Source organism: Panthera onca, chromosome B2 (genome assembly GCF_046562875.1).
Source record: "Panthera onca isolate mPanOnc1 chromosome B2, mPanOnc1 haplotype 2, whole genome shotgun sequence".
Taxonomy (NCBI): Eukaryota; Metazoa; Chordata; class Mammalia; order Carnivora; family Felidae; genus Panthera; species Panthera onca.
The window spans coordinates 31,332,042-31,403,592 of NC_138343.1; the positions used below are offsets into that span (position 1 = coordinate 31,332,042).

Consider the following 71,551-nt stretch of genomic DNA (forward strand, 5'->3'; position numbering starts at 1 on the left):
GGAGGGGAAGGAAAAAAAGAGTTAGGGAGAGAGCCAAACCATAAGAGACTCTCAAATATGGGTGTTTCTATCTGTTATTTTTGCTTATCTTGAATTTTCAAATTTCTCTCACATAAAAAAGTGAAGAATAATATGCATATAAAGATTTTTAAAAATACAAATGTGAAGTACAATAGGAAGGATTCATCTGTAGGAAACGCAGGACTGAAGAAACAGTCAACATTCCTGGGAGTGAAAAACTGGCTTAAAGTAGAAACCAAGTGAAAGGCTCAGATATGGGAGTAGACACTGCTGAAGGTCAAAATATTGGGCGAGAGCACTTGGTGTAACATGGAATGTTGCATCACTAAACGGTACACCTGAAACTTACACTGTATGTTAACTAACTGTAATTTAAATTAAAACTTAAAAAAAATGTATTGGGCTAGAAAAACGGTTACTGGATTCTTCCAGAATCTGATATTTTAAATCAAAGAGATAAAATCTAAGAAACATAAGTTAAATTAAGTGCATTAGATCCAGAACTTCAACATTCATCTAATAGGTTTTCCAAACTGGGAAGCAGATTAGGGCCCAGAATCAGAAGAAAGAGTACTTCGTAAAGAGTTAGATTATTGGAGGGAAAAAAGATGTCACTTATGCATGAATTTTTAAAAAGTTTTAGAATCCCAAACAAATAAAAAAGAATCTCAAAGCTTCCAAAGTCCAAAAAAATCCCTCATGTACAAGAGAAGAATCAGATTCCATCATACATCTGCCATGTTGAATGTTAAATTATTTGCTAGAAAACAATTCAAAGTAGTCTTTACATCCCTGAGTAGAAACTAGAATTATCTAAGTGACAAAATGAACATCTAAATGTAAGGGCAAAAGACATTTCTGGACAAATAAGGAATCAGAACTTTCCCCCTCACAAAGCTTCTCTTATGTAAAGAGTGAAGAGTTGGAGGTTTTGACCACAGGGGCTTGAAGCAGGGAGGTTTGGAGATACATCTCATGCTCTGTTTACTCCACTTGGGTTGGAGTAAGGTGGAAAGATAGGAGATTTGGTAGATGTTGTCTACTGAAGTTAGCTACCTAGGAATGGAGGAGCCACATGCTGACTTTGTGTTTTTGTTTTTCTGGTAGCCTCTCCCAAAAGAGCAGTTGCCTCCAAGAGAAACTGTGTGGCTTTTCTGTGGTAGTGACTTATTTCATAAACTTAAATTCAAGTATCATTCACATTCATGTCGAATCCCTGACTGTTTAGAAAATGTAAATCCAAATCCCTATTGAGATTACATACTTAAGAAAGTTTCAAAAAGAATGCTTGAAATAAGCAGATATTTTGGTATTTGTTTATATAAGAACAGCTGGAAAAGATCTGGAACTCCCAGCACAGTGGAGGAAGGAGTTAGATAAGTGTCACACTGGGTCATTTCTACTAATCCATGTTAATTGTCTGCAGTGGATTTATATTAATCAAAAATTAAGAGAAATTGTTGGATCTCACAAAGTCATAAAGGTTTGATATAGCATAGTTTATATAACATAACTTCTATAACTTCATTTATATGTTTCTATAATAGTTCTGTTAATTTCTGACTAAATTATAACTAAAATTCCTTTTTGAGTTCCCAACTGATTTTGCGTTTTTTAATTTTTTTAATGTTTATTTATTTTTGAGAGAGAGAGAGAGAGACAGAGCATGAGTGGGGGAGCGGCAGAGAGAGAGAGGGAGACACAGAATCTGAAGCAGGCTCTAGGCTCCAAGCTGTCAGCACAGAGCCTGATGTGGGCTCGAAATCACAAGCTGTGGGATCATGACCTGAGCCAAAGTCGGATGCTTAACCAACTGAGCCACCCAGGAGCTTCTGATTTTGCATTTTTTAATTCAACTGTATGCTATTAGCACCATTCAAAAGTCTGTGTTGTTACTAAATGTATCTATTTGAAAGGACAATTTTGTTTCTTTGAATTTCTCTGAATGTTATTTTTTAAAAAATTACTAGTGCCATATCTACAACTGTATTAGAATGTGTCTGGTTTGTATTTATTTCTTGTTCTCTATGTCTCTTATAAACCATTTATAGATATTTAATCTTAGACACAGAGTTTCAAAAGTCTAAATTAGAGTTTTAAAAAAAAATTTTAGTCTCTAACTCAGAATTTCTGTCATTCTAAGCAAGAAACAATTATTCTAGAATTCATAGACCTTAAAGGATCTTCAAAACAAAAATGATTTATGTAGACAGGGGACGGTAATCTCATCCTTACCTCTCCCATTATTTATAGCATTGAATGAAGATGAAAATCTAGGAGGATCATTTGGGAAATTTTAATACTGTTTTTCTTTTATCCTTGTTGAGATGGATAAAATCTGGATGTTAGTGGAGAAAATTTCTGTCTGGGAGATGAGTTAGAGAGTATGAATGTGCCCATGTCTTCTCAGTTCCCTGCCTAATGAAATGAGGGAGTCCAAAATTCTCATCAGAATGGCAGACATATTGTGGTGAATGAGCAAGACATTAAAATAAAAATTGCTAACAACTTACACATAATCTATAAGTTATTGACACTCTTCTAAGTGCTTTACATACACTTGTGTACTCCTCACCCAAAATAGGGTACATACTATTATCCAACCCATTGTCACATGAGGAAACTGAGGCACAGATAGGTTGTATAACTTGCTTAAAATCATAAATTGTAAATAGCCTCACCAGGATCTTAACTCAGGTAGTCAAGTTCTAATATCTATGCTATTAACCTAGACAATATACTTCTCAGAAAGAAAGAAATGACTTGCTTTTGATCCTGTCTATATTTTATAAGCAAGTAATCATTAGATAGATTTACTATACATGACAGGTCAAAGTTTTCTTTCCTTATCTTATTTTACTTTCGGTTTTGAGTGTGTCAGTATCGTCAAAGAGAAGTATACTGCTGAGAGATTCCTATGTAGGGGCCGTCTTTCTTCCAGTTGTCTCAACCCCCTTAAAAAACCACCCCAGGCTTCCTCCTAGACCCCATGTTTTGCAAAGTCTGATATCCTCTTGGCATCTTGGAGATACCTGTTGGCAGCCAAGAGCAGGTAACTGGAAGGAATGGATGAGAGTATTTATCCATGGTGCCTGTGGCCTGAGTCTGAGAAGTTTCAGAATGTCTTCACTTCTGTAAGAAGAATGTAAAAGATGTGAGTGTTGCATTTTTGTGGGTGATGGGCAAGAGAGAGGGAAGTGAGAGCATTTGGGCAAGGATCCTAAGGGCTGACAGAGGACAAACCAAGTTATATGTGCTCCTCCATCAGATAGGAATGTGGTGGGGGGTGGGCGGTGAGGGGAAGTAGAATTTGTTGAAGCCAAATTAATGTTTGTACTAAAGCCATCTCTTTCTGTGGTTGCTCATTGCCTCCCTTCTGTCTCTTTGTCCATTGGAAAAAATATTGAGTTAGAGAAGAATTTAGAGAGATTGTGGACAGATTTGTCATTGCAGAACTTGGCTGTTGAGATGAAGACTGTTCACTTGGAGGGACTGTTCACTGGGTGGCTCAGTTGGTTAAGCATCCAACTCTTGATTTCGGCTCAGGTCATGGTCTCATCGTTTGTGGGATCAACCCCATGTCGGGGCTCAGCATGGAGCCTGCTTGGGATTTTCTCTCTCTGCTCCTCCCCCTGCTCTCTCTCTCAAAATAAATAAATAAACTTTAAAACAGACTGTTTCCTTGAAAAGGGAAACAAAAGTTCTTTTTTTGGGAGTGTTAAAGGCTTCTCTGATGTTCTCTGAGAGACACACTACAGTTGTTTGAGAGCTTCTGGAGGCCATTTCTTAGAATCACTGCAAATTGTCTTAACTACGACTTTTTTTTTTTTTTTTTACCTTATCGATCCCATTTTTGTCTTTACCCTAGCTACTTTCAGGACCTTACTCTGTGTCATAGTGTTGTCTGCTCTGGGAAAGATGGTGGGTTTCTTGGACTTGTCTCTGCTAAGAGACTTCTTCTCTCTCCTACTTCTCCAGGTGTCCATGTGGGGCTCAGGTAAGAATATTTTATATTTTATTCTTTATATTCTTGGATTCTTTTATTCTCTGAACAGAAGGAGTAAATTACCCTATCACTATATGCCTGGGTTAATTACAAATCCTTCATTTTGATATAATGATTTATCTGCCCATACATGAGGGCAAATAAGCCATTATATGATTAGTTTAGAGAGAAAGACCAGTTGGAATTATTTCACTAATGCCTTCTAATTCATTCAGGTCTCTGCTTCATGAAGAACACATTTTTCTGAGCCCAAGACCTAATTAAAAACCCTGGTTTCATGATTTCCCAACACTCTTCCCTACTTCTTCATAGAATTTCTCACCATTGCAATTAAAAAATTATTTGTTCAATAAGAGATTACCCTATTGATTGGGTAGAGATACTCTTTGTCTTGTGCACCACCATCTTCAGTCTGAATGTTTGCTACAGAAACTAGTGTATGAATGACAATGTCTACGGGCTTCTACTGGGCCAATAATGATGCTGTATTCCAAAATGTCCAGACAGGTCATTGATATTCTTTTCACTATGGCTCTATTCCACAGATTCATTCTTGGTTATCAGCCCCTCAGAGCCAATTGTAGCCATGCTGGGCATGGACACAGTGCTGCCCTGTCACGTGTCCCCGGCCATGAGTGCAGAGAATATGGAGCTGCGGTGGTTCCGTTCTGAATTCTCAGAGGCTGTGTATGTATATCAGGATGGAATGGAGCAGGTGGGAGAACAGCTGGTAGATTTCAAAGGGAGAGCGGAGTTGGTGAAAGATTACATCACTGAGGGAAGAGTATCTGTGAGAATCTACAGTCTCCGGATCTCAGACAGTGGAATATACAAGTGTTTTTTTAAAAAAGGCAGTGAATTTCAAGAAGCCACTTTGGAGCTGAAGGTGATCGGTGAGTAATTATCTGAGAACACAGATCGTTCTAAGGGAATGTAAGTGCTCTGCATTTGATTTCTGGGGAGGATGGTGAACAGAACAGAGACAAAAAGGTACATATTCTCGGAGCTGGTCAACGTCCTTCACACTGGGTTTAATCCGAAATTCTCTTAATCTATTTATACATTTATTGTGCTGTACTTTAATATTCAATGACTTCCATAAGTATCTGCCATAAAAAATAGATCATTTATTTCTCTGATATGTCTCTCCTCACACATTTTGAAGGAAGACACCATGATTCCCTAAAATTACCATCAGAGACCAGAGTCCTAGTTGGCTGCTGTGTTGGGTAGAGGCTCAGCTGGGAATGTCAGTGGTTGAGTCTTGAATGCACTGTTTGGAGGAAGTGACTATGGGGGTTGGGCAGGGTGGACAGGTATCGCAGAGAACAAAAGTTGTCACCAGAGGATTGAGGCCAGAAAATAACTGACGCTCAGTGACTAAGTGAAGCAGAAGTAGAGAAAACCATCAACTGCGTAGCTTTTGGGAAATAAGGCCCTGAAGAGAGAGACCAGTGTGAAAAGCTGGAATGACTGAGCCTTGGTCCATAGGACGTTGAATTGGCCACTGTCAATTTTGGCACCATTGGTGCTGTTTTATTTTTAATTACAATAAAATTATAACTCATTGTATCAAACTCCAACAATTCAAAAAATACAGAAAATATAAGTTGATAATCCTTCTGTCCTTTCAATATTCCTTTTTCTCCTCCAAAGTAACTATCAATACCAGATTGTTATCAATACCAATATATATACTATATATAATATATAATATATATTATATATTACTATATATAGTAATATATAATTATATATAATAAAATAATAGTACAATAATATAGTATATATTATATATAATATAACAATATATGATATTATTTTATTATATATTATATATTATAATATATGTTATATATTATATAATTATTATAATATATTTATGTAGCAGACCTTAATCTCTGTTCATAAACTAACCTTTAAAATGTTTATTGTAACTTGTTTAAATACAAAATTGAATCTTTGAGCCCCCAGCCAATCGGGCTAGTGTGAAGCTTTGTCTTAATTCTTACTGGGGCTTCCTGCCCCTCTTTCTCTTGAGTAATCATTGTGCAAAGGTCCTATGCAGCTCAAAGCATTCAGGATTCAGCTCCAGTCTTGGGTCCTCACTGGTTAGTGCTAGGATGATCATCATCCCAGACTTTGTTAACCTCTTCCATTAACTGCAAAGATTAAGTTACGGATATTATTAAAAACTTTTGATGCTACCCTTCTAGAAGCCCTGAAGATCTCTGTCTCTTTGTTAGGTTTTGAGAAACCTCCCATTCAATCTACCAAAGCTTCCTTCTGTTCCCCGTATGGACACTAGCTCATCAACATTCTTCTTTCCACCCATACTGCACAATTACTTTCACTAATTTGTACACTCAGCAATACAGCAAGAGAGTCGTCTTCTCCATTCAGTTATGCTTTAAGCCAAAAAAAATATTCCTGAAGCTGAAATATTACAGTTGGAATCAGGAGAGGGGAAAGTTTAGAGGAAAATTTAAGTAAGTTAATTTAGCACAGTTAACACATTAAAGTGTCAAGTAATTTTCTGCTCCATATACACACAGTAATATTATTTACAATATTTCATGATATATTTTTTCTATAACTTGCCTTTTTCTCCTTTACAATATATGAGACAGATTATAAAAAATTATGCTTTTTAATGTCTAAACGTATTTTCATTATATAGAAATTCCATAATTTATGTTAATATTTACTTTTTAATGAACATTGACAATTTTCAATTTTATATTATTGCAAAAATCACAAAATACATATATTTGCATGAAAATATGCGGCAATATAAATTGATATAATATAAACTTCTCAAACAATTAACTTTATAACATAATTTTTTTAATGTTTATTTATTTTTGAGAGACAGCATGAGTGGGGGAGGGGCAGAGAGAGAAGGAGACACAGAATCCAAAGCAGGCTCCAGGCTCAGCTGTCAGCACGGAGCCCGACGCGGGGCTTGAATTCACAAACCATGAGATCATGACACAACCTGAAGTCAGACGCTTAGCCGACTGAGCCACCCAGGCGCCCCTATAACTTATAACTTTTTTATCCTATACTTTAATAATTCCAGTTTCAGGATAACCACAATGTCACCCTGACAGTCTAATAATTGTTCCAGTTTTTATTCTTAACAGTATTTATCTATACTTTTGATGACATTGAATATTATTTTTCTTTTTTTCTTTTTTTCATTCACATAAACTTGCTTAATTTATTTTTTTAAAGTTTTTATTTAAATTCCAGGTAGTTAACATACAATGTAATATTAGTTTCAGGTGTACAATATAGTGATTCAACAACTCTATACATTACTCAGTGCTCATCATGATAAGTATACTCTTTAATCTCCTTCATCTTTTTCACCCATCCACCCCACTTCCTCTCTCATAACCATCAGTTTATTCTCTATAGTTAAGAATCTGTTGTGCTCATGAACCGTTTTACTCACTTCTATTCATTTCCTTTGTTCAAGAGAGTTGGCACCTCCCTCAAGTAATTCTGAAGATTTTCTTTCAGGTTGCTTTCTTTTTTTACAAGTGTGTCTTCCCAGGCAAGTCAGTATCTGACAGTAAAAATTAATAGTTTCATTATAATTTTTAGCCAAAAAAGACAATGTCTCTGAGGTTTATAATATATTTCCTACATCTGAGGAATTGGAGTAGGACTGAGCCAGAACTAAGAAGAACCATGTCAGGAGATAAGTTTAAAAAGTACAAAATAATATATAGCCTTAGAAGCCAGGATAGCCATTATTCTCAGAGACAGTGGATTCTTCTAGCATTCTAGTAGTGTAATGTTTTAATATGGGTGCTGGATTCATTAGTAGACCCAACCTGTGAAAAGTTAAAAAGGAGAGGTTGTGGAGGGAAAATAAATAAATGAGAGTGTAAAAGTGAAAAACATATTGACTCCTTCATGGAATCATTTCACCTGGCTATCTTCATCTTTTTGTTATTCTGTACTCAGAGGAAGAAAGAAAATTTGGAAAACATTACAAAATGAGATTGTTTAAGGAAGTGACTACAAGACTCAGTTTAATCACAGAAAGGTAGTGGTTCTAGAGACTTCAGTAAGTGGAATGGATAGATATAGATATATTGGTGTGTTCCTGAAAGAAATTAACATTGGTAAAATTTGCTCTGCTTTTTTCCTTCTATGGCCAATTGCAGATATGCCTGGGTAGAGAAAATGTGATAGGCATCAGTATGAAGACCTAGTGTCAGCTTCAAATCTCTTGAGATTTTACTACAATTACCCGTTTATTTAATAAGAGAAGAAAACAAACCCTCTCCTCCCCCCAAGAATGATGGTGCTTTGTCCATATCCCCACACTGGTGTTACTGTATAAATTAGGGACTTCTGGGCCAAAAGTGTCCATGTCTCAAATGAATGACTTTCTCCTCTCCAGGTCTGGGTTCTGGTCCTCATGTTTTCATGGTAGGTCCAGAAGGTACAGGAATAAGACTGACATGCACAGGCAAGAGGTGGTTTCCCCAGCCTGAGGTGCAATGGAAAGATGCAATGGGAGAGAAGATACCATCTCTTTCTGAGGTTGAGACCCAGGATGACGATGGGTTATTTCAAATAGAGGCATCCCTCATTGTAAGAGACAGTTCAAAGAGAGAAGTGTCCTGCTCCATGAAGAACCCCTTCTTTGGACAAGAGCAGGTGGAAACCATTTCTATCCCAGGTCAGTGTTGCTCATTTGGGGGACAGGATAAGGGTAAGGAGGGGACATTTAAGAACTAGGATGGAGTAGGATTGCTTGGTGTATGTTTTTAATCAAGTCTTTGGGACCTCTGTATCAGAATCCTTCTTCCCTAGGACCTCTCCTTGGATGACGGCATTTGCTGTGACTTTTATCATACTTGGGATATTCCTGGGTGCTGTTGTGTTTTTGGCCTGGAAAGAACGACAGGAGAAGAAGAGAACACAGGAAGCCCAGGCAGAAAAAGAGAAAGAAAGTAAAGACAAAGGTAAAACTGTGAATCAGACTTGGTGGGATCTGTGAATTTATGGATTTGTTGGCTGTATATATAAAAGTATGCATGGTATGATCTCAATTCTTGTATGCTTATGAAGGGCTGTTTTGTGACCCAGTATGTGATCTATCTTGGAGAATGTTCCATGTGCACTCGAGAAGAAAGTCTATTCTGTTGCTTTGGGATGCAGAGTTCTAAATATATCTGTCAAGTCCATCTGATCCCATGTATCATTCAGGGCCCTTGTTTCTTTATTGACCGTGTGTCTAGATGATCTATCCATTTCTGTAAGTGGATGGTAAAGTCCCCTGCAATTACCACATTCTTATCAATAAGGTTGCTTGTGTTTGTGAGTAATTGTTTTATATATTTGGGGGCTCCAGTATTCGGTGCATAGACATGTATAATTGTTAGCTCTTCCTGATGGATAGACCCTGTGATTATTATATAATGCCCTTCTTCATCTCTTGTTACAGCCTTTAATTTAAAGTCTAGTTTGTCTGATAGAAGTATGGCTACTCCAGCTTTCTTTTGACTTCCAGTGGCATGATAAATAGTTCTCCATCCCCTCACTTTCAATCTGAGGGTGTCCTCAGGTCTAAAATGAGTCTCTTGTAGACAGCAAATAGATGGGTCTTGTTTTTTAATCCATTCTGATACCCTATGTCTTTTGGTTGGTGCATTTAGTCCATTTACATTCAGTGTTATTATAGAAAGATATGGGTTTAGAGTCATTTTGATGTCTGTAGGTTTCATGCTTGTAGCGATGTCTCTGGTACTTTGTCTCACAGGATCCCCCTTGGGATCTCTTGTAGGGCTGGTTTAGTGGTGAGGAATTCCTTCAGTTTTTGTTTGTTTGGGAAGACCTTTATCTCTCCTTCTATTCTAAATGACAGACTTGCTGGATAAAGGATTCTCGGCTGCATATTTTTTCTGTTCATCACATTGAAGATCTCCTGCCATTCCTTTCTGGCCTGCCAAGTTTCAGTAGAGAGATTGGTCACGAGTCTTATAGGTCTCCTTTTATATGTTAGAGCGTGTTTATCCCTAGCTGCTTTCAGAATTTTCTCTTTATCCTTGTATTTTGCCAGTTTCACTATGATATGGTGTGCAGATCGATTCAAGTTACGTCTGAAGGGAGTTCTCTGTGCCTCTTGGATTTCAAAGCCTTTTTCCTTCCCAGATCAGGGAAGTTCTCAGCTATGATTTCTTCAAGTACACCTTCAGCACCTTTCCCTCTCTCTTCCTCCTCTGGAATACCAATTATGTGTAGATTATTTCTCTTTAGTGCATCACTTAGTTCTCTAATTTTGCCCTCATACTCCTGGATTTTTTTATCTCTCTGTTTCTCAGCTTCTTCTGTTTCCATAATTTTATCTTCTAGTTCACCTATTCTCTCCTCTGCCTCTTCAATCCGAGCCGTGGTCGTTTCCATTTTATTTTGCAGCTCGTTTATAGCATTTTTTAGCTCCTCCTGACTGTTCCTTAGTCCCTTGATCTCTATAGCAATAGATTCTCTGCTGTCCTTTATACTGTTTTCAAGCCCAGCGATTAATTTTATGACTATTATTCTAAATTCACTTTCTGTTATATTGTTTAAATTGTTTTTGATTAGTTCGTTAGCTGTTGTTATTTCCTGGACGTTTTTTTGAGGGGAATTCTTCCGTTTCGTCATTTTGGATAGTCCCTGGAGTGGTGCGGAACTGCGGGGCACTTCCCCTGTGCTGTCTTGAATACCTTGCGTTGGTGGGCAGGGCTGCAGTCAGACCTCATGTCTGCCCCCAGCCCACTGCTGGGGCCACAGTCAGACTGGTGTGTACCTTCTCTTCCCCTCTCCTAGGGGCGGGATTCACTGTGGGGTGGCATGGCCCATCTGGGCTACTTGGACACCGCCAGGCTTGTGGTGCTGGGGATCTGGCATATTAGCTGGGGTGGATTGGCAAGGTGCACAGGGGTGGGAGGGGCAGGCTCAGCTCTCTTTTCCTTCTGAGATCCACTTCAGGAGGGGCCCTGTGGCACCGGGAGGGAGTCAGACCCACTGCTGGAGGGATGGATCTGCAGAAGCACAGCGTTGGGTGGTGCAAGCAAGTTCCCTGGCAGGAACTGGTTCCCTTTGGGATTTTGGCTGGGAGATGGGTGAGGGAGATGGTGCTGGTGAGCGCCGTTGTTCCCCGCCAAGCTGAGCTCTGTTGTCCGGAGCTCAACAACTCTCCCTCCTGTTGTCTTCCAGACCTCCCGTTCTCCAAGCAGAGCTGTTAGCTTATAACCTTCCAGATGTTAAGTCCTGCTTGCTGTCAGAACATACTCCGTCCGGCCCCTCCGCTTTTGCAAGCCAGACTCTGCTTGGCTGGCGGGCCGCCCCTCTGCCCCGGCTCCCTCCCGCCAGTCCGTGGAGCACGCACCGCCTCGCTGCCCTTCCTACCTTCTTCCGTGGGCCTCTCGCCTGTGCTTGGCTCCAGAGACTCTGTTCTGCTAGTCTTCTGGTGGTTTTCTGGGTGATTTAGGCAGGTGTAGGTGGAATCTAAGTGATCAGCGGGACGCGGTGAGCCCAGCGTCCTCCTACACCGCCATCTTCCCCTGTTGGCTGTATATATAAATGGCATCTATAGGAACATAGAGATAAGAGTGTACTTAGTTAGAGTCCCAAGACCTCCAGTAAGACATGGAGCCTAGGATCTTCTCTCCAATGGAGACAGAAAACTCACTGCTATAAACATGGAGTTAGAAAAAAAAATGGTCACAGTAATTCTCAATTAAGGTGAATTTCTTGATCTAGGTATATGGAAGTAGTGTTCAGGACCTGAGCTTAGGAAATGTAGTCTGGACTTTTTTTCCATAAAATGTTTTGTTATTTTCTTTCCTTTTTAGAATCACTTGAGAAAGAGCTTGGTAAGTTTTCCATTTTTCTTTGCTCTAGTACAAGAAATAGAGTCCTTACTCCATGCTGGTACTTTGCACCTCACAGGTTGTTATTCCTTTTCAGGGAGAAGAAAGCAATTATATCAACAAGGTAAGTTATATCAGTGTTGTGGTTGGACCAGTCATCTCATCTGTCCCTCTGTTCTTATCATACCCTATTCACCTTGCTAGTGAGGAAGGGATCCCCCGCCCTAATTAGGATAAGATGGTTAGACACATGACATCCAACACTGGACATATGAGCTTGACAGCAGTTTATTAATCACCTATACTCCTATCCTGGGGGAGGAGGACACCACAAGTCATGCAGACCACATGGGTTTTCACTTGGGAACAGAGTGAACCAGCAAGGGCTGAGGGAAGCAGGCTTTTTAGTAATAATAAGATGAAATTCTACTAGTCTCCTTGGAAGTATATGATTGGCTTGTCTGAGTAACTTTTCAGGTTGATAGGAAGGTGAAAGGCATTAGGTTGAGGACCAGGTGGGGTTCAGCTGGCTTGACTGGTAGGGAAATTAGTTGAATGTGGAGATTTTCCTGCTGATTGGAGGCATATCTGGTGAGAGAAGGGGAGCTTATGGCGTTTAGAGCCCTGTGAGGTCCAAAGATGTCAAGGCAGCACATGAAGTTTTAGGCTTTACAATACACTCTCACGATTCAAGTTTATCTTATCCTTCTCCCAAAAGAATCAGAACCTCCTATTCTATCACAGATATGTTGGTGGAATGTGGAAAATGTGAGAAATAGAACAGGAAACTGAAGGAGACAAATACCCCAGAGCTGTCATTGAGGTGATTAATACAGAAATATAGCACTATTATAAATCTTCATATCTCATGTGGTTGTAACTATTTAATAGTCTGGAGTGAAGGTCCTAAGGATGAGAGAATCTAATTCCTTTGTTTTATTTCAGACTGGAGAAAAGCAAAGTTATATGCTGGTGAGTAACAGATGTCTTGGGACTTCAGGCACCCCGGGATTTCATGAGGCAATTCTAGGGCATTTTTCAAAGACATGCTATATTCTGGAAAATTGACTTTGAATGTGGGACTTCAAAAAAATACAGGGGATTCTCTCTCCTAGTTGAGAAGACATGTTCTTTTTTTTTTCAAAAAATTTTTAATGTTTTATTTGTTCTTGAGAGAGAGAAAGAGAGAGAGAGAGCATAAGCGGGGGAGAGGCAGAGCAAGAGAGAAACACAGAATTGGAAGCAGGCTCCAGGCTCTGAGCTGTCAGCACGGAGCCTGACGCGGGGCTCGAACTCACGAGCTGTGAGATCATGAACTGAGCCAAAGTCCCACGCTTTGCCAACTGAGTCACCCAGGTGAGAAGACATGTTCTTGATGTATTTTCTTATATGAGTTTTTTTTTTTTTCATTTTAGACTGGAGAAAAGAACAGTTTGAAGCAGGTGAGTGACCTTATTATTTTGACCCGCACAATCTCTTCTATCACAAATTAGAAACTCTTACATTTATATAAACTCTCAATAAAACCTGGTTGTTTTTTCATTTCATGGCTTTCAGTTCAGTCTCAATCTCATGCTGAAATGTGAACAGATTTCTTACTTTTCTGATATCATTCATTCATTTACAATTAATTTATAGAACTGTTTATTCAGGGTCAAATAAATAAAGGACATCTGATCTCTGATTTCATGGAAAAGTACATGTACAAGTTGTAATGAAGGTTATGAAAGAACAAGATTTCCATGAGAAAAATATGGTGGATTAAAGGAATTTCCCTGAGGAATTGACTTCTCAATCTGGGACTTAGTGATACGGTGGATTTATTTGTGTGAATAACACTGCAAGAGCAGTTCAGTAAGAAGGAAGTCTATTACATCAGCCTGAGACAGGGACTAGCTCATTGTATCTCAGTGTAAGTGGAAAACTATCTTAGAGTCTTTCCAGAATTATGAGTTGATTATCAGTTTCTAGTACATGTTGCTTTACTCTGAATATCCCTGCATCCACAAATGTTTCCTATTTAATTCAATCTTCCCCAAATTAAAGCACATTCTAGTATTCCCACATACAAATTCTTATGAGAAAAATTCTGACTATTGACGATGTTTGATTTCAGAAGAACAGATTAATTATTGCTGGTATCAGTACTGGAGTCTGCTATTACTACTGGTATTAGTGTTACTATAAATATTGGAAGCTAAAAAATTTACCAAGTGTTTATCATGGGCAAGACCTAGTTCTGAGTTCTCTACACATTATCTTGTTTATTTCTCACAACAGTCCTATGCTGAGGTATCATAATTGTGTCCATGATTATGAGGGTAAAGTGAAGCTGAGAGAAACAAAGTAATTTCAAGATCACACTTACTAAAGAGAGTGATTATCAAAATTCAGATCTTTCTGACTACAGAGCCTAAGATTTCAGCCATTAGAAATCTAATAAGAGTGCATGAGAAGTGGGTGACTTAATTATTACATAATAAATGATTCCAAATGAAAATGATACCAAAGAAGCTTAAATGAAAGTAGATACACTGTGACTGGAATATGACAGGGCCTAATTACTCAGAGCAAGCATAAAGTGACAGCATCTTTCCTAAGGACAACCACTTTCCACTGTGGAATGACCTATTCCCCCCCCCCCACCCCCCACATTTGCAGTTGCTGTTACTCTGGATCCAGACACAGCTCATCACAACCTCATCCTATCTGAGAATAGAAAACAAGTTTCTTTAATGGGAAATGCTCCTCAGAATTGTGATGCTTCAGTACGCCAAGGACAAGGGGAATCTGAAACCATCTTCAGTGTTCTGGGCCAGAATTGCTTTACCACAGGGAGACATTACTGGGAGATAGAAGTCAATATAGGCACAGAAGTTGGACTTGAACCTAGATGGGCTGTGGGTGTTTGCTCAGATACAGCGGAGAGAAATGGGTGGTTTGTAGAAAGTCCAGAGAAGAATTTCTGGGTGATAGCATATAACAAAGGAGTTCTCATCTCCCGCCCAGAGTCTCTGTCACTGAGACAGCATCCTCAAAGGATAGGAGTTTTCCTGGACTTGGAGGATAAGGATGTGTCCTTTTACAACATGGTTGATGGATCCCACATCTATTCCTTTACTGGAATCACCTTCTATGGGACCCTCCATCCTTATTTAAGCCTTCAGGGTGCTGGCACATATGTGACCATCTGCTCAGCTTCAGATGACACTGAAAATTACCCTGAGTCTTCTCCAAAGACTCATTTAAAGAGTCGTGATATGGGTGTTGCCCAAGAGGCTAATCCTCTATTACCTCCATAAGAGGTGCAATGTCAGCACTTCTGCTGTCTCTGCTCAGGCTTCTTATAAGTATATTCTCAAAGAAAGCTGCCCTGGGCGCCTGGGTGGCTCAGCCAGTTAAGTGTCTGACTTCGGCTCAGGTCATGATCTCACAGTTCTTGAGTTCAAGCCCCACGCTGGGCTCTATGCAGACAGCTCAGAGCCTGGAGCCTGTTTCAGATTCTGTGTCTCCCTCTCTCTGCCCTTCCCCCACTTACACACTGTTCTCTCTCTCAAAAATAAATAAACATTAAAAGAAAAAACAAGAAAGCTGTCCCTGTGTGGAGAGTAGGTCAGCTTCACTAGGTACATTATCAACCCCTTTCAAAAAGAGAGGCAGAAAGAGAAATGGGACAACTACAAAATGTCTGGGGGAGTTTCCTCTCGCATTGGTTTTGGGGAAATTCAGTGTCTTTTTTGAGCAGCAGCAAGAAAATCCAAAACAAGTGCATGGCCTCTCTTCTGTTGTGTGTGTTGAAGTAGTATTTTTAAAACTACATTTAAAGAGGGGTGCCTGGGTGGCTCAGTCGGTTAAGCATCTGACTTCAGCTCAGGTCATGATCTCAAAGTTTGGTTCGTAACTTTGAGGCCTGCATTGGGCTTTCTACTGTCAGCGCAGAGCCTGATTTGGATCCTCTGTCCCCCCTTTCTCTGTCCCTTCCTGGTCACACTCTCTTTGTCTAAAAAATAAATAAACATTTAAAGAAACTGCATTTAAAGAGAAAAATCTCTCTTCTTACTAGTTTTGTTATCAAATATGAAGGAGGGGGTGGTGTTTGAAGGGAAGAATCACAGTTGAGTAAATTCTTGATACATGTTACTAGTGTTAGAGATACACAAAACTGTCCAAGTTTTGTGAAAGTTAATAGCTCAGCTTGTCCTTTCTTCAGGCCATTGACCTCTAAACTTGGAGTCTGCCATGGGGTAGGGAGAACTAATATAAAACTATAAACCATTTGAGCAGGAGCCCAAGACTTCTGTGAGAGAAACCTACCCACCCCCCCCACACACACACCCTTTTTGTTGTTTTTTACCAAATTCTCACTGGTTAGCAGGTCCTGAATTGTGCCCTATGTGAGTATGTGAATGAAAAAGGAGTTGATGTTGCAGTTTATGATTTTAGAGAAAAATAGTCAAATAAGAATGAAGAAACACCTACAGGCTTCATGGAGAAAAAGTCATTGAGAATGCTGATATGTATATATATATATATATATATATATATATATATATATATATATGGTTTGTATACAAACCCATGGTTTGTGGGTATATATATATATATATATATAAATTTTTTTTTTCTTTCTGACCATCTTCTTCCCACTCTTCAGGGTTTCTTTCCCTTTAATGCAACTAAGCCTATGTCTTCAAGGATATAAAATATGAGCTTCTCCTGTCAAACAAGCTCCCTCTTCCTGGAGATAGAAGAGATCCACTTAGATTTGTATACAATATTAACGGATCTTTAAACCATACATCTCATTATCAACCTCTCTTGGAAGATGTATCTCCTTAGCAACATTCTGCTGATGCATTATAGCCAGCATTGAAACCCAGGAAGAATGAAACCAGAGCCCAGAATATTAAATTTACTGACAGTAAACGGAGGGCTTATATAATAAGCAAGCAAAAATAGAGGCAGGAGAGAGGTAAATGAATGGTGGACAAGTATTAATAGCTATAATCAAATGGACATGGTGGATGAGAAGGGATTTCTGGACATAAGAACCCTTTGCATGGAGATAACCACAAAATAGGAACAAATGGGATTGAAACTGTGATATAGAACAGGAAGGATAACTGGTTGAGTTTTGGATATTTTACATTTGTTATATACCCTGGACAATCAGCATGAGGTTTCAGATATGTTTTTAAGTATCTCAACTGAAGAAACTACAGAATGCTTCCACCTGTTACTCCTCCGCTCATTTTTTTGTTTTAGAAAGGCCAGCATAAAAGCACTTTTATTGCAATAATAAAACTTGACATGCATATGTAGTGTGGGGAGGTGGGAGTGGGTAGACAGCAATAATTTCTCTCACCAAATCATTATACAGGACAGCAAAGGGTGAGAGGGGGGAAGAAAAGCAAGGAAACAGATCAGCAGGGGTAGCTGAACATCCAAAACCAGGAGACACTGAAGCTTTTCTCAAGACAACACTCAAGAGTTTGTCATGATGTCTGGACTTTCATTGGGTGACTATAACCAGCACCTTCAATTTAAACTCTAAAAAAAAATTTTTAACATTTATTTGTTTTTGAGGGGGGGAGGGGCAAACAGGGGAGGGGCAGAGAGAGAGGGAGACACAGAATCCAAAGCAATCTCCAGGCTCTCAGCTGTTAGCACAGAGCCCGACACAGGGCTCAAATCCATGGACGGACCATGAGATCATGACCTGAGTCGAAGTCAGATACCTAATTAACTGACTGAACCACCCAGACGCCCCATCACTTTAAACTTAAAAAAAAAAAATGTTTATTGGGATGCCTGAGTGGCTCCATCGGTTAAGCATCTGAATTTGGCTCAGGTCATGATCTCATGGTTTGTGGGTTTGATCCCTGTGTGGGGTTCTGTGCTGACAGCTTGGAGCCTGGAACCTGCTTCGGATTGTGTGTCTCCCTCTCTCTCTGCTCCTCTTCCGCTTGCACTCTGTCTCTCTCTAACTCTCAAAAATAAATAAAAATGTTAAAAAATTTTTAATAAAATGTTTATTTTGAGAGAGAGAGAGTGGGGGAGGGCCAAGGAGAGATGGAGAGAGAACATCCCAAGCAGGTTCCATGTTATCAACACAGAGCCTGACACAGGGCTCAATCTCATGAAGCATGGTGACCTGAGCCAAAATCAAGAGTCAGACACTCAGCCAACTGGGCCACCCAGGTGTCCTTTCATTTTAAACTTTTGATTAAAGTTCTTACAATTGGGGAAGTAGAGCTTGGATAGCTATGAAATTACAAAAGTCCTTAATATCCATTAGAAAAACCACAGGATGGAAAAAAAAAATAGTAATAATAAGCCAGGCCACAAAGAAGGTTTCAGAGGTCCCTCCTAGCCTGGACACAGATACCTGTAGTGTCCAGCAACTCAGTGAGAATGATCTGCCTATGGCCCAGCAATAGTGCTGCTAGGAATTTACCCAAGGGATACAGGAGTGCTGATGCATAGGGCCACATGTACCCCAATGTTTATAGCAGCACATTCAACAATAGCCAAGTTATGGAAAGAGCCTAAATGTCCATGAACTGATGAATGGGTGAATGATGAATGAATGAAGAAGATGTGGTTTATATATACAATGGAATACTACTTGGCAATGAGAAAGAATGAAATCATGCCATTTGCAGCAACATGGATGGAACTGGAAGGTATTATGCTGAGTGAGATAAGTCAATCAGAGAAGGACAGATATCATATGTTTTCACTCATATGTGGATCTTGAGAAACTTAACAGAAGACCATGGGGGAAGGGAAGGGGAAAAAATTAATTACAAACAAACTGAGAGGGAGGGAGGCAAACCACAAGAGACTCTTGAATACAGATAACAAACTGAGAGTGGATGGGGGATGGGAGAGAGGGGACAATGGGTGATGGGCATTGAGGAGAGCACTTGTTGGGATGAGCACTGGGTGTTATATGTAAGCCAACTTGACAATAAATTATATTAAAAAAACCAAAACCAAACAAACAAAAAGGCAGAGGGTTTAACGGGAGACTGGCATGGTATATTGGAGGCAAGGATCTCCCACTCCCCACTTTAGTTTTAGGTAGGACTTTTAATTTGACCCAAGGACATGTCTCAACTTGGAGAGCGGGCCCTCAATAACACCTCAAATCTGCTATGACTTAGCAGTGCAGCAGCAAGAATGTTTACTATATGACAGATAAAAATTTCATCCAAAATAATAAAATAAAGATTCTTGCATTCTCCCCCACCCAACCCACACCAATTTCTATTCTAAAGTTAACCCATTACCTGTGCTGTTAATACTTGACTAGTACTTACATGGAAACTTAGATCCAAAAGACTGAAACTGAACCTTCACCCCAAAAGCAAAAACTAAATAAAATGAGTAACGACATTTATGGCATATAGTTTAGTTCAACACACTTAGGGGAAGAAAAGGAAAGAGCAAAGAGCTGGGTGCCAGAACATATTCAGTCAGGGTCATGTTTATACAGAGTGTTGTGGAATGTCAGAAAAAGCTCCATATGATTCACATGTGCTTCTGGAGGCACTGGATCCCTCCATGACACATCTAAGAATGGGGAGGAGGCCCTGTCATTCCTGTCATTCCAGTTTCAGAAGCTCCATGCAAAAGAGGACAGTAGCATTTGGTGGGATGATGCCTGGGTTCCCCGTGGCACCACACTGTAGATGTAGTCTAGGGAGACAATTTTACTCTCTGACCCACACTCACCTGGGCAATCCTTTCCTTCCAACCTCGGATCACCTCCTACATGCCTAGCATAAATGTAAAGGGATTGTTTCTATTCTGGGAAGAATACAATTTTTTTCCATCTTCAAGTATCACTGGGTAGTACACCACATACGTCTGACCATGCTTGGACAAGGTTCACCCACCTCCAGGGGAGATGGTCTCCTCCTGCACTCCCATGGCTGCAGCAGAGGCTGGGCAGACAGGCAGACCCACTGTGGACCTGGGGGGCAGCTCCCTGGCTCTGAAATGTTGTTTTCATTGTTGTGGTGGTGTTGTTAAGTAAGCTCTAATGAAGTCAGGACTCTGAGATTAAGAGTCATATGCTTCACCACTGAGCCAGCCAGGCGCCCCTATTCCTCCACTCATTTTAATGGGTTTTGTCCTTCTAAGCTTAGATCTTAAAGAACATAGGCTACAGGTGGCAATGAAAGAAAATATTAAGGCTAATATTCTGCTGGGATCACAGTTGTAGAAATGTGATGGGTAGCATCCTCCATCATATCCTCATTTCTGCTATGAGTAAATCAACAAGCAATGAAGGATCTCCAAGTAGCCCATAGTTCCTGACAAAGTAGTGACCTTGAATTCACCATCTGACTCCATCAATTAATTATTTATTGCTGGACCACTCTGGCAATCCCATTCTGAATAGAGCCTAGAAAGGAATGATAAGACATTCAAAAAACAAAGAGACACTGTAGTAGAATAAAAAAAATATCTTAGGGCAGGAATCAGCCTTACTAATCACTTTATCTCTACAGCTGACCGCAGTGCATTATACAGATAAAATATCTTATAAATATCCTATTTATGAATCTATTCCTCTATTTCATAAATGCTTATTGATCAACTAATATATGTCACTTTTTGTGAGGACACACACACACACACACACACACACACACACACACAATCACTGCCCTAATGGAACTTAAAGTCTCTGGTTTCCTCCAGTCCTCTCCTTTAAACTGAGATCCATCCAATCTGTACATCTCTTCTGAGAGTCCCCATGCTTTTCATGACTACGACCAGCTACCTATGCATCAGGAGTGTCAGGGAACAGGATCCTTGATGACCAATCCATCCATCAGCCACAGTGATGGCTCAATGATTGGGGTGTCTTAGTCAAGCCACCAATCATTCTCCTTCCCCATGATTTTCCCAAGTGGCACTGGAACTGAGAAAATAAATTAATCCCCAATTTGGTGAGCTAAAGAAAAGCAGGTTTCTTAATACATAGTGAAAGAATGTGACTGATAAAAAACACATTTTCTTGAGACCTTCCTAGGGAAAACCTATATGTTTATATATAGGGCTGGCACAAGTACATAAAACTAACAAGCAAAAAGACTGATCAGGAAGGAAGACAAAAAATAAATAAATAAATAAAGGGATAGTTAACTTTCAGACTTTATTAGACAAAATATTTTAAATTATATTAAATCAAAATAGAGTAACATTAAAAATATTTTAAGGCAAAACTAACATATCTACTAATAAGTTTGTCTTCAAAATATAGAGTATATCAGGGTATATTAATGTACCAAAAATGGTAAGTCATTGGCCAAACCCTACAGAATGTACAACACAAAAAGTGAACCCTGATGTGAACCCTACCTATGAACTGTAGTTGGAAATAATGCAACAATATCAATTCATCTGTTGTAACAAATGTACTACACCAGTGCAAGGTATTAATAGTAGAGGAAATTGTGAGGAAAGAGAGGAGGGATATGAGAATGCTCTGAATTTTCCACTCAATTTTGTAGTAAAACTAAAACAGCTCTTAAAAAAATAAAATTTTTTAACAGAAAAAAGGAATGAAGTACTGGTACATGCTACAACATGGATGAACCTTAAAAACACTATGCTAAGTAAAAAAAAAAAAAAAGCCAGACACTAAAAAAAAAAAATCCATATATTTTACAATTCCAATTATATGAAATATCTAGTATAGGCAAATTCATAGGGACAGAAAGCAGATTAGTGAGATTAGTGGTTTCCAAAGGCTGGGGAGAGGAGAATATGGATAGTGACTGCTTAATCGTTATAGAGTTTTCTTCTGGAACAATATTCTGGAACTGGATGCTGAAGATGGCTGCACAAAATTATGAAGGCATAAATACCACTGAATTGTATACTTTAAAATGGCTAAAAGAATAAGTTTTGTGCTATGTGTATTTCACAACTGAAAAATTTAAAACTAAGTAAAATAAATGTGTAAATACCAGTGGGAGAATAATACATAGTTTCAAACATAAATGTATGACTTAAAAAAAAAAAAAAAGAGAAAAAAATACTATGAGCCAAAAGAGGCTCTCCAGGATGCAACAAATGAATGATTTTCAAAGGACAGTGATTACTGTGATGGTGTCATCCTAAAAAGCAGCAGAGTGCCATTAGTAGGTATTCTTCATTGTCACTTAAGAAGACTTTAAGACTTTTTCCAAGTCTTCCCTTTTCCAGAGTCTTTCCTCTTCCACATGTAGCTTCTCTTCTTTAATTCATTATGACTTTAAACAAATTTTGCTATGTGTTGCATTTATCACTTATGTACATTTATCTTGGAATTATAAATTTTAATTGTGCACTTTTTTTACTCTAAAAATAAAACTGATACCTTCATATACATGACACAATGAATTTTTCTCTTTTTTTCCTTTTATTGTTAAATAATTGACATATATCACTATATAAGAGTAAGGTCCACGGCATGATGATTCATTTTGTATATATTGTGGAAATGTTTACCACACTAGGTTTAGTTAACATCTATCATCTCATATAGATACAATGAAAAGAAATTAATTTTTTTCTTGAACTAGAATTTCTTTTACTTAAATTTTTTTTATTTGAGGAAAGTTGACACACAATGTTACATTAATTTCAGGTTTACAACATAGTGATTCAACAAGTCTGTATATTATGCTATGCTCATCATATGTCACCATACAATACTATTGTAATATTATTGACTGTATTTCCTATGGTGTACCTTTAATTTTTGTACTTATTCATTCCATAACTGGAAGCCTATGTCTCCCACTCCCCTTCACCCATTTTGCTCATACCCCTACCCCTTCTCTATGGTAACCATCAGTTTGTTCTCTGTTTTCATAGATCTGATTCTGCTTTTTGTTTATTTATTCATTTGTTTTGCTTTTGGATTCCACACATAAATTAAATCATATGGCATTTGTCTTGGACTAGAATTTCTGAAACATTTTTTCACTCCAAGTTCTCTATTAACTTTTTGAAAAAGTCTGGAACAGGAATTCCACATTTCATATGATATTCAAGATTATATCTCAGTGATCATATTTTCTCTTTCCATTTAGCTGTATTTTCTCTTACTCTTTTCAACAGTATTTTTCATTTACTTAGCCCCACTTGGAAAATTGTCACCTTCGTAAAGAAACATATCAAATAATAATTCTTTGCATTTCCTCCTATAGGCCTAATTGCATTTCCCATTGGATTTTCTAAGAATCTTTGGTCATCACATATCAGGTTGTGATGAGTGGCAGGATATCAGACAGCTTGGGAGAGGATAGTTCTCTGAAGGATCAGTCTCCAGATCAGATTTGAAGCCAGACTGACATTAAAGCATCTTGATTTGGTAGCTTGACGATGGTGTGAAACCTTTCAAGCAGCTGGTAAAAGGAGAAGAGCTGGGACTTAGAATATAATCCTTGTTTCCAGAATCCAAGGTTGTTATTTCCCTTGGAGATGTTGCAAAATTTCATGGGTGCAGGAAAGATGTCAGGAGAACCCACATTAAAGGATCAAAGAATGAAAATGAAGAAGGAGTGTAGTTTCAGAGAAGAAAACTTGGGGAAAAGTGTAGATAGAGCACTTGTTGGTCATATTATAAAAGGAAAGGTATCCAGAGGCTCTTCAAGGTAGATTCTGACCCATCCTGGAGCCATGGAGAGGACGCTTGGAAGAAAGGTAATGGCCCCGTACTGGTTTCTATAGTGACTCATTGCCTGAACACATTCTCAGGTAACACAGGGATGACTCCCTTGCTACATTATCCTTGGCAACACCTGAGACCCATAATGTCTTGTCCCCAACCTCCACCTCACAGTATCACTTCCCTCACATGAGCCCCTCCTGGCTTGGCACATTGAGCAAGTTGTCAAATCTCCATAGGATGTATGGCTGCATGAGTGTTCAGGGGTCACATGCTTGTTCTCCTCAGAAAGTATCATTCTGGGTGAGCTCTATTTGGATCCAATGTCATGTTCATTATAGAGAAAGAAAATCCATTATGATAATAATCAATGTGGAGAGTATTTTAAAATATAAATTTCATTACATTAACATCCAAACAGGCAAACCAAAGTTACAGTGACATAAGAAATTTGAAGTGAAGAAACTTTATAGGGCACAAAAAACAATCTCTATGTCAACACATAAGGGCCCTTTATCCACAGAACAAGAACCACCAATAAATGAGTCACCATATTTTTAAAGATCTTAGTGAAATGTTCATGCCAACAGAACCTCAGTCAAGTCTCAGCTATCAGTCTTGAAAGCATAGATGACTATGCTACTTTTTTCATCCTCTCCTTAACTAGATCACTTGGGAATGTTCATAGTGGGATCCAATTATTGTCTTTTAATTCTTTTGCTACTTTTATCACTGTAAACTCTGATATCAGTCAACACCAATCCTCCATTACATGAATGTAAAACCATGGACCTTATGTTTCATTAATTACTGAATGTTCACTGAAAGCCTCCCCTATGCGGTTGCTGAAAAGAGAGGCTAGGGAAAGTGCACAGCAAGGTTCCCATTACAAAGTATGCTCCATACCATTTCTATTTACCTGACTTACCTTTTTTATAGCTCTTCCTCATGACCAGGCCTACAGCTGCAGCAAGAAGCAATCCACAAATAAACACTGTCTTCCATGAAAAAGTCATCATGGACTCTAAAATGGAAAACCCATAAGCTCACTAAGTCATGAACCTGGGAAAATTCAAAGATTGTTCTTTTTATCTGAACAACTCCTGGGCTAGAAAGGAGGATGAGAAGTGGGTCTCTCAAGGAGATAGCTGGTCAGTTCCTCCCTGCTCTGCAGAAGCTGAGGAGAGACCCAAAGTTTATGCTAGCTTTATTGTTTGCTCCTGTCAGAAATACACACACACACACACACACACACACACACACACACACTTCTTTCCCTTCTCTTTTCCAATTATATCACCATCGCTGGAGTAATGAGGATAACAAAAGGATAAAATTATTTAATCCACAGGCATGAAGATGATGTTAAGGAAAACTAGTTTCTAATTCTGAAGACAATCCACAATAAAGAAAAAAGAACACCAAGAGTGATATTGTTTTTACATCAGAAGAAAAGACTTTGTCCTTAGAGTAACAGTAGAGTCAATTCTTAAAAGTTAGTGTATACACAACAATATAACCTTAGGACTTTAGTCAAGGGATATCGATAGGATCTCCAGGTGTCCTGAAGACCAGTTTTGCAAGAGATAGTGGAGATTTTATCAGAGAGAATAAAATAAAAATTAAAATATGGTAGAGCAATAAAATAAGTAAGTCTGCATTTGTCTTCATATTTATTTTCCACAGCTGAGAGGAACACATGGAGTCACCAACCTGAGAGAGAAAAAGTTGCCATTTTCTCCTCACCAAGAAGGGGGTTGCTAATGGAGCAGGTTACATTCACAATAAAGCTGTTTGTGACCAATAGAGATGTCTTCACATGGAAAAGCCCATGACTTCCTTGAGTCAGAACCTCTGAAAATGATGGTATTATCTTTGCTTCCATGTCCTTCCACTGCACATGGGGCTGTGGGAACCACCCTTCTGAACTGCACATCAACTCTATTTCTCCATCCTTCTGTCCTATTATGGTAATCAGAGGGGAAGAACCTAGACCTGGGGAATAAAGATCAAGGAACAAAACCTCAAGTATCTGCCAAGTGGTTATATGGGCAGTAACTTCACTGAGAGGAAAGAGCTTGGCAAGTCAAAGGTTTGGGAAGAGAATAAAGCTTATAGTGGAATTATATTCCACTGAGAGATGACATTGGCTGGAGTGGTTTATTGTTTTGTTTTTTATTTTTTGTCTTCCTAAATTCAATCCTCAGTGAGAGTCAGAGGAACAATAAATTTTAAATCCAATCTTTTCTGTATCTGTGAACAAAATAAGTTTGATCATGACACAAATCTCATGGACAGGATAAAAGAAAATGATTAAGAGAATATTCTTAAAGATCAAGATTTTAGAAATATGTGTGTCCAGTGGCAGAAAATGATGGAGTCCATTTAACTTCCCAACGTGTGCCCCTATGGATATGTCATGAATATGTTTATGAACGGAGACACAAAATCAATGAGAGAAACAAATCAATTATCTAAGATGTTGACCTGTGTCTTCAATGGCATTTGCTAACCTTGAAAAATCAATTCTAACTCACAATATAAGCAGTGGGAAATTATCATTCAGGGAGTGATTTTGTCTTTCCTCTTCCATCCTGCCAATTCTGTTGATACTTATTATTTTAACTGATATGTGGATCTAGTTTAATCTTCGCACAGTTATACTTCCTAGTAACTACACATTTTCCAGAATTTTAATAACACTCTGTGAAATAATTAGTTTTGTGTAAAGTTATGGAGTAAAATTCTCCAATTTTAGTAAACATGTGGTCATTTTATGGAGATCCTGATAAGTGCACAGATTTTATACCCAGAGAATTAAATCTGGTTCATTTGAGTTTGTGAACTTATAAGTATGTACAACAGTTCCTGTGCATCAGAGTGTTCAATATAAATTTGACAAATGAATGGTCATTCAGAAAATTTCAGGTACCAGGGAAATTTCCAGGAACTTGCATGTTAAAGCAGTAGGAACGGAGGTTGAAACCAAAACATCTGGAATCCTTACCTACTATCTTCAGATCCAAACTGGCCTCCTGGTAGACACCATCTTTTTCAAAACGGCACCGGTACTGCCCATTATCTGACGTTGTGGCGTTGTGTATCTGCAGGGTCAGTCTCCCCTCATTGATGGCATCACTCACCAAGGTTGTTCTCCCTCTATATTCTGTCATCTGCTCTTCAGTCACATGTTCCCCATCCACATACACATAAACAGCAGGATAATGGTGTGATTGGAGCCACCTCACCTCCATGCTTTGTGCATTAGTCTTGGGGGACAGACAACAGGTTAATTGTATGTCTTCTCCCACTCTGACAAGGATGGGCTGGGAAGGTCCAATCACTTTTAAGGAAGCTATGAAATACAGCAGACAAAACACAATGAAAGAAACAAAATGAAACAAATAGTGCCATCAGTAAGAACATCTCCAGTGGTGTTTAGAACCCATGGGCATCCCAGGGAAGCTGTGAGCCACAAGGTCATCCTTTAGAGAGGGGGAAGTTTGGTGGAATCAGGATAGAGGCTGTCCCTGCCCAAGGTAGAACCATCCCATGATGTGTGTCAGTCTGAAAAAAAAAAGAACTACTAATGGAACCCACACCTGCCCTTACTTATAATTTTATTCAGATTACACCCCAATAAAATAATTTTGCAATTAATACTTCTAGAATAAAATTAGTATTTTATCACTTCACATCTATATGACCTCTTTAAACTACTCAATCTGTGTATGCCTCAGTTTCTTAAACTGTAAAATAAGTATATCACTATCAAAATAATAAGATTGTTCTGGAGTTATACACAAAAATCTATATAAACCTCTTGGATGATCAAACAATGTGAGTGGAGACATGCAGACCGTGAGACTCAAGGGCACTGTAACCATTCTTTCTGGCTTGATAATGAGAAGGGATAAGAAGGAGTGTCAGGTGGATTTTTAGTAATGAAATATCAAGAAACCTTCCCCTGGTTTGCTTTTTATAACACCTTATAAGGTGTTATATTTTAGTTCCCTGAGGTCCCACATATGTGGAGTTGTAAACACACATCAGGTTCAATGTCATCAGGATATTTTGAGAAGCATTATAAGATCAAGAATTGGGGAGGTTGTTAAAATACAAAACATAAAACAACAACAAATACACAAAAGAGTCCTAATCCTCCCATTGTGAAAATGGGAGATATTCTCTGGTGGCTTTCCTGGACCCAAGTTATGTTACACTTCCAGTTCATCAGGCTCTGACCATGCCAGTTTTGCTTTGTTCTAAATTGAGAGTCAACCTTTTCTATCAAGTGGTAAAAATGTTTTCACATAGGTTGTGATCATTTATAATAGAAATACAGGCATAAATTCATATATTGTCTGGATGGGAGTTGATGGCAAAAATGTCCTCACTATGTAATTAGCCAAAATCTGCCAGGTACTTCTTTAGAAAGGAAACTTTCTGTCAACACAATCCTAATTTTCAGATTATTCCTTTCTATTCTAGCTAAAATTTGACTCCCAGTTATTTCCAGCATTTTGTTTGCTTTATCCTTCAATTTTACCTAAAATAATATTATCTCCATTGCATATATATCTTTTAAAATCTTAAGGGAAAAGTAGGAGTCAGAAAAAATGAACTAGGGATTAGTCTGCTGCTCTTTCTCTATCCATGTATTTTACAGTAAATTGCTTAATAAAACAGATGATTTCCTTAGCTCTATTACCCGTATGAGTAGGTGTATCATACATATATGAAACTCCTGTTTTTCCAATATCCAAGTAAAAAATAAAGTTTAAAGTGCAGGAAAAAAATCATGCAGTGCAATCTGTTAATAATTGATATTCTACTAGAATACAAGTTCCTTGTGAGAAGCTCTGCATAATTCCCTTTCTCTATATAGTTTTGTCCATATCCTTCCACACAATTTGTGATGACATATGTTGTTTTGTTTTATTTGGTGGTATTGTTGTATGTTACTGAAATGCCCTCTGAATATTCACTGAAAATTAAATATTCTCTGGAGAGTGCAGTTTACTGCATAATACACCAATTCCTTAAAACCTGATAATCCCATCATATGTCATGTAATCCTCTTTCAATCAGCATATTCAATTAAGTGAACTAGATATAGATATAGATATAGATATAGATATAGATATTATATAATATTAAGTTACATATCATATCCAGACTCTTAGGGCCTGACACTACATTAGAGATTAAATTCAACACGTTCATTCTGAAGATGAGGAAAATAGAGACCAATGATGATCACCAACCCTCAAAGCTCCTGAAGGTGCAGCCCTGTAATCCCCACCTGACAGGAAGCCAGGGGAGCTCCATATTTTCATCATGTTTTACTGTGGTCCCAGAAGGTCAGCACAACTAGGAACAGCACAATATCAGATTGCATTTTGTGTGCTGGGTCTGCAATGGACATGTCAAATAGATTCAGATAACTTGGAGGAGTGACTCTTTACCTAAAGTCTTCCTGGGGGACAGAGAAGGACATATGTCAGTCTGCCCCAAACACTGGCTTGACTTTCTGATCTGTAACTAACAAGTTTTGTTGGTTAAGGTTTCTGACTGCTCATAAGCAGATACCACCCAGGCAGAAAGGGATCTAACTTAGAAGGTAAGACTCACAGGGGTGAAGTTCTCCTCAGATTGTGGCATTACCTTTGACCTTCCCAAGGCCCTTCCCTTTATCTTTATGGCTCCTAGGGTCGAAAGTGTCACACTAGACTCTGGCAGAGATTGAGGTGTGTTTGCCACCATGATTTTCCTCAAAAATTCCTACATGGACTGAAAAGTATGCTTAAGCTCATCTAATGTGCACGTAGGCACACACACACACACACACACACACACACACACACACATTCCTGTAACTGGTGATTTGAGAGAGAGCAGGATATTGATGGAGAAAATAAGTGATACATATGCATCTGGGCAGGGAGCAGGCTGGTTATCATGGTTTGGGAGAAGACATCACAGAAAGGAAGAAGATGGTAGGAAGTAAAGGAAAAACTGAAAGAGACTCAAATATCAGTTGGTTACTTTTTAAACCATTTATCTTTATCTTAGGTACAGTAAAATAATAATACTGCAGTCCAACTACTAAGTAAAAAAAAGAAACAGAAAAGCAGGAAATGATTGATTGACCCAGCACATTGTTCCAGCCTGATCTGGGAAAGTAATGGCTCCCATCCAATAGTGATGAGGCTCCCATCCACTGGGGTGAGGAGAAGGTGCAGAAACCATAGCAGGCCAGAGGGTTAAGGTGATGGGTAGTGACTTCCAGTTACCATGACACTGCCCCTTCACACTAAAATATTTTAAAAGGACCTCCAGAGCCCCACCACCTGTCCTATACCATTCCTTAGACACAATGGCACCACCCTTTCCTCCAGTCAAATAGAGCCGAGATTATGTCTGTGCCCCTTATGGGTGTCTATCTGAAGCTCACTGGGGTCCCTGTGAACACTTAAAGTCAAAGGTTACACTGTGCAATGGTGCCTGAAGGAGGCTGTGGAGGCCTGCATTTGGCTAGTCACCTTTGGTAGTAACTGAACTTGATACTTGGTAAAGTCGTGCCTCAGTTTCTCATCTGGATCACGAGCTGTCATGGTAGCTCCTGCTGGCTTTGTCCAGGGATTACCACTTTCCTTTGGGGAGGCAAAGTCTTTTCTACATTTGTGCATCCAATGTCTACTTACCTAGCTCATTCTGGAGTTTCTCTGTAAAAAGAATGAAAATAATATATTAAAGAATTTGATCTAAGGAAAGGAGAGAAACTATTAAAAGAAAAGAAAAAAAGAAAAGAAAAGGAAAAGAAAAGAAAAGAAAAAAGTTCTACTTTGAATTGAAAAGCTGAATTTATAAAAAAGAAATTAAATGCAGAAAAATATTCTTTCCCATAGATCATTTTGTGATCCAGCTGTGTTTCCTTTTTTTTTGCACACACACAAAAAATTGTTTGTTTTTCCTGATATTTAACATATTGAAATTTAATATCTTATAAAAATAATACATATTATTCTTATAAGTGCATGGAAAGTATAAAAATATATGGGCATACACAATTATTACCTCAAATTCCAAACCGACAGATTAAACATATATATAAAGCATTTATATATATAAAGCATGTAATATATATATTCAGCTCCTTTTAACATTCACATGTGGGGGCCCCTGGGTGGCTCAGTCGGTTAAGGGGCTGACTTCAGCTCAGGTTATGATCTCACAGTTTGTGGGTTCGAGACCTACGTCAGGCTCTGTGCTGACAGCTCAGAGCCTGGAGCCTGCTTTGGATTCTGTGTCTCCCTCTCTCTTCGCCCCTCCCCTGCTCACACTCTGTCTCTCATTCTCAAAAATAAATAAACATTTTAAAAAAGACAAAAAAAATTCACATGTAATGTTTACTTTAAATTCTTTCACATATCCATTTATATGAGTAATAATAACTATATCCTAATATCTAAATATAAGAAAGTGTCCCAAAGTCTTAGTGCTGTTTTAAGTTATTTAAAAGCCATTATTCTTCACATGATTGTAAATGTTTATAGATAGATAGATACGTAAGTAGGTAGATAGGTATAATCTTCATCATTAATAGTCCATCATGAGGATTTTTCAACCATTAAAATCATTTGAAAATATCATTTTGCATCAATACTATAATTTATAATAACATAAGACACAACACTCCACTGTTGTATTGTGCCTTTTTTGCTGTTTTTGTTGCTATTTATAAATAAGGTTATAGATAAGATGCTATTATGTAAATAGTTGTCTCCATCTCTGATAATCATCACATGATAGGTTTCCAGAAGTAATTGGCACAATGTGGCATACGAAAACATTTTAATTGAAAGAACATAGTTTTATTTTCTTTGTCATGTGATGCATACTTGTGAGTAAAGAAAATTAATTCAAAAAGAAAAGGTAGAACTTGAAAATAACTGGAATATCATTCACAATAGCTATTCAATCAAAGTATTCAATCAAAATTCCAACCATTAATAGTTTATACCTTTTAATACATATTATTAAATTTTAGATATTTTCCTTGATAAAAAGAATATTCAGTGCTAAGGAACAGTCCCTTGAACCTTTCTTGTTAATCTGAGCACATTAGTCCTAGAGGCAGAGCTCTGACCTGGAATGGAGATGACTGAGCTCTTCTCCTCATTGAGGATAGGGTTGTGGATGAAGCAGGACACGGTCTCCAAAGAGGCATTCCTCACCACAAGAGTGGCTTCCACATAGAACAGGCCGTTCTCATCTTGGATGGAATGCTCAGAGACAGACAGCAACTTCTTTCCTGTGGCATCTTCCCAATAGACCTGGGGCTCTGGGAACCAGCCTTTTGCAGTGCACACAAGCTGGACTCCACTTTCTATAGGTCCCTCCATGTGGATGTAAGGGGAAGATCCCACACCTGTGGAAGGAAGACACAGCCCTGAGGCCTGGAACCCAGGGAGGCACAAATCATAGAAACTGAGATCCCAGTGACATGGCTTATAGGGAGGGGGCAAGAGTTCATAGGTCTGGGGAGCAAGAAGTAGCCCAAAATCTTCTTCGCATTCAAACTGGAGTTCATATTCACTTTGTTCTCCAGTCTGGATGTATAAACTTTAGCATACGTATTTTTCTTCAGATCCAGACAGGAGGAGAATAGAGAAAGGGACATAACGACATTTTGCTTATGTCACTAGTACTGCCAGCAAAGAGGTGTTATAATTTATTCATTGAGCTTCCCAATGCCACAAACTCTGTCCGACATTTTAGATGATACCTTGACTCTGATTAATTAGAATGTTTAATATAAAGCCAGAAATAATCTACATGGGGACTATTCTTCACATTCTTTCTGTTGGTGATTGTGACCTTGGGGAGCAAGTAGATAACCTGCACATGTAGAATGGAATGCCCCATGAGGAGCTCTTGTTTCTAAATCTTCCTTCCAGTAAATGGGAAAATGTTTTTGAGAAATCCCAGTTATATGTAATCATGAAATTCTTTCTTTATCCAACATCACTCTCAAACCCAAACAAAGGGGTCCCCATAGATGATAATTCTGACTCTATCACTTGCTAGGGGAAAGAGACTCACTCCCTTCACCTAGAGCCCTAGGAAATGTGTGGCTTATTTTCAAAGGTTCCTGATAGTGAACAGCTGCCTCCCTCTCTTCACATCTCAGAAATACATATGCTCTTTCATCCATCTTCAATCACCTAGAACATAAAAATAATGATCGTAGTTGTAGGTATTAAGAAAAAACAGTGTTAGGGAACATTTTTAGTGTGAGTCAGAGATGGTAACATCTCCAGAGAACTATTTCCCTGAGAAGATAAGTGGATTTGCCTGATTTTCTCATTAGCATATGAGGGAGTTAATCCTGTCAGGGAACCAAATGATTATTTACTTTTCAGATGCGTGTTTTTTTCCCTAGCACAAATCGTTTGGTCAATCATCCCCTTTTTCTCAACTGTTTCTCACTTTGCTAATACAAGAGCATCACAGTGGGTATGTCCAAATGCATCTGGAAGTCCTCAATTCATTGAACACTAATATTTGGTAGTCTCCATAAAAGCACAAAGTTCTTAACCACTTTGTTCTCAGCACTAGTTTTCTAACTGGGGGGCATTCCACAATGAAACACAATTTTCACATTTAATTTACTGCATATTGGAGGTCGGGTAGAGAACAACCCATTCCATTGAGATATGACTGCTGGGCAATCAGCTAGACTCACTCACTCAGTGATTGACTTACCCTAACACATTGGCCTGATATACCACAAATCTGTGGCTCAGAAAAAACTGTTAATGACCGGATGTCACAGATTGCCATTCCATTGTCAAGAATAGTCAAAACCGTGTAAGTTAAATTTGAGAAGACTGCTTTAGGTGAGCTTGCTTTGAAGACTTCAGAACTATCTGCCTTCAAATGAAGGCATTCCTCTTCAAATGAAGAGGACTGGGCATTAGGAATTGCCTTGATGATTAGAAGGTAATTCTTCAACTGGCAATAAGCTTACCACAAGTTAATAAAGCTCTCCTTCCAAGACTCTGTCTTTTCCAAGATATTCACCTGCTACTTCAAGCAACAAGCTTGTTTCTTCATAATAGTTCTTCTCTTGGAAGCAGCACCAGTATTGCCCATTATCAGATGGTCGAATGTTGTTTATCTTCAGAGTCACACTTCCCTCAGGAACATCATCCTTTATCCACTCTACCCTTTCTCTGTACTCCTCCATTTGCATCTCGGTCACATCAGCTCCATCCCACTGTGCAAACACAACTGCGTTGGGATCTGAGCGGTACCATGTCATCTTTGTGGGCATCACGGCCCTCTTGGGAAGGATTTGACAGGTGAGTAGAGCATCTTCCCCAATCCTAGCCAGTATAGGATGTGCAGGACCAATCACTCTCCAGCTATCTACAAAACAGAGTGAAAAAGAGAAATTGGGAAATGTCAGTTGGAAGATTAATATGCTTGCTTTGGGATGTCCAACCTATCAAAATGGAGGCACCTGGAGAAGGAAGGGTTTTATTTTCAGTGTTTTAAAGAAATCTGGCATGATATTTGCACATTTTGCTGTTAAAAAGACAATTTTGTGTATTGAGGAGAACATGCAGTTGAAAAAAATTGAGTGTCAGTACTATATCTGTCACCAGCTGTGTGATTTTGGGGGCAAAGCCACTATATCCAGTGAGATTTGAGATTTGGAATCTCAAGTTCTTCTCCTTTAAGATACTAAAGCTACAATTTCTGGGTTGTTTTTATTCTCAAATAAGTTAATGTATAAATTGATTTTTCACATTGGGAACATTGTCAGTGATTTATTTTAGATTTTATAGTAATTTATTTTATAGTTAGTGATTTTACTCTATACTGTTAGTGACTGCTTTCATAATCATTTTTCCTAAAATTTAGGTAATAAATTCATTCATTAGATTTTTCAGCTTTTCAGGATTGCTCTGGTCCTAGGTAAGGAACTGGGATTATTTTTTAACTTTAAACAATTTTTGATCTGGAGTAGGCAAGATTCCAGTTACTGGAGCTATGTATGTACAATTCAGTTTTTTCAAGGGCATTTTGTGGTAGAGTAAGGGCAGTGTTTTGTCTAGAGAGTCTGAGCCTTTTAATCAAATTTTGAGTCATGCTTGACCTCTTTGTTGTTATCTACAAATTGAAGAGATATTTAATAATTCTATTTGTTGTTAAGTTTAATAATCTCATAAGTCATGTTATTATATTCTTTCTTATCCTAAAATGCTCTGGGGCCATTTTCACTTTCTCTGCCACATCCAATCATCCTAAAAAGGAGCTTCAACTTCCTCACTTGCTGATCAATATCAAGTCAAAAATCACTATAGAACTGAATGGAGATGTGCTTGCGTTCTTCATTTATGGAATCCAAATATGAAGCTAGATCTGAACTCATTCCATCTAGTTGACATCTTTTACAGGTTAAGAAATTGCATTACACAGAGGGCAGAGCATCCCCACGTCACATCACATAATTTCTGGCAGCAATCAGTCTGGTGCCTGTGCCTTCTGGTGCCCTGTCTAATATGTTTTCCACTTCTGCATGCTGCATTTTCCTTGGGCCTCTGACATTTCCCTCTGACACCTAATTTTCATAATCTTTTTTATTTTTTTTATTATTTTTTTATGTTTATTTTATTTTTGAGACAGGGAGAGACAGAGCATGAACAGGGGAGGGTCAGAGAAAGAGGGAGACACAGAATCCAAAGCAGGCTCCAGGCTCTGAGCTGTCAGCACAGAGCCCGATTCGGGGCTCGAACTCACGGACCGCAAGATCGTGACCTGAGCTGAAGTCGGATGCTTAACCGACTGAGCCACCCAGGCGCCCCCATAATCTTTTTTAAAGATACAATTCAGCTACTGAGATTTCAAAATCCATTTCTTGGAAATCTCTTCTATTTCTTGTTTCCAAGTATTTTCATGCTGTTTAATTTATGCTAAGAAGCAGTCGATTGTCTTGTCTCCAAAGTGCTGTCTTGCATGGAAGCAGGAAGGTGGATGAATATCTTAATGCGTTCCTGGTAGTATTTTATGTGAAGCCTCATTTAATCCTAAAGTCTGTCCTAGCCTATAAGACACAGATATACTGTTATTCTTATCATAGAGACAAGGAAACTAAGGGAGAAGGTACTCAAGTAACTTCCCAAAGATAGCACAGCTGGAAGTTGAGGACCCTTTTTGGAACATAGATGCTTTGGTTCCTGGATCCCCAGTCCTAATATTGTCCTAGCCCTTTTGACTTGGAACTCTGCATGTTGACTGTATCGCTGGGACATTTGGGCATAGAGTAAAAGGAACAAGGGCATTCATCGTACCTGGCTGCCTCATGGTGAACAGTACGAAGAAGAAAGAGGCAACCACACCAGATAGACTGTATCCTGGAAAATCCACCATTCTCCCTGGAGCAAACACAGGAGAAAAATATGAGTACACTGTCATGGAGCAAACTCACTCTGTGGGTTCCAATAATTACACAGTCACAACAAGGGATCAACATCAACTCCTCCACAATCAAACAAGGAAACGGACTTGACACCATTTCTCTGCAGTTACCGTTCATTTCTGACCCCTTACGTCAGGTGAGGTACTTCAATCAATTTTTTAGGCCTGAGGGAAGATTTCTGATTGAAATGAAAAGCCCTCCTGAGCTAAAGGGACAATAATATTTCCATGTTTTAAAAAATCTCCTAAGGTCCATTTATTCTGAGCACGTAGAAAATTTTTTTTAATTTTAATTTTAATTTTTTAAATTTACATACAAATTAGTTAGCATATAGTGAAGCAATGATTTCAGGAGTAGATTCCTTAATGCCCCTTACCCATTTAGTCCATCTGCCCTCCCACCACCCCTCCAGCAACCCTCAGTTTCTTCTCCATATTTATGAGTCTTTTATGTTTTGTCCCCCTCCCTGTTTTTATATTATTTTTGTTTCCCTTCCCTTATGTTCACCTGTTTTGTCTCTTAAAGTCCTCATATGAGTGAAGTTATATGATTTTTGTCTTTCTGTGACTAATTTCACTTAGCATAATACCCTCCAGTTCCATCCACGTAGTTGCAAATGGCAAGATTTCATTCTTTTTGATTGCCAAGTAATACTCCACTGTATATATATATATATATACCACATCTTCTTTATCCATTCATCCATCGATGGACATTTGGGCTCCGCATCCTCACTCTGCAGCCAGGAAGCCATTGCTAGTGCCTTGGGAGAACCCAGGGGCAGGACACGCTTTGGAAAATGAAGGACAGAGTGGTGGAAATAGGGCTACGGAAGGAGACCGCCAAGGAAACCACCCTAAATGGCCTTTCAGTGTCATCTTGAAATACACAGGAATAAGTATAAGAAATAGCGCAACTGCAGAGGTTGGCGAACCCAACATGCCCATTGTACCAGCATTATAAAAATACTTCCACCAACTAAAAAGCTTTAAAATTACTAGGACAAAAATAGAAGGCTAGCTTTAGTTCTGAAAACTGAAAAATTCAGAGTGAAAGCAGCATAAGACTCATTCCATCTGACACATCAAATATCTTATTGCTTCACACCAAACTGGAAGAACCTGCTTAGGAGTGACAATAAACTAGTTATTGCTTCTCTTTCCCCAGAAACTAATGCCAGTTACGATTCTACAGGGCAGGGAAAGCAACATTCACTCAAATAGAGATTATAAACCAAGTGTTTCCGGAGATGATTTATACTTTATTATGACTGTTCGTTGTTTAAAATGATGCACACTTTCATCTAAAACATCTTTAGGGAGGGGGTGCCTGGCTGGCTCAGTCAGTAAAGTGTCAGACTCTGGCCCAGAACATGCTCTTCGGGCTTGTGACTTCAAGCCCCGCTGTGGGCTCTGTGCTGACAACTCAGAGCCTGGAGCCTGCTTCAAATTCTGTGTCTCTGTCTCTCTCTTTCTCTCTTTCTCTCTCTCTGCCCCTCCCCTGATCGCACTCTGTCTCTATCTCTCTCAAAAAGAAATAAACATTAAAAAAATGTAAATACCTTTGGGGAAACTGATACAAGCCTAGTCACAACATGAAGATCTAAAAGAGCTCTCAAGTATCAATATGAAAATGGGGCCAGGTGTTAGAAGACTGCATAGACCATCTGTTGCTCGCTGCTTGAAACATTATCAGTCACTTCCCCTCCGAATGAAGGAGATTGCCGATGCCCCCTCTTGTGAAAAGCAGATACATTTTGTTTTGCCAAGAAAGAGCAAATGAAGCCTGTCAAGTTCATGCTAAGCACCATGGCTCAGTCATGTGAACTAAGAAGGACCCGCACTTGCTACAAATCAGTTTATAGATTTGTGTTCCTTTAGGCCTTTCACGTTAAAGCAGGGGGGAAACCTACAAATGCAACTAGAAAAAAACTGCCCAAATTAATGAAGCTTTCAAAAAAATTTTAACGTTTATTTATTTTTGAGAGAGAGGGAAAGACAGACCGTGAGTGGGGGAGGGGTAGAGAGAGAGGGAGACACAGAATCCCCAGCAGGCTCCAGACTCCCAGCTGTCAGCACAGAGCCCAACGCAGGTCTGGAAATCACGAACCATGAGATCCTGACCGGAGCTGAAGTCAGATGCTTAACTGACTGAGACACCCTGATGCCCCTGAGACTTTTGAAGACAATGGTGAAAATGTGTCTTAACCTTCACTGGTGCTCAGAGAGAAATTCATGAGCGAGTATAAATGGAGAGAATGACTGCCTTAGGCCAGGGTTCTGAATGGGAAAGGTAACAATCTTGCCCTTAGAGAGTCTTTGGCAATGTCTGCAGAAATTTTTGGTGGTCACAACTGGGGGAAGGGGGCACCCGAGGAGCTGCTAAACATCATACAATTCACAGGAAAGAATTATCCAACTTAAAATGTCAACAGTGCCGAGGGAAAACACTGTCATGGACCATCTGCTGTCAGTGTGCGGAAAATCTCTGGCAGATTTTTTGTATATAAATACATGGACTTACATTGCAAACTTTAAATGAAAACATTTTTATTACAAGGTTTTTTACATCTCAATTTTACCATTTGAACATAGGCCAGGAACCTTTTGAAATTGCCATTGCTACTAAATATGGTAAACTTTGGTATTCCCAAGAGATGTGGTCTAATTTGTGTATGTATCATCGAATTCTTAAAAGCCTATGTTTCATTTAATTTTCTGGATAAAGTATAAGTATTAAGCTGCAATGATAAATGAGTGGTAAGTGGCAGTTTGTGTTGACGAATTTGGTGAGTAACAAGTCCGAATTCTGAGACCTATGTGTGCACTGTTAAAATTCACACCAAAGAAAATGACAAATTACTATATATTTGGGTCATTAGAGGTTTTTTTTTTTTGTTTTGGTTTGGTTTTTTCAGTAAAAGACATCAAATGTTAAATTCGCAAAATGCCAAGTAATTACAGTAATTAACTAGTGAGAATAAATTTATTCAGCCCACAAAGTTTGAAGTTTATATATCTATATAAGTTTTAAAAATAGATATAACTGATGATATGTTACACATTTTTATAGAGGGAAAGCAAGGTAAAATAAGAATTCTAGGAGACAAAGTGACTTTGTGTTTACTTCTATGACCTTGAGAATCTCACTCTATTTTCTTGAACTTCTCCATTCTCTCATCTCTGATGGAGATACTCATTCCTAACATTTGTTCAGCTGTATCATCGCCACGACAGACAATTGAGGCCCAGAGACACAAGCACAACATCACGCACAAGTTAATAACGTGATCCTGCTGTTCTGAGTTTAATCTAGTGCCCTCACCCAGCCTGCGGCACAGCAGTATCATATAAACTACAGCAGGACTTTGAAAAGCACGGAGTTGGGTATGAGTGTCAGATGCAAGTGAAAGGTATTAGGGCAAGCAGCAGAATTTCGCTGTGGGCGCTGACTGTCCACATATCCCATTTCCTCATCTTAGTCGACTTCCCCAACTTCCCCTGGCCATCCTGGCCAGGGACGCAGCAAGCCACTCACGTGTCTCTTTTCTCCTTCAGGGTGAGGCTGGGGGCTGCTGGGTCTTCTCAGTTGGTCTCAGGTGTACCCTTCATCCACGTGCAGGTGTCCAAAGGCAGGTCAGGGTCCTGGGTGCTGACCGAGGGAGAACTGAGGGACAGCCAGACGGCATGGAGGTGGCCCCAGGTACCCCTGGCTTAGGGTGAAGGGGGATTTGTGCCACTTCACCCAAGCTCAAGGGACAGCCGGGTCCTGGAGGCCCACCCTGAAAATGGATTGCAATCAGAATAGCATTTTCACCTCCTACCAGCTGAAATCCCCGGAAAAGTGAAACTCAGACGAGTGGACTTTGACTGGGTTTAGTTGCAGCCAAAACTGTGACATTAGCACTCCACCAACCCCTGAAAGCCATGGCACTACTACTGGGCCCCATTTGACACACTAAGTGTGCGCTGTCTCTGGCAGGTCCTCACACAGCCCCTGGCACTGGTGGTCTGTCCTCACCCTTCCTTCCACCTCCCGTATATCAGGGGTCTCCCTCCCCCCCCCCCCCCCCCCCACTTAGTGTCAGGTTTGCACCTGAATGCAGTTTGCTAGGGCTTAGAGTTAGAAGAAAGACTGAATAGCAAATGTCCCATCCTTCCTTTTCCTGGGGAGAAAACAGAGGCCAGAAAGGGATTACCCTCCCCAGCTTCACAGCACACAGCCAAGGTCTCATATGTGCAAGTTTACTGCTCTTTTCATCTTGGTTCTTTGTCCCTTTTTGCTGAGTCAGATATTGACTCTCAGATACTAAGGAAATTTAATAAGCTTCTCAACCAAATGCTTGGACACAAAAATTATAACAATAAAGGCCAGAAGCACATTTTTTTTTGGGGGGGGGGTGTGTATTCTTGTTTAGGTTAGATTTTCCTTTAAATTCTCCTAAGTCAGTTTTTTAATCAAAGTACAAGTCCCCCTGGGGTTCTGCAGAGACATTCTCAGGGATTCAGGAATTCTCCAGAATAATTTAAAATTTAATTTTAGATGTTCATTTCAGTATAAAATATAAGCATTTCTGATATTATGATATAACAAGATTTGAGCTGATTTTTTTTTTCCTGAAGTGTCTTCTCCTCCCTGTTATCATAAGCCCATATTTTGGCACCTAACTTGATGCTGTTATCTCTAATATAAGATTTTTTCTCCTTCATCCTTCAGTGTAGATGAAGAGTCTTTCCACTGTGGAGAATGAGAGCTTCAAAGAAGAGAGAAAAATAATTAAACATTGCCAAGCATCTCTTTACTCTTTCTATGTATCTGTTAGGTAAATGTGGCAAGTGCCCCACTTTACCTCTGGTTCCCAGAATGGCTGCTGTGCCACAGACTTCCCTCTCCCAAAATAACACGGAAGCAGCAAAGGAAAGTCACCCAAGGTAAGAAGAGGTAGGCCTTGTAAGGCTCAAATATTGGAAGGAATTTTGCTACCTAAAATGCTGGCGTGGAATGATATAGCAAGAGGAGAGTGATGTTGTGAAAAGAATAGTCATCATCAAGGCATATAGTGGGAGTCAATGGTGGAAATTTGAGGACAACTTTCCATACCAACACTGCATCATCCTTACCTCAGGACTTAGAAATAACCCTGGGAAGATGTCTGTTTTTAAATGATTAATTCTTGTGAATGCCACTGAGTTTCACTTGCAATTATTAGCTTAATTCCTCTACTATAAGACATAATAGTGCTTGACATAAAGGTTAGGATCAGTAAGTAAACACAGAAAATTTTTTACACCGAAATTTGCGGTGTGAAAATATTCTACCCATTGCACACATTCTGTATCACCTCGATATAGATTGTTGGGATTCTCCCAGGAGTCTTTAGCACCCATTTTATACATTTTGTTTATGGTCAGTCTCAGTAGTAGTAACTGCCATCTTGAGGAAACTTATTTAAATTTTTGTGCATTTCTTCTCAAAAAACCCTTACATATGCTTTCTCAAGGGCCTACCAGTTTGGAAGTAAGAACTGTGTCCTGAATTATTATGTGAACTATGGATGTCCATTTTGTGTAGGGATATGTTGACATGTGGGAGAAACAGTCAGGAAGCACTGAGGAGACTAAGCACCTGGGACCAGGCAAGGATCCCAGAGAGGGCGGGAGGGAGAACAGAAGGAAAGGAGAGTCATGCATCTACATGGTCACCAGAGGGCAGCAGAGACACACTCACTATTAGGCCTTCAAGGGCTTTTCTTCAACACATGATTCACTCAGCTGTTTCTTCCTCCAAATGCTGCTGTCATTCACGACTCCCTCAGCCAGTATGATAAAATGAGCCCTGAGTTTAGGATGTCTGAGATTTTAACTCTGGTTTTGCTATAAATTTGGATAAGCTTTACTTTGGGTAAGTCTCTTTTTGGGGCTTCAATTTCCTTAGCTTTTTTTTTTTTTTTTTTTTTTTTTCAACTTTTTTCAATTTATTTTTGGGACAGAGAGAGACAGAGCATGAACCGGGGAGGGGCAGAGAGAGAGGGAGACACAGAATCGGAAACAGGCTCCAGGCTCCGAGCCATCAGCCCAGAGCCTGATGCGGGGCTCGAACTCACGGACCGCGAGATCGTGACCTGGCTGAAGTCGGACGCTTAACCGACTGCGCCACCCAGGCGCCCCAATTTCCTTAGCTTTAAAATAAGGACAAGGATAATACGTGCACTACTCATGTTAAAATATTCCTAAAAGGGTAATGTGAGAATATAATCATGACATAAAATTCCTATTTAGGTATAGGTTTCATTATTGGGAGTGGAGTTGTGGAAAAAAGGGAGACTACAACAGTAGAGGAGATAAGAAATGACAAGAAAGGAGTAATGCAAGAGGAGTCAGGAGCCTTGTTAAGAATTTGGAGACATTCAGGTGATGACCATCAGCTCCTATTCTTGGGGCTCCTAATGGAAACCTTTTTTGAGAATTGTCAGGTCAACTCACCAGAAAGATAATTTATTTCATGGAGTCCCATAGCAATGGGTCTTATAAATATAGAGTTCTCTCCGGGAAAAGAAATAAAAATAATCAATTCTCATATTCTGGTGATATACCAATATATCATTTCATAGTCTTCTTGGTCTTCTCTCTGATTGGAGGGGAGACGGCACTGGCAGAGCCCTAAGATCCCACCCAGAAGATGGCTTCCCCAGAGCACTGATGGGGAGCTGCTGCTCAGAAGTGGAGCGTGGCCTCTCTTCACAAGTTCAGTGGGCACTTTGGGAAGGGGGGTATGGTCCTTCTCTGTCCCCCTCCTCCATCACCCTTTAAACTTGGGAACAACAACAGACAAGAAAGTGTGACTGTCATTATTGCTGTTTAGAAGAAGCCTGAGGCTTTGAAATAATGTTTTAAAGTAATATTTCTTGTATTTGTTCCTCTTGAAAATGTATTTTTCTGACACAAGATAGAAGATAACTGGCTTTGAGAGGAGGAATGGTTCCCTCACTTTAAAGTAATATTTGAGGCTTAAATGATGAATTCAGGCTGCCCATTACAGGATCAGTAAGGATGGAGGTCTACAGGGGGCCATGTGTGCAGAAGGAAGCTGACTAAATAGAAGCATGTCAACAACCCTGACCTCTGGGAAGCTTGCACCCCACAGTGGTGTGTTCCAAGGTATAAATAGCCTGAGGATTAACTCAAGCCCTGATGGAATAGAAACAAGCTCTTCTGTGTTCATGACTATACTGGAGTCCCTCTGTGATACCTCAGATCCATCAAGATGAAGGTGATATGAGAATAAACTGTCAGGAAACAGCTAGGAGGGCTCCTTGGTATGTATGACTCTCCTCATCCTACCTACCTTATCCAGTGTTGTTTTGGCCTCATCAGGGGACACAATGGACATGGAATTGTGGCAAGCTCTCCTGAGACCTCTAGGGCTTAGGACTGTGACAATGTTCCATCAAATGATAGGGAGCAGAGTATTGTCATCTAGACAAGGAAGGCAGAGAATCAGTGGCAAAGTGAGATCTTATGGATTGAATAGTCATTGAGAGAGGAATGAAGATTGTGATTTCTAAAGTTCATGCCACAAGAATAGAGTAACTGCAATTGCCTCAAGGACTCTTGTCCAGATGCAGCTTTCCTAGCAAAATCTCCTCACATTATAGATTTGCTACCAGAAGTCAGTAGAATTTTTTAAAAAGCAGAACTTCTTCAGAGTGGTACTTGAAATACCCAAACGTTTAGGGATAGGGCACTGGGGGAATTCCTAGCTCTGACGGACCTACAGTCTGAAAGCTGTTAGTACTGTCAGACCAATCACTGTCTCTGAATCCAAAACATGTCTGAAAAACCAATTCCTCTCACATTTAAAAAAGTTTAATGCACTTTTAAATTTAGTTTTACAAAAAAGTTACATAAGTGTAGAAACAATCACTAATAGCAACCATGATTTTTTGAAAATGATAAAAATTACAATAAATTGATTCCATTGTGGGGTTTAGCTCGTGGGAGTGAAGTGCCAAGAAGAGCTACAAGCACGGGTGAAACTCACACCAGCTGACTAGCAAACCAGAGCCGATGCTGCACTTGGGGAATCAGGAAAATCACGAATGTGTGTTAATGCACTTCCACTCCTCCCAGGACCCCAGAGGGTGCACTCACAGAGATAGCCAGGCATGGCTATCTACCTACCAACTCACACCCCCCCCCCCCCCCCCGCATTTGCACCCTCTTGCCCTGCCAAACTTCTCAGGTTCTCGTATTCCACCCTCCATGCCACTCTGAAGCAGGCTACTGTAGTTCCTCATGTCACCGGTAGATGGCAGGTTTGTCAAGAACGGGGATTTCAGTAGGCTCAACGACTATGGAGTGAGGGAGGCTGTACAGAGTTGCGTCCTAAAACATCCCAGATTTTAACTTCCAACCTCTTCTTTTCATAAATTGTGTGGAACGGGGCAAGTGTAGGAAACTTGCTGCTGCCCAATATGCTTCAGTCTCCTCAGGGCCTCAGCAGAATTGGTGACTGAAGATGGGGATCATGAAGAAACATCTAAATAAGCAGAGATTAACAATGCGGGGGGGGGGGGGGGGCGGGAGGGGGAGGGATTCAACAGTGGTTGGAGAAATTAGGCACCTTTCCATGGTAAGTTCTATCTTTTGCTCCAGTACTGCCGCACTTTCTTTCTGGAACCAGTTCTAGCTTCTGACTTCCATTGCAGCTCCTGCTGCTCCCATTACCAGTAGCTGCAGAGCATGGCCCAAAGTCTTCTATCTGAAGACCTTCTGCTTCACGTCCCTTCCCTCGTTGGCTACTTTTAACAGCCGCACCATGCTGTATTGTGTGACAGTCCTCCATTTGTTCAACCAGTCACTTGTAATGGGTACCTGGATTGTTTTCAGTCTTTTCCTGTTGCACATAATTTTGCATGAAAAGCTCCACATGCACCTTGGGCAGCTGCCACTGTAGTAGGCTGAGAAGCAATAAAACAAAATAAGTAAGAGAGACGGCAGACAACTTTGTCAGGAATAGTGGAGCTCCCTCAAACCCTAGCATGCACCCTGGCACATTGGGGCCAATCTTAGAGTCAATTTTTTTTATGGACTATGGACTCTGACTTTCTGCACCAATATTGCTCCAATTTGCCAAAGCCACTTACCTTAACATTTGCTGAGCATGTGGGTAGTGCCACTTTCCTTCTCAGATTTCAGGGGTGAAAGATGCCTCCAGAACTTGAATACTATCCAAAGAACAGGCCTCTCTCTTAGGGAAACTCACAACAAGGTACCAAACCCTTCACAAAAGAAAAAGAGAATGTATGTCTGAGTCTCCCATCTCTTCTCCAGTGTCTCTTGCTTTGTGGTACTGGATCCCTGGTGACATCTATTCTTAAAATTTCAGATTTGAGGTCTGAACAGGCTGGGTGGGGACGGGAGCCATCAGCAGCCCTATCACCTCCCTTCCTTCTAATCTCACCACCAGCCGTTGCACATTCATCCTGGCTTGAAACTTTATCTTTGTACCTTTGTTAGGTGGGAGCCAGCTGACAGCAGATGTTCTGAGTCTGTGCAGTTTGATTAAGTACCTGATTGTCACGTTGACTTTCCCTCTTGGTCTCCAGACACACATACCAAGCTCTGCATAAAAGCGGGTATGAATTTCTAGCTGCTGGCTATGACCATCCATTGCTTTGCCATCTTGTCCATGGCAAAGACAGGTGCTGTAGCTGGATATGTGGACTTCTTTCCCCACACATGACATCAATTTCACAGAAGCTTGACAGAAATTCTCCCAAGCTGCAATAGGAAAGGAGTGCTATTGAAACCAACCTAGCGCACACGAGGACAGTATAATCAGTGTCTGATTGTTTAATGATGCACTGGTTGTTTAATAATTATGCTTGTGCATGATCCATATGTGGCATGGTGCAAGCAGAAATGAATTGAACATGCCACCACCATTCATGTGGGGTCACCATCAGGACTCACACCAGGGGCTGTTAAAGCTCCTACCCAAGACTAGATCTTCCGAATGATGGACAATACATCCCCAAAGGGATAAGGGGCAGATGCACCCCAATGTTTATAACAACGCTATCAACAATAGCCAAATTATGGAAAGAGCCCAAATGTCCATTAACTAATGAATGGAAAATACATACACAATGGAATGTTACTCAGGGATCAAAAAGAGTAAAATCTTGCCATTTGCAACAACAACAACAAAAGGAATAGAGGGTGACATAGAAAATGACATGGACTGTTTGTTGAGGTAGGAACATAGATTATTAATATGTGATCTTTTCTCTTTTTTAAATTTAAATTCACGTTAGTTAACATATACTGTAGTATTGGTTTCAGGAGTAGAATTTAGTGATTCATCACTTACATATAACACCCACTGCTTATCACAAGTGCCCTCCTTAATGCCCATCACCCATTTAGCCCATTCCCCACCCCCACCCCTCCAGCAACTGTCAGTTTGTTCTCTGTATTTAAGTCTCTTATGGTTTGCCTCCTTCTCTGTTTTTACCTTATTTTATTTATCCTTTTCTCCTATGTTCATCTGTTTCCTTTCTTAAATTCCACATATGAGTGAAATCATACGATAGTCATCTTTCTCTGATTGGCTTATTTTGCTTAGCATTAATACACTCTAGTGTATTATTCACGTAGATTTTTGAAAAGACATGAAGTAAATCAGGTATTTTCACTCTAGAAATGTGAGCGTAACATTGTCATTTCTGAGACCTCCTCCATTTCCCCTTCAATCAAAACACTTGCAACTTGTTTAAAATCAGCCTTTTTACCCCATTTAGCTGAAGTTTTCTGTTTATTCCATACCCTATTGCATGTCTCTACTCCCTCCCCTCTTTCTTGTTCCTTATGATTCCAAGGCAGTTTAAGGATGGTTCTGTCTTCCATGGGTCTAAGAGCTTTACTTCTCAGTCTGCACTATCCACTGTTGGGCCATTTCAATTTTCTGGTGGCCAGGATAAAGATGGGGTAGGGAAGAGGAGCCTATGGATATCCCCAGATGTGACCCAGGCAGTGGCCTGTTCCCATAGTTGGTGCCATCTCCAGGCTGCTTTGCATAAGTCTACAAGAGTCATCTGCTGGATCTGAGCCTTGCCTGGGAAGCGAGCTGTAAACTTTACTTTTCTGTAGACAAAGTTTCCATTCCATAATGACAAATGAATTTGTATAGTTGAGTTTTAGTTATAGTTTAAAAAATTAATCCTGTGTGAATTGTGTCATCCATAATATTTTCTACCTGCTATTTATTTATAGGTAATGAATGAAAGAGATGGAGGTTTTAGGAAAAGCAGGGTATGGATTAAAGAGGTCACTAACCTCTAGAGGGAATAATCACTTTTTGTAGCAAGTTGTTCTGGACTTAGGCTGTTTCTCTTTTCCTTCCCACACTGAATTGATGGGCGATTGCAGCTGTCTCAGTACTGTGTTCATTGACTGGTTTCAACCCCCATCATGTACATTCCCCCTGCCTTCTGAAATGCTCATCTGGACAAGACCTTTAAGTAAAAAAATATGAAGCATGTATAGAAAAAGAATGTATGGAGTGAAAGAAAGAAGGGAAGAAGGGAAGAGGAAAAGATGGAAGGAACGAGGGAAGGAAGCAAGATTTGGAAGGGAGGAAGGAAGGGGAGAGAAAGGGAGGAAAAGTAAAAGGGGTCAAAAGGAGAAAGAAAGGGAATGGGGGATAAAATAAAACAATTCTAATTTTTAATAATTTCCAAAAAATTCTTACAATGGTGCCTATTTTCATACACAATATAAAAATATACCAATTCCCTGTAAACCCCTACTCCTATGATGTCAGAGAGAATGCCATTCATATCTACTCACCAGATGAATGTGTCCTTCACCTTTTGCTGTCTGATCATTCACCATCTTCTACATCCCAGCAAGCCAATCAAGGGTGAATTATGCAGTATGATCCTCTTCTAATACAGAGTCCAAGGGTACAAACCCCTACCAAATTTGTTGGAGATCATGATTATACAGATTTATTGGCCCAGATGATGGCCCGGTACCAGCCATGACTCTAAAGCCACTGGGTTTTCGTCACAACTCAGGTTATAAAGCTTGGTTAATTAAATAAAACTCATTGAAAATTTTGCAGAAGATTGAAATTATAGCTCCAGGAACCACTAGTGGAACTGTATGGATCTCAGAGATAGGAAAAGAAGCACCTAGTGCACAGCCACATTAGAAAATGAACTTCATATAGGAACCTCAGGATCTAGCAGGTGCTCTCAGCATAAGTGGGCGAGGTCCCTGCAGCTCCTTAGAGGAAGAAGTAAAGGATCTTTTGCTCCAAAGGAAGTATACATTGCCCTCATTCAGTATCCATATTGCACACCCTGAAGGAGGCCTCGCAAACTACTCAAATGCAAGTACACTCTTTGGTTGCGGTTATTACTCTTACTATGTAGTGCAGGATAATAAGATTGCTACTAGACCCCGTGTGTCTAACACTCTCTCAGGAAGTGTGCTGAAACACATTCAGCAGGGACACAACTGCACTACAGGATGGCTGAGCATCAAGCACTTGCCTGCCTGGTTGGAAGGATTTCAGCCTGTGTGTCATGGATTCTGGCCATAGATTCTGACCAAGAGTTCACTTTCTTCTGCATTAAATGGTACCAATGGAAGTGATGCCCAAATGAGTCAGTTTGTCCTTATACCACTCTCAAATTATATCCCAAGCATAAAGGCTCTCCCAGCGTGACCAAATCAGACCCATCTGGCTGGTCAATTTGTGTTCTAATATTTTTACTATAAGTTTAATGGATGAGGCCTGGATTGTAAAGCTGGCATCCATAAATGTCCCTATAATTAGCTTATCAATGTGTTCAGAATCTATATTATTTTTTATTAAAAAACTTTCTTTAGGATTAGTGGTTATTTATTTATTTTTAATTTACATCCATGTTAGTTAGCATATAGTGCAATAATTATTTCAGGGGTAGATTCCAGTGATTCATCTCTTGTCTATAACACCCAGTGCTCATCCCAACAAGTGTCTTCTTTAATGCCCCTTACCCATTTAGCCCATCCCCCCCACCCACAACCCCTCCAGGAACCCTGTTTGTTCTCTATTTAAGAGTTTCTTATGTTTTGTCCCCCTCCTTGTTTTTATATTATTTTTGCTTCCCTCCCCTTATGTTTTTCTGTTTTGTATCTTAAATTCCTCATATGAGTGAAGTCATATGATATTTGTTTTTCTCTGACTAATTTCACTTAGCATAATATCTTCCAGTTCCATCCACGTAGTTGCAAATGACAAGATTTCATTCTTTTTGATTGCTGAGTAGTTTTCCATTGTGTATATATACTACATCTTTATCCATTCATCTGTTGGTGGGAATTTGGGCTCTTTCCATACTTTGGCTATTGTCGCCAGCGCTGCTATGAACATTGGGGGGCATGTGCCCCTCTGAAACAGCACACCTGGATCCCTTGGATAAATACTTCATGGCACAATTCCTGGGTCATAGGGTAGTTCTATTTTTAATTTTTTTTGGAACCTCCACACTGTTTTCCAGAGTGCCTGCACCCATTTGCATTCCCACCAGCAGTGCAAAAGAGAGCCTCTTTCTCTGCATCATTGCCCACATCTGTTGCTGCCTGAGTTGTCAATGTTAGCCATTCTGGCTGGTGTTAGGTGGTATCTCATTGCGGTTTTAATTTGTATTTCCCTGATGATGAGTGATGTTGAGCATTTTTTCATATGTTTGCTAGCTATCTGGATGTCTTATTTGGAAAAGTATCTATTCATGTCTTTTGACCATTTCTTCACTGGATTATTTGTTTTTTGGGTGTTGAGTTTGATAAGTTCTTTATAGATTTTGGATACTAATGCTTTATCTGATATGTCATTTGCAAATATTTTCTGCCATTCCATTGGTTGCCTTTTAGTTTTGCTGATTGTTTCTGTCGCTGTGCAGAAGCTTTTTATTTTGATAAGGTCCCAATAGTTCATTTTTGCTTTTGTTTCCCTTGCCTCCAGAGACGTATTGAGTAAGAATTTGCTGTGGCTGAGGTCAAAGAGGTTTTTGCCTGCTTTCTCCTCTAGGATTTTTATGGCTTCCTATCTTATGTTTATGTCGTTCATCCATTTTGAGTATATTTCTGTGTATGGTGTAAGAAAATGGTCCAAGTTCATTTTTCTGCATGTCGCTATCCAGTTTTTCCAGCACCATTTGCTGAAGAGACTGTCCTTATTCCATTGGATATTCTTTCCTGCTTTTTTCAAAGATTAGTTGGCCATATGTTTGTAGGTCAATTTCTGGGTTCTGTATTCTGTTTCATTGATCTGAATTTCTGTTTCTGTGCCAGTACCATGCTGTATTGATGATTACAGCTTTGTAATACATCTTGAAGTCTGGGAGTGTGATGCCTCCAGGTTCAGTTTTCTTTTTCAATATAGCTTTGGCTATTAGGGGTCTTTTCTGGTTCCATACAAATTTTAGGATTATTTGTTCTAGCTCTGTGAAGAATGTTGGTGTTATTTTGATAAGGATTGCATTGAATATGTAGATTGCTTTGGTAGTATCGACATTTTAACAATGTTTGTTCTTCCAATCCATGAACATGGAATATTTTCTATTTGTGTGTGTGTGTGTGTGTGTGTGTGTGTGTGTGTGATCTTCAATTTTTTTTTCATAAGCTTTCTATAGTTTTTGGTGTATATATATTTTTTAACCTTTTTGGTTAGGGTTATTCCTAGGTATTTTATGGCTTTTGGTGCAATTGTAAATGGGATTGATTCCTTGATTTCTCTTTCTGTTGTTTCATTATTGTTGTATAGGAATGCAACTGATTTCTGTGCATTGATTTTATATCCTGCACATTTGCTTTATTCATGGATCAGTTCTAGTAGTTTTGTGGTGCAGTCTTTTGGATGTTCCATATAGAGTATCATGGCATCTGCAAAGAGTGAAAGTTTGACTTCCTCCTTGTCAATTTGGATGTCTTTTATTCCTTTGTATTGTCTGATTGCTGAAGCTAGGACTTCCAGTACTATGTTGAATAACAGTGGTGAGAGTGGACATTCCTGTCGTGTTCCTGACCTTAGGGGGAAAGCTCTCATTTTTTCCCCATTGAGAATGATATTACTGGTGGGTCTTCCATATATGATCTTGAGGTATGATCCTTCTATCCCTACATTCTTGAGGACTTTTATGAAGAAAGGATGCTGTATTTTGTCAAATGCTTTCTCTGCATCTATTGAGAGGATCATGTGGTTATTGTTCTTTCTTTTATTAACGTGATGTATCACATTGATTGTTTCGTGGGTATTGAACCAGCCCTACATCCCAGGTATAAATCTCACTTGGTCTTGGTGAATAATTATTTTAATGTATTGTTGGATCCAGTTGGATAGTATTTTGTTGAGGATTTTTTAATTTCTTTAATGTTTATTTATTTTTGAGAGAGAGAGAGAGAGAGAGAGAGAGAGAGAGCTGGGGAGGAGCTGAGAGAGAGGGAGACACAGAATCTGAAGCAGGCTCCAGGCTCTAAGCTGTCATCCCAGAGCCCAATTCAGGACTCAAACCCACAAACTGTGAAATAATGACCTGAGCTGAAGTTGAACACTTAACTGACTGAGCCAACCAGGTGCCCCTCGAGAATATATATTATTAATGGAGTCCCCACAAAATGAGGTCATGGACACTGCATTCTCCTTTGCAAGGTACACCCCTGCTGATCCAATGGAGCTCACTGAGACTGCTCATGTAGCAGTAGAGCCCATACCTGTGGTTCCATCCTGGGCCAGGCCTCTAGCACATATACTCAGAATTCAGCACCAGCCTGACACTTATACCCTTCATTGATCTCTTCATGGAAAGGCCACCCTCCACCAGGTTGGCCTCCACCACTCCCAAGCACACCAACTCCACAGACAACATCACCCTTTCCTGAGAGCTTACTGTTGGAGATGATTTTACCTCAGATGGCCACACCACAACCCAAGAGAACAACAAGGAAGACAATGTGCCCCAAACTTGTGGGACATTGGAATTTTTTCCTCTCATTTTTTCCCACACAAGGAGGGAAATGATTATATTAACTGTCAACCTGGAGGCTTATTTGCAAACATGCCTCCAAATGATTGACAATGAGGACCCAAGAGAGTACTTTTTTTTTTTTTCTGAAAGAGCTAAGCACTTGCCTCAGAAAGCTAACCTTTAGCAAAATGCTTGTAAACCATAAGTCCCCTGCCATCTGCCTGGAAGGACTAAACAGCATTTCATCTTTATGTCAATGAAGCCAAACAATGTATTCTAAACCATCCTAGTTACATAAGTACTTCCTCACAGTACCCCCAGTTTGACCTGCTCAACTCCGTGATCAGGGACCTCTCCATGCTGTTTTCACTGCTAAATGTACTGGATTACAGCTTTGCTTTCCACCTAACACCTCCACAACATATTCTGTTCCTCATTTTGTTTCCACCACCACTACCGACACCTCCTCCAGGCTTGAATTTACCACCTGCACTCCTCTCCACATCTTACCCATATACCCCTCCCTATTGTCCAACACAACCCTGCCTTACAACCAAATGGGCCACATCCAACCTGACAAATATATTCATAGGAACCTCTGAGACTTGCAAGTAAATGATGCTGGGTCTGTCACCTCGCAGTGGCTGACCTACAGCCAACTTCTGGCCCTAATTGCTGACCAAATTCCTTAAACAAAACATCTTCAACAGGTAATTGTTAAGCAAAAATATATATTAATGTGACCAATTAAAAATGAAGACTTTTCCAGCTCTCCTTTCCCCAAACACACACAATATAGGTATATGTATGCAAACACATCTGTATTCTATAAGATCATTCGGAATTAGATAAATTCCACACTTTAGATCTCATGCAATAGAGAATAATATTTAAGAATGCCATTTCTTGACTTTCTAACCTGGACTGTGGAGTAAAATCACTTTCTATTCCTGGAAGAAGAGGTGAAAGGAGGATTCACAGGTGAGGGCAGGCACATTTTCAGAAGATGGAAACAACTTTGCATTGGAATGTCCTACATTTCTGGGATTTGTGCTGGATATGGAATGGGAAAGATGGCATGTGGAGTTGGAAATGACTTCTGAAAACAAGGTGCCAGAATGTCTAAAATCAGGAGGAGGTTCTGAGTAAGGAGTCAAACCATTAATTGGTCATGTGGGGACAGCTGTTGAAGGCAAACACTCTTAGGCTTCTGTGGTGAATCTATTTATTCCTTTAGAATTTCTCAGTTATTGAGTTCAGTTTGTGCCTTTTAGAACAGAACTTGGGTACTATAAAACAACCTGACTATAGATGTTCAAATCATAACAATGGAAACTGTGGTTGGATGGCAGGGAAATATTCTGAGATGTGGGTCCTAAATTACCAACCTCCCCTGCCCCAACACATACACATACACATACACATACACATACACATACACATACACATACACACACTTGTGGCCTTGGGTTCCATGTGAAACTTATCTCATTTCCAGGCCTTACTTACCTATTACCCCCAAATACTCCTCTGGTTCTAGGTTTGGTACTGTGAAGGAGCCAGAGATAAGGTGTACATATTTGCATTTAGTAATTTAAGGAAAAATTCCCATTAGCTTCTATGTCTTGTCTGTATCACAGGTAATAGAAGTAAGAGTATTACATTTCTCAGGCTCTTTTTGTCCAAGATCTGAACGTGGTCTACATGTTGCCAGTAAAAGTTAGTATTATGAGATTTGGGAAGTGGCAGGTAGGTTGAAGCTATCTCGTGTGGTAGACATAAGAGTTTCACACACAGGAGTCTTGGCAACAGCCTTGTGTTTCCAAGACAGTCCTTTCCTTGGGGCTCTAGAAGAGACAGTTTCCTGACCTCCTGGATTTAGGGGTACACACTGACTTTTGCTCCTCCAGTCTTCCTAACACTTTAAAGGTATAAGTCCTTGTAATACAGGAGAATTGTAACAAACGATTCTGTTTAAAGTGTCTATAGGGACTTCTATTTACAGACTGAACTCTGACTAGTACAGTGGTTCCTCACCATTTGATGTCACCGAAAAGAACTCACTCAGGTGCCCTCAGAAATCCCCTCAGACTAAGGAAGCTAGAGTATAGGAAGAAAACAGGAGACCATGAGTAGTGTCTGGATAGGAACATCTCTCTTGTCACAGGGAAAGGGAAATGAAAGTATTTTCTAACATCTCCCAATTTGGTAATCTCATGAGGAGAACCAATCGGCATTCTAGAACTAAGCAATATCATAAGTTGCTGAGCAACACCTTAGTTTGAAAGTGCTGTTATGACATTTAAGATATTTTTCTGTAAATTGTTTTTGAGTTTACCATATATTCATTGAGCAACTTATAAAAACCAAAGAGTATGACAGCCAGCAAAGGGCAGTCATAGAGAAATTATATTTGTTTTGACCTCTGAGGAGGAGATGACAAGCCTAAATCATAGGACCAGACTCTCAGCAGAGACTGATACTGTAGAACTCTCATCTGGACCATTCCTTTGCCTCCAGGAAGTGTATTTCTTAACAATTTTAGGGCAAAACTGCTGTGGGTCTCTTCTAAGTGATCTAGAAGTCAGTGGTAGAGGATGTTCAAAGCCCTTGTATATGATCAGCTAATCAGTAATGTGTAGAGTTTTTTCTCTCATGATTTGTGAAGGCAGCAGTGGGTGGATATTTTATCCAGCAGTGGATAAGACATTAGCACAACAGTATAGACAATCTGCCCAGAGTATATGTGTCATGACTGATAATAACAGTGAACTCACCATCTGGTGGTCTGCCTCACTGACAGTTCTCTCTTTATTGAAAGTATTCAGATTCTAGTCCTTTCTATGTATGGCTTAATTTTCCTTCCTACGGCACTGTATGTCCAGAAACATGAGGGCCAGAGTGTGTTAACTTTCAGGTTTCTCAATGGTGAGCATCAAAATAAATTCTTAGAATCAGAACTGCAATAATTTATGACATGAGGAGAACTTTCATAATGTTATGACATGAGGAAAGTTATGGTAAAGCCCTCCTGCAGGTTATTATCTCTATTGCCCCCAGTAAAATAAGCTTTGCCCAATTTACTCCACCCTATGCATCACCTTGATTCCTCAAATGAGGTGTATCCCCAGCGGTCCACTCCAGTCTCAGGTCATATTTAGTATGGTGGGGATTAGGAAAAGGTACCCCCCCCTTACATTCCACTGCTTCCAGTAACCATTACCTATGACATCTCTTCCATCCCTCTCCAGCTAGAGGAGTGTTGACACCAGAGTTCCCCACTGATGTTCTGTAAATATAGTACAGTGCCAGGGATTCCCAGCTTTTGGGCTGAGTTGTCCATCTGGGAGTCTAGGAAACTGGAGAAGAATTCTGAAGCAATAAGAAGCTTTTTAAGTGAAGCTCTGTCACCCAGTACTGTCAAGAATCAAGTATTCTCTATAGCATGACAATTTACCTTCTCTTTAGATGATTTGTTGTCCCTTAAATAACTCCCTAGCTATCACAGCACAGAGGCATAATCTGTCACTAATTGTCACATAGGGTGTTTCCATAGATTTTATTCTCAGTGCTTCAGGTACATCTGTTTCTAGAACTTATATTGGGATGAAACAGTCTATGGCTGAATGCACAACATTCTCAAAAACTTGAGTTTTTGCTCTTTTTGTTTATTTGTTTTGATTAATTGATTAAAACTCTACTTCTTTATCTAATGAACGAAGTGTTTCCTTTCCTGACCCTTTACAAGAGCTCTTTCCTTAGCAACAGATGTGTCATCTCAAAAGTTTTTCTGATTGGCTTCAGCTCAATTTATTTGAATTTTAATCAGTCAGACTCTATCATACCTTACATTCTCTTTTCCTTTATTCTTGTCAGTTCTACCCCACTCTTAAGCTCTACTGACCCCTATAAAATCGCCAAAGAAGAAAATGGCTGTAAGTAGAGCCCCAGTGCTAGGATTTTTCATCATGGCTTTACTGATGGGTCCTCAAGAATCATTGGCTATCAAAGGTAAGTGCTAAGAGAAACAAAACTTTGGATATAAGCTCTAAGAACATTCGAGAGATAAACTGTAACTATTTGTAAGACCATCTTTGGGCTGAAGGGAAAGTGTGGCAGTCTTCATGTGGTCTAAATCTGAAAGTATAAAAATTATAGTTTGAATATCTTATCATAAATTGAAGTCAGTCACATTTAGTTGAGAGGAACAAAAGCTGAGTATTGATTAATACCATTGACTTTGAGATCAGCCAGACTTGAAGTGAAAATATTTTCTGAGAGGCATTAATGTAAGCTAACGTCTGGGTTTTAATTTTTTTTTTCTGGAAAATAAGTAAATTTTAAAATCTCACATAATTTTGTATGATTAAATGAGGAAAAAAATTTGAGAAGTTCTTACCATTGGTTCTTAGCCAAATACATGGTAGTTATGTTTTGGCAATTGAATCCTGTCAGCATATTTTAAGCACAGACATTGTACTGAAGATCACCAGAAAGGGAAGTCACCAAAAGCAATTAATCTATCCAAGGGAGGGTAAGGGCAGGTATGTATGCTGATACAAAATGCATTTAACTTACTTCCTCTTGGGAGAGGGATATCCCCTTCACCCCTTCAGTAGATTTTACAATGATCTATGGTCACTATCATTTAGTGATTTTCACAAAAGAGTAGAACAATGAATAAGAATATGGAGATTCTGCTATTATTCTCTGTCATCTCCACACGAAATGTTTACTTCTGTGAAAATGTATTATGAAAAAGTATCCTTCACTCAGACTGATCCCACAGAGGGTGGCAGGTACACTGGAAATAAGTAATGTAATAATCCAACTCCAAGATCCATGATAGAAATTTTAAGTTTCTATTGCCTAGAAAGAGCCACATATAGAGATACATACCTTGTAAGATAGAGTCTCTTCCCTTGGGATGGAAGGGGAAGCTAGAGGTGTCTCTGTTCCTTAAATACAAAGCAACTTTAACCCTAAAATGCTTGTTACAAGCCTGATGATGTACTAAGAAATTACTTACTTTGCTTGCCTCATTTAATTCCAAAGACAAAGCCAAGGTAGAAGCAAAACCACAGGAAAATATAGTAGGAAAATAACATATGAGTAGATAAACTAATCAATTCAAGGTTACTAAGTAGCTGAATAAGAATTAAAGATTTAATTTGATTCCACAGTTCAGAACCCAGCCTTTTAAACAGTTTTCCCCTCTTCTTATATTACAATGTTCTGAGAGATGCCCTAGAATTCTTGTCTAAGTGTATTTAATTGCCAGGAAAATGCAGTGAGTGAACAATTCTCTTTCAGGAGCTGCTGCTGTATTTCCAAACAGGGAGTCATTTCTCAGCTAGTAACATGGAGCCAAACAACGGCTTCACAAGACTCGGATTTTCAGCCCTCATTTCCTTCAATCCACCCTCTCTAACTCTGCCCCTTTATTTCTGCCCTCCAGCTGTGTTCAACATGGATGTCTTCCACCTGACCCTCATCTTCAGACTCATCCCTGCCCTCCATCACTCCTTCACTCCATATAGCTCCACTCCATATTGTTCCACTGCCCCTACCAACATGTTTGTCTCACATCCTGGATTCTTCTTTCTCTCTTCCACCTTTCTTCTCCCACCCTAACACCTTTCCTGCCTTTTCAGAAGAGCATGTGATCATCCAGGCTGAGTTCTATATGAAGCCTGACTCATCAGGCGAGTTTATGTTTGACTTTGATGGTGATGAGATTTTCCACGTGGATATGGAAAAGAAGGAGACAGTGTGGCGGCTTGAAGAATTTGGACGTTTTGCCAGCTTTGAGGCCCAGGGTGCATTGGCCAATATAGCTGTGGACAAAGCTAACCTGGACATCTTGATAAAGCGCTCCAACAACACCCCAAACACCAATGGTAACTTCTACACTGCTAGACATTGGAATCCTAACTTTGAAACAGATGCTTTGGCTTGTGTTACATTATTGTGATTGACTTTCCCTCCCAGGGGCCTAGAGTTGCTATCAGCAAGCCCCTACCTCTCATGCCAAAGGCCCAAGAACAGTATATAAGTTTATTCCTTTCCTGATGTGCTCACACCTTATCCTCACCATCCACAGTCACTTATACTGTGAGTCATTGCTCCAAATCTATGCCAGGAGAGACAGGAATAAAATTATACCCATTACTTAAAATATCCCAATATATATTATACCATAACATTGGTTCCAATTCATGAGGGAGAGTATCAGAGATAGGTATCTGAGACTGTGGCATAGATTCTCAGGCACATTTCCAATTGCTTTTTCAAAAGCTTCAGTGGGAGGGAGAGGGTATAGCCTAAGCAGGGAGGCCTAATTTCTGTCATGTGTCCCCAGAACCTCCCGAGGTGACTGTGCTCTCAAACAGCCCTGTGGAACTGGGAGAGCCCAACATCCTCATCTGTTTCATCGACAAGTTCTCCCCACCAGTGATCAATGTCACGTGGCTTCGAAATGGAAAGCCTGTCACCACAGGAGTGTCAGAGACCGTCTTCCTGCCCCGGGAAGACCACCTTTTCCGCAAGTTCCACTATCTCCCTTTCCTACCCTCGGTGGAGGATGTCTATGACTGCAAGGTGGAGCATTGGGGTTTGGATGAGCCTCTTCTCAAGCACTGGGGTATGGACTATCTTCAGTCTCCTTCATTCTATGGTTTCCTCCCATGATGCATGTGTCTGGTGCTTAGGGACCCAGAGTACCCTAACACATCCATAACAATTGCTGCATTTCCTATTCCTTGTCTTATCCCATTATTCAGCTCCCCCCACTTGTTAATTTGCATTCCTTTCATCCACCATTCTGTCTTCCTCTTATTTAATTGTTTAGTAACTATTCATTTGACTAAACACCCTACATTTGGTTCTAGGTGCTACTCCATATGACTGTCATTACTTCTGTACCGTACTCTGTTTTATTTTCCCCAGAGTTTGATGCACCAACCCCCCTCCCAGAGACAACAGAGAATGTGGTGTGTGCCCTGGGCCTGATCGTGGGTCTGGTGGGCATCATTGTTGGAACCATCTTCATCATCAAGGGCATGCGCAAGGTCAATGCTGGTGAACGCAGAGGGCCTCTGTGAGGCATCCACAGGTGGGTGTCATGTGGTCAGAGGAAGACATATATGGAGTTTTCCAAGGGTAGGAAACAGAATGGAGAAAAGGATGTGTGATGTCTTTAACAGAAAATGACAGGAAAGTCATGGCTCTTGATTTATCTTTGCTGGACAGAATCAGACTTTGGCATCATCTGGTATCCCAAGGTTTTAAGATCCCATATTCTTTCGCATACATGTACACCTAGACCACAAATTCAATCTTGGAAATTATCTTTACTACCTAAGACCATTGATGCACATAATACTTCTAAACCAAATGATCTAGGAAGGATTTGGGCACTTCTGGTTTATATTTTCTGAAGCGGTACATCAGTTCAGAAACATTTCCAGAGGTTGGCTCTTGAGGGGTTAAGATAAATTCACTGGATGAAATGAAAATCCCTTGAAGGCCATTGCCTGTTTTTATTTCTGTAATCTGAAAAGTGGTGTGGAAACTTCCAAGAGAACGTAAGCCGTGGTCTGCTCATTCATGCTTACTTGGAGAGTAGGGGATGCAGTTCATGTTGGAAAGGTTATATTTACTAGATTGTATTTACTATTACTTGGGTTAGATGAATATTAAGACATTTTTCCAAATCAGGGTTGCCTGAGTGGCTCAGCAGGTGAGTGTCCAATTCTTGATTTCAGCTCAGGTCATGATCTCAGGGTCGTGGGATTGAGCCCCACAGCAGGCTACAGGCTGAGTGTGGAGCCTGCTTGGGATTCTCTCTCTCTCTCTCTCTCTCTCTCTTTCTCTCTCCCTCTACCCTTCTTCTCCACTCATGCTCTCTCTCTCTCTCTAAAATAAAAAAATATTTATATTTTATTATTTTTTAACGTTTTATTTATTTTTGAGAGACAGACAGAGAGAGAGAGAGAGAGAGCATGCACGAGAGGGTCAGAGAGAGAGGGAGACACAGAATCTGAAGCAGTCTCCAGGCTCTGAGCTGTCAGCACAGAGCCTGATGCAGGGCTCAAACTGGTGAACTGTGAGATCATGCCCTGAGCTGAAGTTGGATGCTTAACTGACAGAGCCACCCAGGCGCCCCATAAAAACAAACAAACAAACAAACAAACAAACAAACAAACAAAAAAATGTAAAGAGACTTTTCCAAATGAAAGGATCAAGGGAGAAAAGGAAGGAATCTGAAAAGAGAGCTTGAAGTATTCATCTTAACACTTCAGTAACTATGTGTGTCCTGCTACAGGCAATGGCGTTTCCTAAAGAGAAGATCAATGAAGAAATTTGTGCTTTAATAGCTTCATGAGCCCAGCAATACTCCAATTGTGCACCTCACAGAAGACAACTTTTCTCCAGCATTTTCAGCCCTTTAGCTATTCTAAGAATAATGATGCCTTCCTGATCTGTCCAGACTCTGACATCTAGTTATTCCCTGATTGTTGCCCCTTCTTGGGTATGTTTTCCTCCATTTTCTATCTTCATTTTAATATCACCATGTAATGCCTCTGGAATAGACCCTAGAAGATCCTTTCTCTATTATGGAACCTTTTGAATGTTCAATATAGACATCATTTCTACATTTATTTCTTGGGTTTCTTCAAACTGTAATTGTGATTTTTGTGAGCACAATAAACTTTTGATGAGTCTGAGATGAAGTTTTGGTGTCTAAGCCAGTTCTTCATAGGGACTAGGAAATATATGTGATTTTTTTCTTCCTGAAATGTGTTAATGTTGAATGTGTGTAAGTAATACACACATTACTGATAAATTCTGTAAGTTATCAGAAATATCTAGGTTCATTAGGACCATGACTCACTTGTAGCATCCATAAGCAATCCAATTGCTGTGGTCCAGTCCCCCTAGGAAACCCTGGAGTAGAGTTTGTTGTGAGATCTCTACTTAGCAATGGTTTCAGAATCTGATTTTGGTTCTTGAGTCCCTAAGTTAATAACATATCTGGATCTCTGGTAGGATGAATGTGGAAGCCTAGGGTTCAGCGTTAGATAATAAGTGCAACTGATGATGAGGAGCAGATGGAAGTAGAGTGGGGAGACAATAGAGGAGGATTCATATACTTTACAGTATTACATATCAATTACATCCAGTCCAGGTTTAATGAAAAATAGGATCGAACGTTGTGGATCAGCATTACCCATTTTATTGACATAGTCTTGGATGCCTATTTCATTTCCAGAAGAATGGTCTGACTTATTCCTAGAATAGTCTTGGATTGGATATGTATCCCTGAGTAGAAAAATCAAGTAAAAAGTGGGAGTTTGGGCAGAACATGACATTAAAATGGAAGGAAAAAATATTTAAGACACAGGGGGATATTGCTCATTTATCTGTGAAACTATTACTTGATCTTATTTCTAAATGGCTAGCAGAGCCTACCCAAAACCATAAAGATTAATTATCCTGACAGTTTGTTAGAGTGGCAAATAAGGGATGTTGCATTGATGTCAACTTGGGGTTCATCTTGCTATACATTCACTAGCTGTGTATTCACTGATACCTTACTTAATTCAACTTACCTGATTCCTTTCACGAATATACTGGTGGGAATTTTTATCATACTGAGTTATTGTAAAAATTAAAGGAAAACTGCAAGAAGAGTAATGAGGCACTACACTTAGTGGTAATAATGTTGCAAAAGTGATAAATTCTATTATTTTTTTCTCAGAATTTCTACAGCCCGATGATAAAAATCTCAGAAAAACCAAAGCAAGATGACTTTGATGGGTAGCAAAATAGATCACCCCAAAATATACCACTTAGCCATAAGGATCGTTTTGAACTGATAAGGTGGTCTTGGGTAATACAATTGCTTTAGATTGCTTATTAGCTGAAGAAGGAGTCTGTGCCATAGCAAATACCTCCTGCTGCTCCTGGATCAATGCCTCTAATGTTACAGAAACTCAAATACAGGAAAAAAAACAAACTTCTTGGCTAAAATACATTGATACCAACTGGGTTGGTACCTGGGGGTCCCGACTAAGAGACATACTTCAGTCCCTTGGTATTCTCCTGATAGTCGTCATGAAGCTGTGTTCTCTCAAGGGGCTTAAACACACGTTTATAATCACCAGCAGTACATCAGATGGTCTCACTGCACTTGGAGAAGCAGAAATGGCATGAACGGTGAGGTGCAAACACCTTCCACGAACCTGATCTGATAACCTAAGAGCTTCACAGGGAAACAAGAACAACTTAACCCTGATGGTGACAGAGAGGCACTAATACGAAATTTGGTCCACCTTTCATGTGTGCAAGGATGACCAAAATGGGGGAATTGTTGGAGTAATTTTACTAGGAGGCCGTCAGATGTTGGAGATGGCTCCAACATCTTGGTAACTTACATGAGCAAACTGAAACCTAAGCCAGAGTCAGTTCCTTTAAGTGCACTCATACCCCAGCAAAATTCACCAATAGCCAACTGGGATTTTCCAAGTCAGGCCAATGAATAAGGTATAGCCACTCAGGTAATTTCTGTGCTCTGTTTCTGCATCTATTCTATCAAATCCTTTCCCCTAAGCTCCTGTTAGAGAACTTGCACCATTTTGGGGTTGGCACTGCCAGATTTGAATAATTCTCAAAAAACAAAAACAAAAACAAAAACAAAAACAACTCTTGAAAATTATCTTATGCCTCAGTTTCTCTTTTATCACTTTATAGGCCTTACTAAAAACTATCAAGTTTCCGTACCTATGGCTTAAATAATGAAAGCCACATCTTCAGAAATTTGAAAATAGGCATAGGTATTTCTTTTACATAGCTCAATTTTTTTACTATAAATACAGGTACAATAGGAATAGAGTAAAACTCAGACACATGTGGAATAAAAAAGAAAACATCACTATACTTCCATATAATAAGACATTTTTTGGATACTTTACCTTTGAAGTGTAGTTTTAAGTTTACAGAAAAATTGGGCAGAAAGTACAAAGTTCAGAATTTGCATCTTCCTCCTGCTTCACAAATAGTTTTGCCCTTTATTAACATTTGTCATTAGTGTGTTGCATTTGTTACAATTGATGAACCAACACTGATACATTACTATTCCCTGATGTCCATAGTTTAGATTAGGGTTCACTCTTTGTATTTTTTTGCATATATTTACTTTTTATTGAATTTGTTAATGTTACAGAGTCCTTGCACTGCCAAACCATGCCTGAGAATTCAAAGAAAGAGATGATACAGTGGACTGCCTCAGCTACCCAGCATACAGTATATTGAAACTTGATTCATGTGCATTTTTTATAATTTCACAATCTTTCGAAAAGTTATAACAAGAGTTGGAATTTTTTATCTCCCGCAGGCCTTCAGATTTCTAGTATAGTATGCCACTAAATAAAAGTTCCACACATTCATCTCAGTTCATTCCTCAATAACATAACCCCTAAACAAAATTTTGCTGGAAAAAAAATGTATACTTTTCAGGGGAAATATGTGGCTCAAGGTCCAAGAGTTTATTTAAGAATTTTGGTTCCCACATGAAGTCTTCAGTTTGACCAAGAATCTCTTGTTTCTTGATTAATCATCCAACCTCTCCTTGGCTGGTTCAGCTACTCACCCCAATACACCAGAGGCCAGGCATCCTGCCTGCCACCTCCGACCACACCATTATGGCTCAGGTGTGGTGGGCAGGTCCTGTCAGGAGATCCTGTCAACTCCCAGGAGCTGATTCCTGCACTGACACTGTCATCAAGACTGAACTCCCATAGGGGTTCCCCCTCCCCCCCCACAGGAGCAGTTTTACTCCCTCATTTGCTTCACTCTGGCCAGTAGCAAGTCTGCAACTCTTGCATTTGGCAAAGGGATTTATTATAGAGAAACCCAGACTCTGCACTGAGCGGTCATGCATCACTTTGCAATATTTCTATTGACCCAAAGATACAAAACTAGTAAATTACCAAACTATCTCATTAGATGGAAAAGCTTTTCAGTAATCCTGGGTAGCTTCCTGAAGTCCCTTTAAGGACTAAAAATTACTGGATAGTTTAAGCTGTAATTTTTAAAAACAGAAGGGCTATGTCACCTGTCTCTCTCGCCCTGGACTCTTCAAATGAACATAGACATACCAGAAGGTTGAGAACAGAGCTAAGCTGGCACGGTCATTGCATCTGCAGAATGTCCAATACCTTAAAAATTTGGGCACAAGCATGTCTGGTAATCTTTTCAAAGATCATGTAAGATCTGTGAAAACCTAAGTGGGTTTTAGGTTAAGGTTCTGTTCACGTTGCTCTGAATTTATAAGGACAGGTCAGCAAATCACGTGGCCTGAGCAGAACCCACACTCTTTCCACTGCAGTTTACTGTACAATGTAGACCTGATTAGAGGAGGCTTTGGCAGCACCTGAAGTAGAGCCCCCCTGCATCCACTGCCCTTTACATCAAAGGCTATTTTGTTCCACTCTAGGGACTGGAAAATTCATGAGATGTGTCACAATCCTAATGCATATTTCAGGTTACTTATTCAACCAAGCAATTTGCTCTGTCAAAGAACTTATTCCAAGTCAAAAAAAAAAAAAAAAAAAAAAAAAAAAAAAGGCCTGTTCCACATTAGCGGAACAGAAAAAGCACTACCCAAATAAAAAATCACTAAAAGAAATGAGATCACGCCCCTCCTACCCCCTCTCCCACTTGATAGACCGTACAAGTACGGTTGACTCTAACTTGTGGTTACCTCAGAATACAACTCCCACTTTAAATTATAAAATCACAGCCCTACACAGATTATTGAACACAGGAGTTCTTTTGAGAGCTCCCATTCCAGGAAGTCTAACACAGCCCACTACAGAGTATGCCTTAAGGATGGGGCACAGGACAGGTTAACATTAGGTCACTTAAATTTTCATCTTTTGCAGCAGATCAGAACCCAGATGGCTGACTTTCTGCAGGATTTGTGATAGGAATCCAGGAGAGCTGGTTTCAAGCTCCACAACCACACTTAACTAGCTGTAACCTTCGCGTTCAGAAGTTGTGATGCACATGAAGTCTGCGCCCAGGGCAGGAAACCTGAGGCAGTCAGCCCTTACCAAGGCTCGGTATTTCCCAGCTTCCTACATGCTTGGCAGAGGACTGCAGGGACCGGGGACTGTGTGGCACTGTAGATTTCTGGTGGGCCTTGCAGTGTTTTCCTCGTTGTGGTTAACCTGGCTCCAGGCGGCGTATACACACCGCTGGTCATCGCTGGTTTCTGTAATGATTATTGCAGCAGGAGGTGCTTGTACTGGAGAGGTTTTACTCCAGGGACCTGAAGATTCTTCTACACCACCATCACCACCTCCACCTTCTTCCCAGTTATCACCTGGATCTTCTCTTTTCTCGTTATCTTCTTCCTTTTCACTTATTGGCATTGCCTGAACTCTGAGGCCGCTGTAATCAACCTCTTTTTGCTCAAATTCTTTCCACTCATCTTCATCCTTAATGCTGTCATGAGACTAATTCTGTTACGGGCTTAGAGGCCAAGATGGTTAGAAAATTCAGCTCAAAGTGCTGGGCTGAAGTCGGAACACCGAACTACTCAGAGTCTCAGAGCAGATGTCCCCCGATAAATGCCACTCTGGGCCTAGCACTTCGGGCGCAGACCTATTTCCACTTGAGGGTGCCTCTGTCTTGGTCACAGTCCCAGCCAGCGACAGGAGGTGCAGGGGCGGGAGTGGATGGGAGTGGGGGGAGGTAGGGGGGTGGGAGAGGGGAACCAGCCTGGCTTGGGGAAGCTCCCGTCACATGGCCAGCCTCTGTGCCACTCCAACCACTAGCTGGCCCCTCCTGGAGGGTTCCCCAGACTAGCTGCCAGCGGGGGCGGGCACCTAGGGTTCGCTCTTTATATTATAGGGATCTTTGTAGTTTTGCCTTTTCCAGGATGTCCTGAGTTGAAATCATACAGTAAGAGCTTTTTGTCTTAGACTAATTCATTCGCTTAGCAATATGCATTCGAGTTTTCACCACGTCTTTTCAAAGCTTAATAGCTTTTTAAAAATTGCTGAATAATGCTTCATTTTATGGCTGTTGCACAGGTTATCCATTCGCCTATCGAAGGACATCTTGGTTACTTCCACCTTTCACATTATGAACACAGCTGCTTTAATCATTCCTGTATCAGTTTTTGTGTGGACCTATGTTTTCAGTTCTTTGAGTAAATACGTGGGAGTGTGATTGCAGGACTGGAAGGTAACAGCGTGTTTAGATTTGTAAACATTCACCATGGTGCCTTTCCTATTGTACCACACCCTGGCTGGCTAGCACTCGATGTTGTGAGGGTTCTCGATTTTAGCCAGAAGGCCACCTTTTGGCAACTGTTTATTTTGAAATAGTTATAGTTTCACAGGAAGTTGAAAAGACAGCATAGAAAGACCTTGTGTACCTCTTTACCTAGTTTCCCAAAAGGATTATATCTTAAAAAAATATAATATGAAAACCAGGAACCACACTGGTAAAATGTGCATGTTCAGTCATACGCCTATGTTCCATCCCATGTGTGCTTCTGTGTGACCCCCACCACCGGCAAGCACAGAATTATTCCAGTACCACAGGGATCTCCCTCTTGCTTCCCTCTATATTCACAACCACTTCCCTTCAGACCCCATCACTCCACACCTGACAACCACTAATCTGTGCCCCGTCTCTATAACTTGTCATTTTGAGGATGTTAGATGGATGGAATCATTCAGTAGGGGACTTTCCAAGACTGGCCTTTTTTGCGAGCATAATTCCCTTGAGAGCCATCCAGGTTGTCAGGTGCTCCCACAGTTTGCTCGTTTTCATTGCTGACAATGTTCCATGATATGGACGCACCACAGTTTGTTTAACTGTTCACCTACTGCAGTGCCTTTTGGTGGTTTCTAGTTTGAGATTATAGCAAATACAGCAGCTGTGAACATTTGTGAACAGTTTTGTGTGAATGTGAGTTTTCATATGTGACATAAAGGCCATGAAATGTGATTCCTGGGTTAGGAAGTAAGTGTATGTGTATTTTTTAAGAAACTGCCAAACTATCCTCCAGAGGGGGCTGTACCAGTACACGTCCCCTGTCAGTGCAGGAGACTTCAGTTTCTCTGCATTCTCGTCATCGTTTGGCATTGGCACTATTTCATATTTTAACTGTTTCAGTAGGTAAAGAGTGATAGCTCAGCATATTCTCAATTTGCATTTCACTCCTGTCTAGTGATTCTGAACATCATTCAATGAGCTTATTTTCCATATGAATATTCTCTCTGATAAATGCCTCTTCATGTCTTTCATCCATATTGTAATTAGAGTAGTCTCCTCTGTGTGTGTGTGTGTGTGTGTGTGTGTGTGTGTGTGTTTACTGTGGAGTCCTAAGAGTTCTTTGTAGATTCTAGACACATGCTCTTTGTGATATTTTGGGTGTGCAAATGTTTTCTCTTTGTCTGTAGCTAACCTTTTCAGTCTCTCAATAGGATATCTTTCAGAATAAGTCTTTAAATTTGATAAGGCCCAATTGATGTCATGTCTAAGAACTCTTCACCAGGCCTAAAGATTTTGTCCCAAAGATTTCCTCTTGTTTTTTTTTAATTTTACACTTGACTTTTATAATTTCTTTTGAGTGAATTTTTATAAAAAGTGTGAGAATTGGTCTAATTCTTTTCTTTTTCCCCTCCCATTTTTCTTAATGCTTATTTATATTTGTGACAGAGAAAGAGAGAGAGACAGTCTGCAAGGGGGGAGGGGCAGAGAGAGAAGGAGACACAGAATCCCAAGCAGGCTCCAGGCTCTGAGCTGTCAGCACAGAGCCAGATGTGGGGCTCAAACCCACAAATCGTGAGATCGCGACCTAAGCCAAAGTCAGACATGTAACCGACTGAGCCACCCAGGCGCTCCTTTTTTCTCCCATTTTGTTTGCTTTGTTTTTGCCTGTGGATATCCATGTGTTCCAACATCATTGTTTGAAAAGACAACCCATCTTCCACTGAGTTGCATTGCACCTTGTCAAAAATGAGTTGGCGGACGCCTGGGTGGCTCAGTTGGGTAAGCATCTGACTCTTGATTTCTGCTCAAACCACGATCTCATGGTTCGTGAGTTTGAGCCCTGGGGTCTCTGCTTGAGAATCCCTACTTGGGATTCTCTTCTGCTTTCTCTGCCCCTCCCCTTCATATGTTGTCTCTCTCTCTCACTCTCTCAAAATAAATAAATAAACATTAAAAAATAAACTTAAAAAATTTTAAAAATAAGTTGGTGTGGGTCTATTTCTGGATTCTCTCTACTGTTCTATCAGTCTCTGTGCCTGTCCTTCCACAACCCCCATTAGTCTTGATTACCAGAGGTACAGAACAGTCTTCAATTTGGCTGGAGTGATCATTCAATTTTGTTTTTCTTTATCAAATATAGTTTTATCTATCCTAATTTCATTGCTTTCCCATATACATTTTAGAATAACTGTGTCTACAGCTATTAAAAATTGTGCTCAGATCTGGATATTAATTGCATTAAACTGGCATATCAATTAATTGACATCTTTACTATGTTCAGTTTTTCAGCTGATGAACATGGTAAGTCTTCATTTATTTAGATCTCTGATTTCTTTCATCAACATTTCTGTTTAGAGTCTTGTGCGTGTTCTCTTAGAGTTCTAATTTAGTGTTTCTGTTCTTTTCTTATTTTGATTGATTATAAGTGGCGTTGATCTTGAATCCTGTCACCTTAATGAACTCCCTCATTAGTTCTACAAGGGTTTTTTGTGTTGGGGAGGAACAATTCCGTGAGATTTTTATGGAGACTATCATATCAAATGAGCATAGAGATAGTTTTATTTCTTCCTTTCTGGTGTGCCTGTCTTCTGAACACCTCCTATTCATCTCTTGATGAGATGTCCCCCTCCTTCAGCATGAGATAGCTGATTACCTATCACCCAATGTGGACGGAAGAGATTGATAGCAGTTTACTACATATATTCACAGCCTGAGGGAAAAGAACACTGCATTTCATGTAAGGCCACACGAGGGTTGCATTTGGGAAAAGACTGAGTCATCAGGGCTGTGAGAGGCAGACTTTGTAGCAACAAGAAGATGAAGTGCCTCCTGGTTCCCACAGGAGGATGCTATTGGTTTGTTTGAATAGTTCCATGGACAGGTAGAGAACTGAAGCCATTAGGTTAAGGATCAGGTGGAGAACAGCTTTTCAGGCTATAAGTAGCTGGGTGGCAGCCTTTCCTTCTAGGCTGGAGAAAGATACCTGGTATAGGCAGGGTACTCATGGTTATGCTTTTGGTGACCCTTTTGAGCCTTTGCCACAGTAATTACTGCTTTCTATTTTGTCGATGGCAAAGACCAAAGGAGCACTCAAATAAAGGATTTAAAAAAAATTTTTTTTACATTTCTTTATTTTTGAGAGACAGAGAGAGACAGAGCATGAGCAGGGGAGGGGCAGAGAGAGAGGGAGACACAGAATCAGAGGCAGGTTCCAGGCTCTGAGCTGTCAGCACAGAGCCCAACATGGGGCTCGAAGTCACAAACTGTGAGATCATGACCTGAGCTGAAGTCAGACCCCAACCAACTGAGCTCCCCAGGCTCCCCTCAAATGAAGGATTTTTCAAAGAAAGACCTCTTTGGTAATGCTTCAAGGGGTGGAATGTTCCTCACGTTGAACCTAGAAACCCTCAGTGAAGGAAATCAGAAAAAATGTTTTAAGAGGATTATACTGAGGAGGATTAGAATGTTCAGAGGCCTAATGAGGATACTTTAAACTACCTAATTAGTCTATTTGCACACCCAGGTTGAGATTGTGGGTCATTAAACTAAACAACCTGTGTGAGATGCATATTTTAATTGGTATTTGGAAGTTTCTAAAAGAACGTTGACAAGATACTCTCCATTCAGGAACTTTCTGAAACAGTAACAAAATTGAGCTAAAAAATATCAACTCCATCATACTTCCTAGTATTCTACCTTCTTCTTATCCTTTTTAAAAAAATTTTTTAATGTTTATTTTTGAGAGAGAGAACAGAGTGTGAGTGGGGGAGGGGCAGAGAGACACACACACACACAAACAGAATTCTTTTTAACGTCTATTTATTTATTTATTTATTTATTTTTGAGACAGAAAGAGGCAGAGCACGAATGGGGGAGGGTCAGAGAGAGAGGGAGACACAGAATCTGAAACAGGCTCCAGGTTCTGAGCTGTCAGCACAGAGCCCGACACAGGGCTCAAACTCATGAGCTGTGAGATTATGACCTGAGCCGAAGTCGGACGCTCAACCAACTGAGCCACCCAGGAACCCCATACACACAGAATTCTAAGTGGACTCTAGGCTCTGAACTGACAGCACAGAGCCCGATGTGGGCTGGAACTCAGGAACTGTGAGATCATGACCTGAGCTGAAGTCTGACACTTAACCAACTTTGCCATCCAGGTGCCCCTTCTTCTTATCCTTTAAATGAGATGCTGGTGATTGAGGCATTAAAATAAAAATCCTCCTTCTCCTCACCATGCTAAGGCAATGATAATGCTGTAGTCAAAAGCTGTCCAGATTGGAAGCTGATATTCAGAGGCTGATAGCAATTTAAGGACTTCTCTCCTAAATTCAAATTAGAACTCTGTATCCGGAGGGAAGAAGAAAATTGAAGGTAAAGTGGTCAGACGAATAGGTCAACCCATCATGGCTTTTATGTTGCAACCCAATTCTTTGAGAGATTGAAAGCAACTGTCCTTACCTTGTAAATAATTTGCAAAATATGAAATACGACCCAGAAAGAATTAAAAATCCTTCAACCTCTCTGGGAACTCTTATCTAGATGATTCTCTATTTTTAAGGTGGAAAGAAAAAAGGGGGGGGAGGGGCTTTTAAAAATTCAAATGGCTAGAAAAGCATTCTTGCTCAAAATCTAGCCCACAGCTTCCAGGTTACTTGTCAAGTAAATACAAATCTTAACTATATGGTCTTTATATCTGTGTGTTTATATGTATGTCATAAATATGACATATTGTTCTACCTCCAGATGGTATTGCTAAAATTAATTGGTAAAAGAGCTCTACTTAGTTGGTTGAAGACAAGCATTTAGGGGAATTAGGCATTCTAAAACTCAGAAAGATAGAAATTAAACCCAAATGTTTCTCAAGGTCACGTGCTCTAGAAAAATATTCAATGTTAAAGCTAAATTAAGGCTTGGTTTAATTAAAATAAACATGGCTTTACAGTTATCAGCATTACAACTAAAGCATTTATTCTGCCTGGATTTACTTAAGTCAAATAAATTTATATGCTTTCAGTTGCAAAATGTTTTTTTGTTTTGTTTTGTTTTGTCTTTTTAGAATATAGCTCAGGAGAATGACTAACTCTTTTATGGGTAATCTGAGCATAATTGTCAAGAACAAGTAAATTGTATCAATGTAATTAAGTTTAAAAGGTTT

General features: G+C 39.8%; 3 protein-coding genes and 2 pseudogenes across 4 annotated transcripts; 2 read left to right on the forward strand and 3 right to left on the reverse strand.

Annotated features, from left to right (window-relative positions):
* Nucleotides 1–2,886: 2,886 nt before the first annotated feature.
* On the forward strand, nucleotides 2,887–15,493 carry LOC132676352 (butyrophilin subfamily 1 member A1-like). Of its 2 annotated transcripts, XM_078446795.1 has the most exons (10): nucleotides 2,888–3,175; nucleotides 3,890–4,018; nucleotides 4,573–4,920; nucleotides 8,448–8,729; nucleotides 8,848–9,015; nucleotides 11,890–11,910; nucleotides 12,005–12,031; nucleotides 12,853–12,879; nucleotides 13,323–13,349; nucleotides 14,569–15,493. In XM_078446795.1, the coding sequence occupies exons 2-10, from the start codon at nucleotides 3,940–3,942 to the stop codon at nucleotides 15,207–15,209; spliced, it is 1,620 nt and encodes a 539-aa protein (XP_078302921.1). In that variant the 5' UTR covers nucleotides 2,888–3,175; nucleotides 3,890–3,939; the 3' UTR covers nucleotides 15,210–15,493. The 2 variants fall into 2 exon arrangements, with proteins under 2 accessions (XP_078302922.1, XP_078302921.1); XM_078446796.1 differs by lacking the exon at nucleotides 11,890–11,910 and having other exon boundaries at nucleotides 2,887–3,175.
* A 1,071-nt stretch (nucleotides 15,494–16,564) lies between these two features.
* On the reverse strand, nucleotides 16,565–20,954 carry LOC144616368 (peptidyl-prolyl cis-trans isomerase FKBP1A-like; annotated as a pseudogene).
* A 1,420-nt stretch (nucleotides 20,955–22,374) lies between these two features.
* Nucleotides 22,375–39,933, reverse strand: BTNL2 (butyrophilin like 2). Its single transcript, XM_078446797.2, has 9 exons — nucleotides 39,615–39,933; nucleotides 35,950–36,033; nucleotides 33,674–34,021; nucleotides 31,737–32,018; nucleotides 30,292–30,312; nucleotides 26,592–26,939; nucleotides 25,298–25,579; nucleotides 24,513–24,608; nucleotides 22,375–23,321 (listed from the first exon to the last, which is right to left on the reverse strand). Exons 2-9 carry the CDS (start codon nucleotides 36,026–36,028, stop codon nucleotides 23,314–23,316), a joined length of 1,464 nt encoding a protein of 487 aa, XP_078302923.1. The 5' UTR covers nucleotides 36,029–36,033; nucleotides 39,615–39,933; the 3' UTR covers nucleotides 22,375–23,313.
* Nucleotides 39,934–55,944: 16,011 nt separating this feature from the next.
* Nucleotides 55,945–60,833, forward strand: LOC132666311 (HLA class II histocompatibility antigen, DR alpha chain). Its single transcript, XM_060614330.3, has 5 exons — nucleotides 55,945–56,109; nucleotides 57,753–57,998; nucleotides 58,460–58,741; nucleotides 59,047–59,212; nucleotides 60,425–60,833. Exons 1-4 carry the CDS (start codon nucleotides 56,028–56,030, stop codon nucleotides 59,199–59,201), a joined length of 765 nt encoding a protein of 254 aa, XP_060470313.1. The 5' UTR covers nucleotides 55,945–56,027; the 3' UTR covers nucleotides 59,202–59,212; nucleotides 60,425–60,833.
* Nucleotides 60,834–65,205: 4,372 nt separating this feature from the next.
* Nucleotides 65,206–65,644, reverse strand: LOC144616456 (protein CDV3 homolog pseudogene; annotated as a pseudogene).
* Nucleotides 65,645–71,551: the final 5,907 nt, after the last annotated feature.

What these genes read in the sequence shown, in the direction of transcription:
- LOC132666311 (XM_060614330.3), top strand. Translation starts at nt 56,028, where the DNA reads ATGGCTGTAAGTAGAGCCCCAGTGCTAGGATTTTTCATCATGGCTTTA. An exon ending in CAACACCCCAAACACCAATG is followed by an intron (nt 57,999 to 58,459) that starts GTAACTTCTACA and finishes ATGTGTCCCCAG; the next exon opens with AACCTCCCGAGGTGACTGTG. An exon ending in GCCTCTTCTCAAGCACTGGG is followed by an intron (nt 58,742 to 59,046) that starts GTATGGACTATC and finishes TATTTTCCCCAG; the next exon opens with AGTTTGATGCACCAACCCCC.
- BTNL2 (XM_078446797.2), bottom strand. Translation starts at nt 36,028, where the DNA reads ATGGTGGATTTTCCAGGATACAGTCTATCTGGTGTGGTTGCCTCTTTC. An exon ending in GTTCACCATGAGGCAGCCAG is followed by an intron (nt 34,022 to 35,949) that starts GTACGATGAATG and finishes TCTGTTTTGTAG; the next exon opens with ATAGCTGGAGAGTGATTGGT. An exon ending in GGCAACTTTTTCTCTCTCAG is followed by an intron (nt 24,609 to 25,297) that starts GTTGGTGACTCC and finishes TTTCCATTTTAG; the next exon opens with AGTCCATGATGACTTTTTCA.
- LOC132676352 (XM_078446795.1), top strand. Translation starts at nt 3,940, where the DNA reads ATGGTGGGTTTCTTGGACTTGTCTCTGCTAAGAGACTTCTTCTCTCTC. An exon ending in GGAAACCATTTCTATCCCAG is followed by an intron (nt 8,730 to 8,847) that starts GTCAGTGTTGCT and finishes CCTCTGTATCAG; the next exon opens with AATCCTTCTTCCCTAGGACC. An exon ending in AAAAGCAAAGTTATATGCTG is followed by an intron (nt 12,880 to 13,322) that starts GTGAGTAACAGA and finishes TTTTCATTTTAG; the next exon opens with ACTGGAGAAAAGAACAGTTT.